The 72,089-nt window shown below is 35.5% G+C and overlaps 4 protein-coding genes across 4 annotated transcripts; 1 reads left to right on the top strand and 3 right to left on the bottom strand.

The window, feature by feature from the left end:
- Positions 1–16,924: 16,924 nt before the first annotated feature.
- On the bottom strand, positions 16,925–21,589 carry LOC121265709 (receptor kinase-like protein Xa21). Its single transcript, XM_041169396.1, has 4 exons — positions 20,652–21,589; positions 18,574–19,394; positions 17,398–18,523; positions 16,925–17,280 (listed from the first exon to the last, which is right to left on the bottom strand). Exons 1-4 carry the CDS (start codon positions 21,571–21,573, stop codon positions 16,925–16,927), a joined length of 3,225 nt encoding a protein of 1,074 aa, XP_041025330.1. The 5' UTR covers positions 21,574–21,589.
- A 13,452-nt stretch (positions 21,590–35,041) lies between these two features.
- LOC121265707 (probable LRR receptor-like serine/threonine-protein kinase RFK1) lies at positions 35,042–37,676 on the top strand. Its single transcript, XM_041169395.1, has 7 exons — positions 35,042–35,216; positions 36,053–36,078; positions 36,381–36,491; positions 36,568–36,777; positions 36,923–37,025; positions 37,137–37,255; positions 37,333–37,676. Exons 1-7 carry the CDS (start codon positions 35,042–35,044, stop codon positions 37,549–37,551), a joined length of 963 nt encoding a protein of 320 aa, XP_041025329.1. The 3' UTR covers positions 37,552–37,676.
- A 12,434-nt stretch (positions 37,677–50,110) lies between these two features.
- On the bottom strand, positions 50,111–51,655 carry LOC121265706 (receptor kinase-like protein Xa21; the record flags this gene model as incomplete). The annotated part of the gene is made up of 2 exons (XM_041169394.1): positions 51,391–51,655; positions 50,111–51,306 (listed from the first exon to the last, which is right to left on the bottom strand). Coding segments are annotated over exons 1-2 (1,461 nt in total), but the record flags the coding sequence as incomplete, so codon positions are not given.
- A 13,259-nt stretch (positions 51,656–64,914) lies between these two features.
- On the bottom strand, positions 64,915–68,345 carry LOC121265705 (LRR receptor-like serine/threonine-protein kinase EFR). The gene is made up of 2 exons (XM_041169393.1): positions 68,150–68,345; positions 64,915–65,192 (listed from the first exon to the last, which is right to left on the bottom strand). The coding sequence occupies exons 1-2, from the start codon at positions 68,343–68,345 to the stop codon at positions 64,915–64,917; spliced, it is 474 nt and encodes a 157-aa protein (XP_041025327.1).
- Between the last annotated feature and the right edge of the window lie 3,744 nt (positions 68,346–72,089).

Genomic DNA, 72,089 nt, shown 5'->3' with positions numbered 1-72,089 from the left:
TATTCAAACCTCTTTTACCATCATTTTTCTTTTTCCCAATGTCTCGATAATAAGATCTTGGTAGCATTCTTCGAAATTCCATCAACCGTACAAGAGACAAAACTTATCAACCGTGCTCTAATTTTTAATGGAGTGAGAATTTTCGGTTTTGTCTGAGCATGTGTTGTGTAGAGGAAAGATATAAGGTACCGATACAGAAAAATAAGCCTTATTTGACTTAAAAGATCATCTCATCTCATCTCAACTCATCTTATTTAATCTAATTAAGGGTGAATTCCGGTTTTAGCAGAGTCGGAATGTTCATCTCCGACTCTGAATGGGGTTGGAGGTCAAAATATGCTCTTACTCCAACTCCGATTGGAGGTCGGAGCTCCGATCGGAGTTGATTTAATGTAAAAAAATATTATAAAAAAATAATGTAAAAAACTAAATAAAAAAATCTAAAAATAAGTTAAAAAACTAAAATTTAAATACAATGACTAAATGATGTACAATACAAAAATATGTGATTTGTGTACAAACGATAAATTTAAATTTAAAACTACAAATTCATAATAAATTTAAATTTATAGCACCAAAATATAAATAATGTCCCCCGCATAAGTCCTGATAGTCCATGCATTTGAGTCGATGACTCAATAGTGATTTTTAATTTTCTTGCATGAAGTTTTATTGATTAGATGCACTATATTTTCTTTAGTCATTTAACTATAGACTTCTAAGCCATCGGCCAAGTGACATATGACATAAAATAAGACACATTATGAACTCACCTCCACTTCTAACTATAACGAGTTTTGCATGATGGTAATCATGGTATTGAGTTTCTCACCAAAAAAGAGGTCATCCCACATTGTGTTCGTCTCAGTCATCTACAGCTAAGTTTATAAAATCATATAAATTATAAATTAAGTAATGAAAATATTAAAATTATATTACCTGATTCAAGCTTATAGCTCTTTGCATCTACAATGCCTATTCTAATGGGTGTTGAACCTAATCAGTTATGTATGCAAATGAGAGTCTTGACGGTGGTCGGAGACAATGAACTCTGATAAGCATCCAAGACACGACCTCTGGTGTTAAACACTGACTCAGAGGCAACTGCAGTGATAGGAATGGCTAGTACATCCCTGGCTATTTAAGAAATGACTGAAAACTTGCCAGAATTCACCTTCCACCAAGTTAACATTTGGAATGTTTCACTAGGTACCTCGACATCTTTCAAAAGTAGCGCTTAAGCTCAGACTTACACTGCATAATATTCCTTGATGCATAGTTTTGATGATACCTTCGTAGCCGTAATAAATTTGAACTCTATGCATGTGTGTCATCTAAGAAAAATGTCGAGCAGGGTGGGCATGAGGAGCTATTGCCTTTGGTTGAAGACTAACCACTGTTGTTATAATGATTATGTAAATCATTAATATCACATTTAAACGATCTAATAAACTGATCAGCATCTACATCACCAAGGACGTCCATAATCCAAAATTTTACAATCACCAACTTATATTGGGGGTCAAGGATCGCAACCACAATTAATAATTTATTTATCTTCTCCACATCCTCCAATACTTATTATATTTGTATTTTATGCTCATAGCCATTGCATTCAACAAATTCATATTGTCAGTACAATTCTGTTGCAAATGGTCATAAAATCTCGAGAGCTCCTCGAATTACATGTTCGTAGTAAAATATTTTGTTCCAAATATCCACATAATTATGTCATAAAATAACTTCAAAAATTGAACAAAATACCTGACATTAGCCTAATCAACTGTGTTTGGCGTACCAAGGCCCCTTATCCCCCCAATTGATTCCAACAAAGCATACATTATGCCCTCATCCTCAGCCTCCATCCTCTTGAACGTTGATTGGTATTTTTGTGCTACATCCAACAATATGTACATAGAGTTCCATCGAGTTGGAACATCTAGTTGCAACACATTGACAGATGAGATCTCCAGCTTTCTAACTCATACTGACAAACATCAGTATTATATTAGAAAGTCCATACCTATATGTGTGTGTATATATATACACACATACAAAATTACGAGCAATTTAGACCATCCACGAGCAATCGTAACAAAAGGGCAACAAAAGGGCATAATAATATAAACAATTTCAAACTAATTATTATAATTTTTTAAATTAAGTATTAAAACTTTTTCAACTTTCAAATGAAGAATAATTTTTTTTTTCAAATCTCAATATAAAAATTATATTCTAATAATATTTTAATTTTATAATATTTTTTATTCAAATTTTTTCTTTTATTTTTCAAAACTTAACAATTATTCAACTCAAGTTATCTCATTACTATTCATAAACTATCTTATTACTTTTTACAAAATTCTTATCTCATCTTATTTTTTAATCATATTTAAGATATTTAGATAGTGAGTTGACATAAAATAAATTAAGATGAAAGTTAAATAAAATATTATTAAAATATTATATTTTAATATTTTAATAATATTATTATTTTAAAATTTGTAAAAATTGAAAAATTTATTATATTTTATATAAAGATTTAAAAATGTTATAATGATAAAATGAAATGAAATGTAAAGATAAAATAAAAATTTAAATTTAAGAAAATTTAAGTTGAAAATGCAATCTTGCAAATCTAACTTTACTGTGTATCCCAAGCAAAAAATGCTATGTATCATTCCTGCTTTTAATTACAATACATAAAGATCAAGGACCAAGTACCTTGAACTGTACCTTTGAACTGCTCATAATCATCATACTGATGGCAGTACTTGACCATATATCACGCACCTGAATCAACGTCCTTCTGCAGATGAAGACAAAAAAAAAAAAAAAAAAAACCGTAGACACGGCTTGGAACGCGCTTTTTTTTTTTAATAGCACGATACTTTAATTTTATTGAATATTTTTAAAAATAAATTAAAATAAATTAAGATTAATGTTAAAAAATTAAATAAAATATTATTAGAATTTATATTTTAATATTTTTTATTTTAAAATTTGAAAAAGTAGAATTGTTTATTTTATTTGGTATTGAAATTTGAGAAAGTTGTAATGATTAGATGAGATGAGTTGAAAAGTTTCTTAAAAACAAACGAGACCCGTGAAAAAAGATCGTGGTTATAGTAAATAAGGGTGATATCTGCATGGTGTGGGGCTGGGGGTACCCTCCCCCGCACCCCGCCTCGCACCATGCTGGGGTTGGGGTTTTTCCCCTGCCCTCCGCCCCTGGGAGGTGGGGGCAGGGGAAAAAACTCCATCAGCCCCACCCCTCGCCTAGGCCAATACATTATGTTTTTTTAAAAAAAAAATTTAGTCCGAAAATTTTTTTTAGACTCAAATTATAATATAATTTAGATAATAAATTAAAATTTATAAATATAAAAAGAACTTAAACTCATTAGAGTTAGATTTTGGATTGTCTTGGTCTCCTAGGTCAACCTTTATATAGGAGGCCAATGCAATACAATAGTCATCCTTAAGCAATGTGAGACTTAGGCCTAAGAGGCCAAGACAAGTTAATGATTTGAATACAATTTTAAGTCTTTAATAAATTATATATATTTATATACAATATATTTATTTATATATAAAAAAAAAATTATATATATGGTGAGGAGCAGGGGCGGGGTGGGGCCCCTCTAGGGTCATCCCCCCCCCCTTCGGCGCTAGATCCTCTCCATGCGAGGCCGAGGACCCCGTCCCAGCATGGGCGGAGTGGAGTAGCCCTCCAACCCATGCGAGGGCGGGGCTGAATCGGGGCCCGCCCTAATAGTAAGACACTTAGGAATACGTTATAAAAAATAAAAAAATAAAATCCAAACGTCAAAATTATTAAGACATTCGATTACATAACAAAATTATAATGAAAAACATAACATACCAAAACTAGCCTTTGTATCACCAACCCTAGACAAAACAAAGACACATGCAAGTAGGAATTAGAGGAGCAAATAACCCAAAAAAAAATGCGTACTAGGAAACTCATTATGAGATCCGCAAATAAGGAAGATCACTTTTGTCCAGGTGAAGAAGACTTTTGAGACTAATAGGCAAATGATCACCAGACCAGTCCAAATTTGAGCCACCAGCTCACCACTTGGCAAGAAGGTTAACCACGACATTACATTCTCGAAAAACATGTCTCATTCTATACTCCATGCAATTCAAATAAACACGTAATTCATCCAAAAAATCCTCTAAATACCTGATATTATATTCACCCTTAATGAGCCAGTTAACCAGGATTTTAGAATCAATCTCAATCTCAACTCAAGAAAAATCCAAATGGTAGCATCTACAAACACCATCCAACAAACTTATCATTTCAGCAAAATTATTAAAACTTAAGCCCAAAGCCACATAATAAGCTGCAAGTAACCTGCCACAATCATCACGAGTGACACCCCCAACACTTGATAGTCCCGGATTACCAAAACTACTATCATCTGTATTAAGTTTAACCCAATCCTAAGGTGGCCCCAAATCCACATCACCACATGAACCTTCTTAGGTCTAGGTTCCAGGATCGACGAAGCCATAATTTAATAACATGTCAAACCTACTTAACTGTGTCCACCTTATGTTCGTGTCGAGCCCTACAACGCCTATCACAAAGCTTTCAAGAGACAATAGATGGGAGAAGGAAAAAATGATCCGCACCTGGGAAGACTTACTCGCTTGTCGAAATCAAAAATTAGTTTGTTCCAGACATGTGTGAAAAACACCCATATGCACTCCTAGCTGAGTCGTAGCCAACCTCCAAATACATCTGGCAAAATACCCAGTACAAAGTACATGATTCAAGTCCTCTATATCTCCCCTAATATAACAATTACATTTAGAGACCATAAGGATGCCAATCATTTTAATCCTCTCATCGACGCTCAAACAATTATTAACAGCCTTCCACATCATAGTGAAAATTTTCTTAAGAAGATTAGTATGCCAAATCCACTTAGCCTAAGTTAATGGAGGAGTCACAACCCTAATACAATCCCAAGCACTTTTGGTATTAAAATTCCCATCATTGTCTCTCACCCAAATTGAAACATCTTGCCCCTTCTTCCTCCAAGCCAAAAACTGGTACAGATCAGAAGTTTTCTGATAACCCACAAGCCTTTTCAATAACGGAATATCCTACTCATTTTCAATACGAAAATATTTTCTTTTTAGCAAATGATTCTCAAGCACTGTAAAAAGGTTATTGAGAGGGCCTCCCTCCTCCCATTTATCATACCATAAAGAAATCTTAACCATCTTTCACAATCTATTTAGAGCCATTTAAAACATTCGGGATATTACGAACAATAGACTTCTAAAAATGGGTCCCCTTATTAGACACCAAAAGGGATAAGTGATTACCCTTAACATACTTGCCTTTAAAGAAATCTGCCCATAAGGACAGACCCTGCATATCTAATGGATTTTTCAGGTAATTATCATGTTTCTGCTATTTTCAATGTTACTAACCATTTTCCTTTTGATCCAGGTAGAGATTTGAGGTCGAATCCTTTTGAGAAGAGGGGGAATGATGGGAACCAAGGTGGGGCTAGTCTTAAAAATGCTTTACAACTTTCAGACGGGTTAATTACAAGATCAAGAGCTAAGAAGATCAAGGAAGCAATCCAAGAATTGATGCAATCCACTTCGGACAAGTTTAACAAGAGCCAAATATTCAAAATGGACATGAAAGAAGAAGATCCAGTGATCATCGACGTGATACAAGCTATAGAATAATGCAAAATAAATTAGGGCCTATTATTATGATTATGTGATTGAAGTCCATGAACTTGTTTATTTCATTAAATGGGCTTATTTTATTAGTTATGAGAATTAATCTAAAATAATTGGGCTTGAGGATACTTGGCCCACATATATGTCTTATTTCTTATGAACTAGGGTTTTGGGGAAGGCCTTGTATTTTGGACAATGGCGTATTTGGAAAGTTACTTTTTAGGAACTAGGGTTTAAAGAGGTACTATAGCACTAGTACTGTAGTTGCAGTACTATTCATCCAGGGGTAGTTTTGGAAGAAATGGGTTTATTTTGGCTAGGGTTTTAATTAGGTTTTGGTTTAAATACTCCTTGTTGTCTCATGTTAAGAAGTTTATGAAATTTGATGAATTTATTCATTATAAGTTGAGTTTTACTTGTTCTTAATTGAACTTTTGAACTTATCAAAGGTAAATTAAAACCTTTATACCATTCCTCCTTTATAATCTGGGTTCTCGAGACTCGTTCTTCATCGGGTTTAGATTTTAATATAATCTAGGTTTTTGAAATGAGTTCTCATCGGGTCTAGATTCTCCATCCATTGACTTGATTTTGACTTTCTTGGAGAGTTTTCAAATTGATTGTAGGTTCAAGGGATTTCTTTCACGCGGGTTCATATCATTTGGTATTCAGAGCAAGATTTCTAATCAGGTCTAATTCTATCTTTTAATTTCTTGCATCCTTAAATTTAATTCTAGGGTTACATTGTTCTAGGGTTGCCCAAAAAAAAAAAAGAAAAAATTGCAGAAACAAAAAGTAGGCAGCCGAAATTCTTAGGGTTTTGGGTTTGGCTAAAATTTGCATCACTTAAGGTTTCAAAATTCTAGAGTTTAATGCATCTCTAAGTTTGTCAATTTCTTGGAGTGTCGTTCCATTGATTTTTTTCCATTTCATTGTCAATTCTTGTGTCCTTTAATTCAATTGCTTGATTTTCACAATTGAATATTACTGTTTATGATTGAATTAGGGAAGAGAAAGGAAAAAAAAGAAAATAAAATAAAGCAAAGGAAAGGAAAAGAAAAGAAAAGAAAAAAAAAGGAAAAAAAATTTAAGAAAAACAAAGAAAAGAAAAAAAAAGAAGAAGAAGAAAATGAAAGGTAGTATTTTCAAAGGTTGCTACATAGTTACAACAAAAGGAAAAAAAATATTTGTTGATTGAGCTTTATCATCAAAGAGGCTGAATATATCTTTTTAGTTGGTATCTTTTTTTATAATTATTCTTTCCCTCGTATAAATTCCTTGAGTCTCGTGTCATTTTATTTCTTCATTGTTTCTTGTTTCTTAGATCTATATTACTAGTTGGAATAATATAAGGTTGTATTGTCTTGATTTAGTTCAACTAGTTCTTAAAGAACTTGAGAGGGAAAGCTATTGAGGTAAAAGGCAAGAGAGTGTGAGACTATTATCGGAAAAAAGTCAATTAAGAGTGAAATACGAGTGGAGTGCCATTATTCGAGTGTAAACACGTAAGGGAGTATGTGAGGTTTTCCACTAACATTCTTTTGTGTAGCACCTTATAATGTCTTATCAGAGTAGCTCTTCACCAAAGGGGATGGTAGATAACTTATCTTTTGTGTTGCAATCCATGCAACAATAGTTTGAGTGGTTGAACTTGGTATTGGGTGAAGTGAGGGATAGGATAGATCATCAAGATGCGGTAATTAGAAATCTACATGATATGAGAGATAGGAGGCGAAGTGAGTCTAGTGTTGAAAATTGGTATGAGAAAGAAGAGTATGGTGATTCTCTTGTTACTAGGTGTGCACTCAATACACAAATTAAGATGGATGATACAGAGTAGCAGAGTGAGAATATTTTTCATACTAGATGTCAAATCAACAATAAAGTATGTAGTGTGATCATTGATTTGAAGAGTTGTATTAATTTGACTAGCCCTACTTTAGTAATTTACCTATCTTGAAACACCCTAGACTATACATGTTGTAGTGGTTGAGTGATTGTGGGGGAGGTTAGAGTAAATAAGTAAGTGCTAGTTTCTTTTTCAATTGGAAAATATCAAGATATGGTCCTTTGTGATGTAGTGTCTATGCATGCTGGCCATATTTTGTTGGGTAAACCGTGGCAGTTTGATAGGAAGGTGATCCATGATGGGTTAAGGAATATGTATAGTTTTGAAAATGATGGAAAAATAATCAAACTTGCTCCTTTAATTCCAACACAAGTTCATGGGGACCAATTGAAACTGAAAAGTGAGGTTGCTCAAAAAAAGAAGAGTGAAAATGAGAGTGATAAAAAAAGAAAGAGTGAAAGTGAGAGTGGTAAAAAAAGAGTGAAAGTGAGATTGAGCTAAAAAGCAAGAGTGAAAGTGAGATTGAGAAAAAAGAAAATAGTGAGGTCGAAAAGGAAAGAGAGAGAAAAATAAGAGAGAAAAAATATGAGGGTGAGGCTGAGACCTCAACAGAAAGAGAGAATGAGTTGAAAAACAATTGTCAGGTTGAGAGTTCAAAAAAAGATGAAGAAAAAGAGAGTGACAAAAAAAAGAGAGTGAAAAGCAAAAAATGAGTGAAAGGAAAAAAGAGAGTGAAAAAGAAAAAGTGTGGAAAGAAAAGAGAGAGTGAAGAATGTGAGAGAAAAATAAAGAGAAAAGTGAATTTTTATGATAAGGCGAGTCTTAATACTAATGAACTTGACGTATTTTTGCCTAGTGTTGTTGTCTTTTTGTTGCAGGGATATGAGACCGTGTTTCCTAGAGGTGTGTTTAGTGGATTGTCACCTATTAGGGAGATAGAGCACTACATTGATTTTGTGCCAGGTGCAACAATTCTTAATCGACCTTTCTTTGAAGAACATGAGTCATTGACACACTTGATGAGACAATGTAAGTTGTTGACTATAATACATGCTAAGTGGGAGAACTGTATTGAGACTTTTCCTCATAAAATCAATTACACACAAGGTAAGAAAAATTTTGTAGTTGATGTTTTAGCAAGAAGGTATGTCATTGTCTTTATTTTAGATCCAAAATTGTTGAAACTTGAATATGATAAGGAATTGCATGCTAATGATGATGACTTTGCTATTGTGTATAGAACATGTGAGAAAGTATCATTTGGTAAGTTCTATAAACTAGATTGGTACTTGTTTAGAGAGGATAGATTTTATATGCCTACTAGTTTTATCCGTAAGTTTCTTGTGTGTGATAGACATGGTGGTTTGTTGGGTAACCTTGGTGAAATGAAGACTTTTGTTGTGTTGCATGAACGTTTGTGGGAATATCATTTGTCATTCCATGACGTGTTGCATGAACGTTTGTGGAAGTATCATTTGTCATGCATTGATGTTTTGCATGAACGTTTGTGGGAGTATCATTTGCCATTCAATGACGTGTTGTATGAACGTTTGTGGAAGTAACATTTGTTATTCATTGATGTGTTGCATGAACGTTTGTGGGAGTATCATTTGTTATTCATTGATGTGTTGCATGAACGTCTGTGGGAGTATCATTTGTCATTGATTAACATATTGCATGAATGTTTGTGGGAGTATAACTTGCCATTCATTGGGTTTGCATATAAATGGAGTGATCATTTTGGTGTGAGGAAGACGTTAGTTGTATTTTATGAACATTTGTGGAAGTATTGTTTGCCATTCGTTGAGTTTACATATAATTGGAGTGTTCATGTTACTACTAAATTTTCTCCTTTCGAAATTGTTTATAGACTTAATTCATTTACTCATTTAGATTTAACACATTTACCTGTTGATGACAGGAGTAGTTTGGATGAACTTTTCTAAATTCTTGAACAAATTAATGAAAATGCATATCTAATGGATCTTTCAGGTAAGTATCCTATTTCTGCTATTTTCAATGTTACTAACCATTTTTCCTTTGATCCAGGTGGAGATTCGAAATCGAATCTTTTTTAGGAGAGGGAGAATGATGGGAACCAAGGTGGGACTATTCTTAAAGATTCTTTGCAACTTCTAGATGGGCTAATTACAAGATCAAAAGCTAAGAAGATCAATGAAACAATCCAATGATTGATGCAATCCACTTGTGACATGTTTAGCAAGAGCCAAATATTCAAAATGGATATGAAAGAAGGAGATCCAGTGATCATTCACGTGATACTAGCTATGGAATAGTGCAACATAAATTAGGACCTGTTACTATGATTATGTGATTGAAATCCATGAACTTGTTTATTTTATTAAAGGGGCTTATTTTATCAATTATAGGAATTAATCTAGAATAATTAGGCTTGAGGATACTTGGCCCACATATGTCTTATTTCTTATGAACTAGGGTTTTGGGGAAGGCCTTGTATTTTGGCCATGGGCGTATTTTGAAAGTTATTTTTTAGGAACTAGGGTTTAAAGAGGTACTGTAGCAAGTTACTATAGCACTAGTACTGTAGCCGCGGCATTATTCATCCAGGGGTAGTTTTGGAAGAAAGGGTTTTATTTTGGTTAGGGTTTTAATTAGGTTTTGGCTTAAATACTCCTTGTTGCCTCATGTTAAGAAGATTATGAAATTTGATGAATTTATTCATTGTGAGTTGAGTTTTATTCATCTTGTTCTTAATTGAACTTTTGAACTTATCAAAAGTAAATCACAACCTTTGTGACGTTCCTCCTTTGTAATCTGGATTCTTGAGACGAGTTCTTCATCGGGTCTAGATTAAAGACCCTAATTTATGTTGCACTATTCCATAGCTTGTATCACATGGATGATCACTGGATCTCCTTCTTTCATGTCCATTTTGAATATTTGGTTCTTACTAAACTTGTCCAAAGTGGATTGCATCAATCCTTGATCTTCTTAGCTCTTGATCTTGTAATTAGCTCATCTGAAAATTACAAAAGATCTTTAAGACTAAGCCCACCTTGGTTCCCATCACTACATGAGACGCCAAGCAAATTTCATATGTAAAGCTCTTTGGATGTCCCCAAAATCCCTAATATCCAAAACCACCTGTGTTAGTAGGCCTACGAACATGCTTGCAAGAGATTCACTTCCTCTTACCTTTACCATCAGATTCACCCCAAAAGAAAGAACTTAGAATCTTATTCAACACCATGAGCACAACATTAAGAACATATAACACAACAAGAAGATGAACGACCATACTAGATAAAACATGACGCAAAAGAATAATATGCCCACGTGCTAAGAGCATTTTCATCTTTTAGCCCGCAATTTTCTTATTAACTCTCCCAAGCAAATCACCAAAATGGCTAGCCTTAAGTCTACCCACCACTATAGGCACACCTGGATATTTAAAATGAAAAGATCATTCAGAAAAACCAGTAATATGAAGAAGAGAAAGCTTCCTGGAGATAGGAATTTTATTAGAAAAATAAATGACACTTTTATCCTTATTAAGAACTTGACTTGTCCAATCTTCACAAAACTTCAAAACGTTCATCAAATTTCTCAAAGACATCTTACCACCATTAGTAAAAATAACAATATCATCAGCATACATAAGATGAGAAATGAGGGGGTACCTCTAGCTTCAGTAAACTGATCAATTTTACCATTATCAAAGTATTATTTGAGAAGGCGAAAGAGCACCTCATGCATAATGATGAACAAACAAGGAGAAAGAGGATCCCCTTGTTTCAAACTAAGCTCACCCTTGAAGAACCCCAAAGAGGTACTATTCATCATGATAGAATACCAGGATGAGGAAATACACAACTTAATAAGATCACAAACATGAGAAGAAAAGCCAAAATTAGCCAAGACATATAATAAAAATTTCTAATCCACTCTATCATAAGCCTTAGATATGCCAAGCTTCACTAAAATATTTCCCCCATTAAAGCTTTTGTTAATAGAATGGACTATCTCCTGAGTAAGATTAGTATTTTCAAATATACTACGACCTGGAATAAAAGTCCATTACTCCTGAGAAACTATCTTAGAAAGCAAGTTCGTCATACGACCCACAATAATCTTATCACGAATCTTATAAATCACCTAATAGAGGCTAATAGGCCTAAATTTATAAAATCCAAAAGGCTTATCCACTTTAGGGATTAAAACAATAGAATAAGAGGTGTAAAATCTGGGAAACGAGTGATTGTTAAAAAAATTTTCATTGGCTTCCAAAATATCCTCTTTAACAATATCCCAACAAACTCTAAAGAAACCAAAACCAAAACTATTTGGTCCAAGACTACTATCAATAGGAATATTAAAAAGAGCGTCCTTAACTTTCTTTATAAAAGGACTGCTACAAATAGCCCCATTCTCCTCTTCGCAAATAATCGGATGAATTAAATCACTTAAACTAGGCACTTCACGATAACTACAATGACCCAAGAAATTTTAAAAATAATCAGTTGTAGCCTTATGAATGTCAAAATGAGTATTTAAAATAGTACTTTCAACCAAACACATATTCTTAACCCGCTTATGATACTTTGCGTTTAGATAAGTATGATAAAATTTAGAATTTTGATTCTTATATTTAAGCCAACTTTTCTTGGCCATATGAGAAAGACGAGTGTCCTCCCTACCCATCTAGGTTAATAACTCAACTTAGATGCCAATAGGTCATTATCATCCTCTTCATTAAAACAGACTTGAAGACAATTTTCCATATTATCAATATGTTTTTCTAACTCTTTAGTAATGATATTAGTCCTACCAAAAACACGTTGATTCAATTCCTTAAGAGCTACCTTAAGCCTTTTCCATTTAAAAGATAAATTACTAAGCCCAATACCAAGTCTCTCTTACTTCCACACCCCCTCCACAAGACGAAGGAAATCTAAATGATCAGTTCATTTAAACTGGAATCGAAATGGACTAGGACCATACCTAAAAGGATCCTCACCGAGTTGGATCACCAATGGGGAATGGTTGAAGGCAGTACGGGCCAATACCTAGAAAAAGACACTAGAAAAATAATTAAGAATATTAGAATCAATAAAACATCTATCTAACCTTGCATCAAGTCTTCAGTCCTTTGAAGCACATATCCATCAAACCACAATTTTGAATACATAGTTTGGAATCTTCCATAGCTGCAAAAGGCCGAGGATGACCACCTCTACATTCCGATTAATTTTTAATAATATTAAAATCTCCGCAAATCACCCACAGAAGGTTGCCACTTCCAGTAGCCTCTAGGTCCGCCCAAAGAGCTTGCCTCTCAATTTGGTTGCACTTAGCATATGCAATAGTAAGAAGAAAGAATTGCCTGTTCTCTTCAACTCTCATAGTCACATGTTAATAAGAATCTGCCAACCATTGAACTAACACAATCGAATTCCACAACAATCAAATTTTTCTACCTTGCACTTCATTAGTGATAAATAACTCATAACTTAACCGACCCAAAAAATTTATAATTTAATCCTCCATAAAAAAAGGCTTAGCCAAAGCTAAAATATTAAGCCCATAATTTTTTATGATTTTTCAGAACCGTTGTTGAGAAGTGCCAACTCCTCTACTATTTCAAAAAATAATCAGACTAATCATAGATTAAGTTTAGATGGGCAAATCACTGTCCTAGTAGAGCTCATTTTTTCAAACTTACCAACTATATTTCTTGGGCCCTTCAAGTCAGTACAATAATAATTTCGCATGTCTTCCTTTAAACTATCTCTCTTAACTTCAGGTTCAGATTGAGAATTATCTGGTAAGACCATTTCATCCACCATCTTAGCAACCATGGGCTGCACCTCTGTATTAATCAAATTGAACCCAGTTGCTTCACCTTGAGCCTTAGGCCCAAACAACTCATCCCGCTAATCAACATGCACCACATCATGGAATTCACTCTGGCCCACAAGTTGCTCCGTTCTTAGTCCTATGAGCTGTTGATCACTCTAGCCCATTGTCTTTTCTACTCGATAGCCCACAATCTGCACTTCACCTTGGCCCATGGACTAAATCCCACATTGGTCACGCTGGCCCACTGATGTATCAGACCCACTACCTACATACTCATAAATGAAATTAGCTCCTCCTGCACCCTGCAACGTTGGAACCTTCATAGACCCCAGCAATCTTTCTTGTTGAGTTCCAGATATCTGCACAATCACATACCCGAGCCATTGTCATCTTGTATTTGTTCATCTATGATTTTATCAGCATCAAATAACACACGTGACTTCTCAACAACTTTCCTGCAATCCAGGTCTGTCTATCCAAAAGTATGAAAGAGTGTCTTTAGATGAATCAATCCCAAGACATACTTGAGCACCATCTATTCTAGTCGCACAAGTGGTGGAGTTATCCCGCCGAATATATTTCCCAATTGGCGCTGTAAGCAGCTTAAGCGTAGATGAATGATAGAAATTGGGTGGTAGCCCATGAAGAAATACCCAAACCGGGACACATGGAGGTTCTAAATCTTTATCAAAATTTGGTGTCCGAGCAAATGGTCTAAACTAAACCCCATTCACATCACAGGACTCCCTAGATAAAGCCTTGTTGAAATCACATTTAGAGGACATCCGAATAAAAACATTTCTTGGATATTGCATGGCAAAAACTACTAGCATAGTGGACAAACCCCATCGGCTACGGATGAAGGCTCTCATGGCGTCTAGGGATGGCCTTTGCCGAAGGAACTTTAGCAACATGGAATACCGAAAGGGTTGAGCAGTTCTTTCTAACTCTTTTGTCGAAAATGTGACACAAACTTCACCATCTATGACTTTAGGTGGATGGAAAGGTACATTTATCTTCGGTAGTGGTTGCGGTATAGCATATATGATTTCGGCAATCGAGGCTGGTCTGCCGAAAGTGACATGGCACAATAGCCATCATGCAGACCACGTAACCCTAGCATGCAAGAAAAAATTGTAACCTTAGCAGAGCGTATTTTCAAAAAAGGAAACTTTTTTATGCGCATTGCATTCCAAACATAGCAAAAATATAAGTGATTTTTTTAAGAATAATTCTACATACAATCTTGCAGTGCGTAAACGCCACATAATTGTTTTGAAAAAGAGTAGAGTCTCCTATTAAAAAATTAATTTTTTTTATGTTAATTCTATATTTTATTCACTTTTTTCAAAGCGATTACGCAACGGTTACACAATTCACGGTTGCAAATATCTTTTTTTAAATACTTTTTAAACATTCTTAATTATTAAAATAAATAAATAAAATATAAATTCATTAATAATCACTTATTTAATTATTAAAAAAATAAAAAATAAAAATAAACATATTTGATATACGCATTTGAAAGTCTTACTATCATTTTCATTTTTTTCCAATATCTCAATAATAAAATCTTTGTTCTAGCATTCTTCGAAGAATAATTCTACTTATCATTCCCACATACCAAACACCAAGCTTTTTTTAATTTTTTTTCTTTTTCGTACAACAAGTATGTGTACTATGGATGATGTATAGAATAACTCAATTAGTTTAACAATAATAAAATAAAATAATTAAAATATATAAAATATGTGGTATGGAATTGTAAATGTAAAATTGGTTGGCCAGAATTAGATGACTAAAACGATAGAGATTTATTTAAGTTGGGAGATTGTTGATATTTGATGAATGTAAATATTTTATTTTTGGCTAAGAACATTTTATTTGAATTAAGCGGTTATTGGATAATATCTTAGATAAGTCATGAGAGTGTATATCCGAAGTTCAAGTAGTCTGGAATTATCCAGTTGAATAGAAACTATATCTGATAAGAAGACTCAGCGCCAGGTGTCAACAAACGCATCAGCAGACTCATTCCCAGCAGAGTCCTCCCTTCAGTAGATTCCTACTGCACCTGAAATTTCGAACAGACTCAATCCGCCAGCAGAATCCTACTGCTAATCAAATATTGGGCATATTATTTAATTGAGGATTTCGACAGAGGGTTGGATCTTTTGATCAGTTAATTTTGAGAGAGCTTGGAGATCTAAGAGAGATCCAAGAGCTTGAGCGTGAGAAATAATTTTCTCTCTTTTTGAGTCCATACATACTCTGTGTTAGAGTTGAGGTGATCGAGTCCATCCACTAGAATTCCAGGAGGGAAGTCATTAGTTTGAACATCGTCAGACAAATGGATCATTTGTCTGGATAAGTAAGAGAGTCAATTTACAAATATTTTGTAATTGAGAATTATTTGTAATTGATTTTCAAATAATAAGATTGAATTTCTTGGATTTGGCTGCCCCGTAAGGTTTTACCTTTTAAGAGTTTTTTAAAAGGTTTCACTTCGTAATCAAAATTGATGTTACACTTAATTTATTTTATGTATTTGTTTGTTTATCAAATTATTGCATAATTAATGACTAACCAATTTGTTAAGTGAATTGGTAGATATTTCCGTTGCGTTACAATACAATGGTACTTAGGTAATTTCAAGAATGATAAGTAGCATCTATCTTATTCGAAAGAAAAATGTTATTTACAATCATAAAGTATATAAATGCCGCACAACCCTTTGGAAAAGTATCAAGGAAGGAGAGACAATTTTTATTTTTTAAACATTTTATTTTATTTCATTTTTATTTCATAATTAAGAAGGATTTTTTAATGAGTTTATAATTTTTTAAAAGAAAATATTTAAGAAATTTTAATTTTTTTAAAAAAAATTGAACATTCGACGACCACTTTCGATAAATTTCCTGGATTGGTGTGATGTGGCATCATCCTTCAGAAAATACGTTTTGTACGAAGTTGATAAATTCTCACCTCGTGTTTCGGATATGTCAATATTTAAGGAAGGAGAGACCGATTTTTATTTTTAATGTTTTTGCCCTTTTTTACCCTTTTATTTTCTTATCAGTGTTTCAAAATAATTCTTTTTACAATCTTTATAAAACGATATTTTAAAATAAAAATATTTATATAAAGTGATGTTATTTAAAAATAAAAATACTTCTCATTTAAAATATATATAGTTGTATAAAAGATTCTATATCTATTATTTTTTCTAATATTGAATATCCATCGATAATATTTATATATCAATAATAAAATGTCATCACCATATTCTACTGGGGAAAATAAGATCAACGATAAGTACAAAAATGGCCACACAAAATAAATATATATATATATATATATATATATATATATATATATATCTCTCTTAAAGATGCATGGGAATGACTGTTGTAATATTTGGAAAGGAACAAACATAAACTTATAATGAAGAGTCGCAGACAAATTTATAAGCAGATCAACATATATCTAAAATGATCAGGCTGTTCTTTGAAGATCTTGCAGAAACTTGGATTTGATCTTGTTGAGTGCTATTGGAATACTTCTTGTAATGATCCTTTCTTCAGGTGAATCTACGCAACAGTCCAAAGCTAGTCCCATGATAGATGATACGGAGTCCATTGTGGCTGCATCATATCTTTCGTCTCCCAACAAACTGGCATCAATGATTTCGACTATGGAGAGAGCTAGAGATTCCTCGACCCAGCGCTTCAAGTTCATCTCTTCAACAAACATGTTATCTGTAGGCTTCTTTCGCGTGAAAGTTTCCATAAGTAAAATGCCATAGCTATACACATCGCCTCTTGCAGAAACAATCCCTTCGGATCCATACTCTGCAGTATAGAATAGTACACATTCATGTTTTAAAATACAGTAAACAAAAGAAAAAGGTGTATAAATCAATATTCTATGATCAATGGAATGCAAAAGCAACAACATGATAAGATCACCTGGTGCCATATACCCAATAGTAGCAAGGGTCATGGTTCGCTTTATAAGATCCTCATCTCCTAAGAGCTTGGCTATTCCAAAATCAGCAACATGTGCAACCATATCTTCATCCAACAGTATATTGTTAGGCTTCAAGTCACAGTGCACAATAGTTTTCGAGTAGCCGAAATGAAGGTATTCTAGTGCTGTTGCCACATCAATCATTATGTTTAGCCTTTGTAACATACTCAAAAAGTGGTCATCAGAATAAAGCCAAGTCTCCAAGTTCCCATTAGGCATATATTCCAATACAATGGCTTTGAAGTCGATATTACTGCAAGCACTAATGATTTTGACAAGATTCCGATGACGAATATTACTTAGTACTTCACACTCTACATCAAAGCTATGAAATGCCCCTTCTATTTGCAAATTCAAAACTTTTATTGCAAAATTCTTACCATCCAAGAATGTTGCTTTGTACACAGACCCAAAGCTCCCTTCTCCAATCAACTTATTTGGATTAAACCCATCTGTTGCTCGCAGAAGCTCTTGGTGAGAAACTCTTCTCCATGGTGCTAAAGGAGACAAGTCTACCGAACCTGTTGACTTCTTTTGGCCTTTTTTTGAGATTAATACAAGGGATGCTGCCACAAGTATTAATGTTAATCCAACTGCAGGTAGTAAAAATGTTAGTATATGCCTTATTCTGAACGTTTTTGATCGAGAAGCATCTTTTTTGCAGGGGAGAACTTGCAATTGGGGAGCACCACAAAGTGCATCATTTGACATAAATGATGCAGCCGAGAAGTTTATAAATGGTCCTTTTGTAGGAATTTCTCCTCGTAGTCTATTGAATGAGACATTTAGATATTTAAGATATATGAGTGCTTCTAAGGATTTGGGAATCTCTCCAGATAAATTATTACCGGAAACATCCAAGAGCTCCAAGCTTACCAAATCACCAAATGATCTAGGAATTGAACCTTCTAATTGATTTCCTGCTAAGGAGAGATTATGTAGATCTTTGAGACTACCAATTGTCGTCGGAATATCACCTGATAATCGATTGTTTGATAAATCCAACTCTCTCAGTACCTTCAAATTTCCAAGCTCTAATGAGAGGGGCCACTTAGAGAATTCGATGATAGGTCAACCTCCAATAAATCAGTCAAGCTCCACAAGCTCAAAGGAACTGTAGAAGTTAATTTGTTTGAGCCTAAGTGGAGCTTTCTTAGTAAAGTCAGATTATTTATGCATCCTGGAATTTGTCCAACTAGCACATTGCCTCCTAAATATAAATCAACCAAGCTCTTTAAAAGACAAAGATTTGATGGGATGGGACCCTGCAATCTATTAGTATCCAGGTACAAACCTTGGATCATTCCCAATTTCCCCAATGAAGTGGGAATCAGTCCAACCAACTCATTGTTCCCTAAGTCCAAACTTGTCAAGCTGCTTAAATTGCCAATATCTTGGAAAATGCTGCCCTTGATATTGCAACCACCCATTAAAATTTCCTGAAGAGAAGTGGAGAGATTTCCAATGGAATTGGGAAGGATAGCATTTAGTGGATTTTCTGTAAAAGATAATATTTCCAGATATATGCAGTTTGACAAAGAAGAGAAAAGCCTATTCATTTCTGGAGATCCAATAGTCAAGTTATTGATCTCTAAGTTGATATACTGGAGGAGACCTAAATTACCAATTGTATTTGGAATGAAGCCAGAGAATGAGTTCGCAGACAAGTCTAGATGAGTGAGTTGTGATGCATTGGAGATGGAGCTAGGAATTGTTCCATTGAGTTCATTTCCCCCAAGCAGAAGCCTCTGAAGATTCGGAAGGAAAAGTCCTAGACTTGATGGGAGAGGACCAGAGAAATTATTCAAAGGCATTCCAATGATTTGTAATGTTGAGATATTGAAAATCTCAAACGGAATTGGTCCAGAGAAATGGTTGTCTCCGATATTGAGCTTCTCCAAGTTTTGTAGATAACCAATTTCATTCGGAATTGCACCTGCCACAAGATCATGAATAATCATGAATACGTTAATTCATCAATAAATAAGTATATATATATATATATATATATATATGATTCTATAAATCATATATAGTGAAAAGGAAAAGGGCCATATGTCTAATAACGTTCGAATATGTCATGCATGCATATTTAGGATGTACGGAGCTTTGGTCATTCAACGGTTGTGTTTGGTTGTTAAACCAAATTCAACTCATCTCAAACCAATTATTGATCATGAGACTTAATACTTCTTCAACTTTCTATAAAAAAGTTAAACTCATCTCAGCTTATTTCATACATTTTAACCTAAAAAGTTAAATTCATCTCAACCTAAAAAAGTTAAACAAATCTTAGGTCCGGTTTAAATGTTGAGCTGAGTTGAAATGAATTGAGTTCTTTATAAATAGTAGTGAGTTGAGATGATAGAGCGAGTTTTGTAGTGCTCTCCTAAAATGAGTTTAGATGTGTTTGGGTGTTAAAATGAGTTTAAATGTATTTTTGGGAAGTTGAAAAAAATTGTGGATCCCGCATGTAAAGAGGTACTGAGTTGAAAAAGATTATGGATCCCACGTATAAAGAGGTTTTGAGTTGAGATGAATTTAGTGATTTAAGAGTTGAGTATTTAGATGTTAGGCTCAGCTTAAAATTAGACTGAATTCAGTCTAAGTTGAGCTTTAATGAGATCCACAAAATATTACTATATATTCATAACTCAACTCAACTCAAGTCATTCACATATCCAAACGTAGTAAATTACATTTGTGTGTGTGTGTGTGTATATTGATATACAGAGATAATTACATTTTCTCCAATGAATTAAAACGACCCGGTGTTAATTTTAACTAGCTAGTTCTATAGCTTGGACCTTCGTTTAAAATTCTAGTGAGCTTGGAATACAATGTACACAATAGTGTGTATTGGAAAAATTCTATGAATAAAAAATATATGAACAATTTTTTTCTTGGAAAAAAAAAGGGCAGTAATAAACAAATCATTTCTATCCACTGCGAGTTTTAGCTTCCTTTTTCTTTTTTTAAGAGTACTTCCTTAAATTCTTCTAGTTTTCTGGCATGTACGTGTTGATCAGTTCTATAGCTAGCTTGCACATGCATTCAATTGGAAGGTGACCCATGCGAAAAATGTAGTCATTTAAGCACGTACGTTCGTTCGTACGTACATGCATCTGCTAATCAATGATGATTTCCATAATTTTAATGCACAAATTATATGTAAATGACTAAATTAACATACCAGCAAAGTTGTTTTCGGCAAGGTACAAAGTCCTAAGCATGGTTAAGTTTCCGATTGCCGGCGGTACTCTTCCGGTGAAATGATTAACCCACACCGAAAAATATTGCAGTTGTCTGCAGCTGAACAAAGCGGATGGAAGTCCGCCATAAAATCTGTTACGAGAAAGTTGAAGCCGTTGTAAGTTTGGAAGATGATCAAACGCATCCGTTGGAAGTCTCCCTGAGAGCTCGTTGGAGTAGAGATCAATCGATTGCAGGGAAGGCATGTTAAACAAAATAGAAGGCATCGGGCCCGAAAGCTTATTTACTCCAAGATCAATATCTTGCAAGGTAGATATGTTAAAGAGGGAGGAAGGTATATAACCCGAGAACCCATTGAAGGCCAAACCAATCCTTTCCAAGGAAGACATGTTCGATAAGGATTGTGGGATAGCACCTGTGAATCTATTGCCTGATAGAAACAAATCTCGAAGTTTGGATAATAGTCCCAAAGATGATGGGATTTCTCCACTGAAGTTGTTGAATCCAAAGTCCAAGTTTTTCAACCGGTAAAGACGAGACAACTCATTGGGCACAGAGCCATGAAAACTATTGTTTGTTAGTCTTAGACTAACAAGAAATGAAAGGTTTCCTATCTGTGGAGGAATGGTACCCTCTAGACCCATGTACGAAAGATTCAAGGCTATGACTCGGTGATGTTTAGAACCACAAGTGACACCAATCCAACTGCAAACAGATGTATTGGCGGACCAATTGCTCGCTAGAATATTATGATCAGGGTCAGGATGAGAAATACCAGACTTTAAGGCAAGAAGAGCAGATTGATCTGTGGCAATATTTGGAATGGTTGCATCAACTGAGATAGCCATATTGTAACATCGTACCAAAAGCAGTATCACACAAAGGAGGAGGACTCTATCCATGAGTGATGTATCTCACGATCACGCATTCAAAGTTAATGGGGCATTAAAAAATTAAAGAGGATATTTAAAGAGTAAGGGAGTTGACGAATAGTGATTTGAGAGTTGTGATGATGTGTACCTAATTAATGCTGGTTCCATTTTCTTGTTAGTGTATTGGTCTCTTGATCACCTTGGAAATTCATGAAAGACAATTAATGTTCCAGCTTAGACCTAAACTAAAGACCATGCACCTATGAAACAAAGACAGTTCTAAAGATTACTTGACTTAATTGGGTTAACGTGCATATGGGTGCATAAAAAAGCAAAAGAAAACAGGAGTTAATATCCCACTTAATTTCCAACACTCCCAATCGACGACGACTGATGAAGACTGAAGCAAGTGGGTGGCTATTGACAAAATTGCTTGATTGAATGTCTTGACACTTGACAGCAATCGTATTCGCATGGCTCTTTTCCCGTTTGTCTTTCTTCGCAGCATTCAATTCCATTACAAAACCAAAACTTCCACACAACAGGCCGTAGATTTTACACTCGAGGAAAACTTATGTGCTAGTTATTGAATCAACTTAATTTTCAAATAGTAGTGTTACATGTATTTATAGTTTAACTTATAATTTTATTGTAACACCCCGATCCTTGAGGTCCGGAGACTTAGCTCCAAATATTGAATATCCTCTCCAATAGCACAATTATATATAGTCTATAAACTCCATAAAATATTCAATACAAAATCCATGTTCCTTCATAGAGAATAACAAAGAAATTCTCAATAAAAATAAATTAAAAACCTCCCAAAGACTTGAAAATATCCTTAACTCATCATATCAAAATAATCGAAAATAACCAATTTGCTAACTATGACTCTCAAATAAGTACTTATTAAAGACAAATGAATTCAAGTTGTTTGTAAAATAGTCTCACAAACCGTGAGTCAATGCATGAGAGCCTTCCAATATATATACCGTATGTACATTGAATTGAAAGCAAAAAATAAGAAAACTAACTAGCCGTTTACAAAAGATTTGTGTTGATTTTTCCATATAAAGCATGTGTAGCCGTTGTGTCATTGACGTGAATCTGGTTGGCTTGAATCTCGGTTTCCATAGAGGGAGTTGGAGCGTAGGGTGAAATGGGTCTTAGTTTCCATAGAGGAAATTGTAGCCGTTGGGGTGATTTGAGTCTGAGTTTCCATAGAGGGACTTGTAGCCATTGGGTCTTGCTGATCTGTGAGATTATCTTCAATATGCCCTCGCAAGCTGTGCTGAGGTAGAAGACCAAGTTTGGTACCTCGGCATAGTTTGGAACATAGAGAATAAAGGGCAGGACGGCCAAGAGGTTTGGTAAAAATATCCACAAGTTGAAGAGAGGCCGGGACATGCTGTGTTTGAAGAAGACCAAGCACAACGCTCCTCGTACATATTGGTAGTCAATCTCAATATATTTGTTACGAGTATGGAAAACAGGATTGACAGTCATATGAAGAACACTTAAATTATCACAGAAGATGACAGGTGGTGATGAGAGTTGAACACCAAGATCACAGAGCAAAAATGAGATCCAAGTAAGTTTCGCAATGGTGTGGGCCATAGCACGATACTCAGCTTCGGAGCTAGAGCGAGAGACAGTGTGCTGTTTCTTAGCGGACCAGGAGATGCAGTTGCTACCCAAGAGCACATAATGGCCAGTTGTAGAGCGACGAGTTTGAGGATAGCCAGCCCAATCCGCATCAGAAAAGGCATAAAGATCAAGTGTAGATTGTGAAGTAAAATGCATACTAAGATCAACTGTACCATGTAAATACTGAAGAATGCGTTTTACCATTTTGTAATGGGCAATGGTGGGTGAGTGCATAAATTGTGAGACAAAGTTGACACAAAAAGCTAAGTCGGGAGGAGTGAGAGTAAGATATTGAAGGGCACCAACAATGCTACGATAATGACCAGGGTTGGGGTAGGGAATGTCACTAGTGAGACCCTTTGTTTTGGGCATCAATTGGGTACCCATGGGCTTGTAGTCTTGCATTTGGGCACTTTTTAAAATATCATAAGCATATTTGGCCTGAGATAAGATGAACCCATCAGAGGTGCGAGTGACTTGAATCCCTAAAAAGTAATGAAATGGACCAAGGTCTTTCATGGAAAATTGTTGGCCAAGAATAGTGATGAAAGTGTTGAAATGACTAGGATCAGAGCCAGTTAATAGAATATCATCAACATATAACAAAAGAATTATAGTGCTGTGAGAAGAGTGATAAGTAAAAAGAGAGGGTCAACAGTGCGACAAGAGAACCCATAAGCAATGAGAAAATTATTAAATTTATCAAACCATGCACGAGGAGCTTGTTTTAAACCATATAAAGCTTTGTTTAATTTGCAAATATGTGAGGAAAGAGTTGGATGGATAAAACCTAGAGGTTGATCTATAAAAACATCTTCATATAGATCACCATGGAGAAAAGCATTTTGGACGTCATGCTAGCAAATGTCCCAATGATAAAAAAGAGCTAAGGTAAGAACAATGCAAATGGTGCCAGGTTTGATGACATGAGAGAAAGTCTCTGTATAATTGACCCCATCCATTTGATGGAAACCTTTAACAACAAGCCGAGCTTTGAGTCGATCAAGAGAACCATCGGCATTGATTTTGGTCTTGAAGACCCATTTGTAGCCAATGACATCCATGGATGGGGTGCAGGGCAAGAGGGTCCATGTCTGGTTGTCATGGAGTGCCTGTATTTTGTCTTCCATAGCCTTGTTCCAACCAATATGGTTGAAAGCAGAGCGGACAATCTTTGGTTCTTATGGAAGATCAACAAGAGCATGAAGATTAGCATATTTAGGGTTAGGTTTGTGAATACCAACCCTAGAGCATGTAACTATGTGATGGTGAGAAGGAGACTGAGTGGATTCGAGCACTGGTGATGGCGATGAAGGAGCAAAGGCATTTGTCTCATTGGGAGCATTACTCGACATTGCTTGACCAGAGGAGGTAGGTGCAGTGGATGGTTTTGTCACAATCACCGGAGGAATGGGAATATCTGCATCAAGATGAGGGACCTGCAAGGTAGAAGAATTAGCAGCACCTGAAGAGTCAGTATTTGAAATAGGATAACGCCATTCATGGAACACAGACAATATTTGAGTAATGGAAGAGGGGACATGAAGGTTATCAGGTTGTTTAAAAGGGAAGGTAGATTCGTCAAAGACAAAATATCGTGAGATGAAGGTGTGTCGAGAGGGTGGGTGGTAGCACTTGTAACCTTGATGGTGTTCACTATAGCCTAAGAAAATGCAAGGTAGAGTTTTGGGGTCAAACTTGTTATGTTTGGTATCCCAAGTATAAGGATAGCATTTCGAACAAAAAACATAAAGAGAGGTATAGTCGGGAAAATGACCATAAAGGATGGAAAATGGAGAATCAAGGCCAAGGGCGGTAGAAGGAAGGCGATTAATTAAAAAGACAGTAGTAGTGAAAGCTTCTACCCAGAAACGTTTTGGGACACCACTATGAAAAATCATAGTCATGCCTAATTCCCTAATGGTACAATGCTGGTGTTGACTAAGCCGTCTTGTTCAGGGGTATGGGGATAGGAATATTGATGCAAGATTCCTTGTTGCTGGAGGTGATAATTGAATTGATGGTTAGCGAATTCACTGCTGCCATCAGATTGAAAAATTTTGATTTTTTTGTTAAATTGACGATCAACGTATTTTTCAAATAAAAGAAATGCATTAAAAAAATCAGATTTTTTGCGAAGGGGAATAAACCACATATATTTTGAAAAACCATCAACTAAACATGCATAATATTGAAATTTTTCAACAGATAAAACAGGGACGGGACCCCAAAAGTCACAATAGATTTTATCAAAACATTAAGATGAGGATGGTCGGAGAACAAAAAAGGTAATTTGCTCATTTTTCCTAGTTGGCAGGTAATTTGCTCATTTTTCCTAGTTGGCAGCTTTCACAAATTGAGGTACCAGTATGCTTGAATAAGACCATTGGAGTGAAGAACTTGAAGAGTAGAGGCTTGGGGATGACCCAACCGTTGATGCCACGTTTCTTCAATTATCGATCGAAATTAGGTGGAGAAATGAGCTTCAATAGGTCGGGATAAGACATACAAGTTACCCTTTCGTCGCCCATTCAAGATTGTGCAGTTGGTCACTTTGTCCTTTGTAGAAAAACCAATACCATAAAATTCACACAGGTAAGGATAATCAGACGTTAATTGACTAATAGATAAAAGATTTTTAGCAAGATCGGGAACTAATAAAACATCTTTTAATTTAATTTGAGAAGTACCTAATCCAATACTAGTATCACCAATATGAGTGATTTCATGTAATTTGCCATCACCAACAATAACAGCGTCAATACCAAAATAACGGTGAAGGTTTTCAAACATACCTGAATTACCTGTCATATGGGCAGTGGCACCTGTGTCAGCAGTCCATTCAATATCGGAGACAGAGTTATTAAGAATGAGCGCAACCAAAGCTTGTGGAACATCATCAGGTTGAAGATCATGATCAAAACGTTGCCAACATTTAAATGCCACATGTCCCTTTTTGCAACAAATTTGACAAGTGTCAATTTTTTTGGAATATCATATAGGAGCCGAGTTATTTGAGGGATGTGGTGCATGCGGCTGAGTAGAGTTGTGAGGGGCTCTTGAGTTGAAATTTGATTGGGTTAACCTGCGTCCCTTGGAGGAGAAGGAACGGTCACCTTGTTTCCGAGTATTAGGGCATGTTCTTCGTCCATAAAAAACTATAGAATTGTTAGAGAAAGAATCATGAAGGTGAGATTGGAGCTCATACCCTTGGAGGAGCGGCACCACTTCAGAATATGTCGGCATTGGTGGTTTAAGCATGGAGGTGATGAATGGTTCGTACTTCGGTCCAAGGTAGTTCAAAAGGGAGAACACCTTCATTTTATCCTCCATGGGCCATCCTATTGCTTGTAAATTGTCATATAGAGTCTTGAACTGCCGAAGATGATCGGCAAGAGAGGTGGTTGGCTCCTTCCTCAGGTATGAGATTTCCTGGGTAAGGTGAAATTCCCTCTCTTGAGATGCTTGGGCATAGGTAGCTTTAAGGGCTTCCCAGACATGGTTATAGGTGTCAAGACCAACAACTAATCCGAGTGCTTCTTCGGACAGGGTGCCAATGATCCACCCACGAAGGAGTCGATCTGCCTTGCGCCATTGAAGGTGTGTCTGGTTTAATTCTTGGGTTGGGTTGGGGGAATCATTAGAGTGTTTGGGTGGTGGGGGGGAGTCACCAGTGAGGTGCTTGACCAAGTCTTGGCTATCAACCAAGGCTAAAATTTGTTCTCTCCACAAAGGATAATTTCCTTGGGTGAGTTTGAGAGTAACAAAGTTGCTTACACTTAGTGAGCTGGAGGCCATGTTTAATCGAGAGGAAGACTCTCTTGCACTCTCACAAGGCTCTGGATACCATAAAGACAAATGAATTCAAGTTGTTTGTAAAAAGGTATCACAAACTGTGAGTTCATGCATGAGAGGCTTCCAATATATATACCATTTGTACAATGAATAGAAAGCAAAAAATAAGGAAACTAACTAGCCGTTTACAAAAGATTTGTGTTGAATTTTTCCATATAAAGCATGTGTAGCCGTTGTGTAATTGACGTGAATCTGGTTAGCTTGAGTCTCGATTTCCATAGAGGGAGTTGGAGCCATTGGGGTGAAATGGGTCTTAGTTTCCATAGAGGAAATTGTAGCCATTGGGGTGATTTGAGTCTGAGTTTCCATAGAGGGACTTGTAGCCATTGGGTCTTGTTAATTTGTGAGATTATCTTCAATACTTATACCCTAGGGCATTTATTGTTCTACGAACATCAAACATTTCTAACATTGCCTACTCTTGCTCTCCAGTGGAACCATCATGATTATTTGAAAAATGTTTAGAGATTAGGGGTGAGTTATCTACAACTCAATAAGTTAAAAACATATACTAGTATGGAAAAATGAGCATTTACAGAATTCAAAATGCAGAATAAAACACTTTTATTTTCAGAATACAGAGTTAGAACATGTTATAAAAAATATTAGAGCTAAAGTTCAAAAAAATATTCTTATTCAAAATTCTTTTGACATAAGATGAACTGAAATATCACATCTTATCTTATCATATCAGAATAGAGACCATGTTTAACTCCTGTGTTTAGGGTTGTGCAAACCCCGGTGGCCAACTGTGCAGAAATAGAATGTGAATATTCCACTTATTATTCTTGGAGCCTTGAGTATGCACACAGATCAGACCACACAAAATTATTTTGCTTCCAAAGTGGGTGCACCTGAAATAGAAAAATTGATACCAACCAGAACAGTGGCCACAGTTTTACACCCGTTGTAAGGTTAGAACAGAACATAAACAAAATGTCATAATAGAGTTTTTAGAAATCACATCATATAGTATCAGAGTACAAAACATCTTTAGAATAGAACAGAATTAGATCACAAAAATATAATTTTATGCACAAAATTTCATATTCGCTCTCTTTTGCACAGTTTAGAAACAAAATGTAAAAATAGCTCATGTCTGCACCGGTAATGCCAGAAAATACTTTATTCTTATACAGAATCTCATAAATAATGCAGAATACATAACTAAGGTTATTTCAAATTTCTTTTTATAACAAAGCATGCATATTTTTTACAAAATCAACCTCAAATCATTTTATTTGATGCAAAGTCTAGCATAAAAATTTTGCTTATCTAAACTTCTTAACTTTTCAAAATTTCTCCACAACTGCATTGAACGAAAATCAATCGTTACCTATAAAATTGTTACATAACTTTCATAAATTTTAATCAAACACGTATTTCGATACTTAACTTGAATTACTAAAATAATTTATTTTTCCTAAATATCTAAAACTCACTAAACCTTAAAATATCAATACTTCCCAAGTTTTCTCGATATCATTTAATTCTTCCGACTAATACATTAATTTTAAAATATTTCTATAAAAATATAATTTTTGTACCAATATAAAGCGGAACTAGGCCCAGTTAAAATATTTTTACAAATTTTCAGAAAACCCATTGAGGCCCATGGAGCAATTCACGTCCAAAATAAAAATACACTTTGGCTTATAACGCAAGGGCATAATTGTACTTTCATTTGAAAATTTTTGTTAACATACGGCAAAACATCTCCTTCCCGTTTTGAAACCAAACCGAACTGCAAGGAGTGGTATGGCTTAGGCTTACCGAGAAAGAAGGAGCCGCGAGGGGTCTGGGAGGCTGAGGTGCATACTCCGACGAGCTGGGCGGTTGCGCACTGAGAGAGTGAGAGAGAGAGAGAGTGATGAGAGAGAATCCTAGAGAAATAGGGAGAGACTGAGAGGAGACCGTGGGGAGGATTTGAGTGGGCTTACCGAGAGAGAGCAATGGCTTGGGTCGGCGTGAAGTGTTCGGTAGTGTTTTCTGTGCAGGTGGTGACGAAGTGGAGGGGGCTGGCGCGTGAGGTGGATGGGTTGTGGCTTACGCTGGGGGGAAATTCCTCTGTTTTTGGTGGTGCAAAACAGAGGACCCAGTCCAAAGCTTTTCAGTGGCTTGCACGGTGGTGTGGGCAGCTTTGTGGAGTATGTTGTCATTGCACGGTGGCTGATCAGGCTGGGCGGTTTCCGTCGTGCATGAGAGAAACTCGGCAGCGTTGGGTCGTTGGTGGTTTTCGTTGTGCATGAGACTTTGGTCACTGTGGTGGGGGGTTGCGACGTGGAAGAGCTTGGCAGTGACTGTGAGACTGCCCTTTGGTGGTGGTTGTGCAGTTTCTCGTGGGGCTTGGGCAATGCTTGGCGGAAGCTCTAGGTTCTAGAGGAAGAAGACGGGGGTGCGGGGGCAACGATTGCTACTGAGAAACCATGGAGCTGCTGCGGCAACCCTAGCTCTAGGTTGAAGATCATTTACGTCTAACATGTACGTGTTCTATATATATAGGGATAGTTGCCGTGAATATAGAATGGAGACGTGCGTGAACGGTGAAGTTAACGTTGAATATATACAGATGATTGAAAAAAAAAAAAAAAAACTTAAGAGCAGAGGAGAAGAGAGGCGTACGTGCACGGAGTGCTAGAGCCGTGCGTGGTGACTGGTGGGGGGTTTAAAAAACATTTAACTGAACCGGTTCTCACGGGTTGGGTTTTGGAATGATCGGGTAGGGCCATTTGAAGTATTTGGGTTCACATTTGATAGTGTATAATAGAGAATAAATGGGTTTTCTTGAGTTTTGAGCTTGGACTCATTTTAAATATATATATATATTTATATATATATATAGTTGTTACATAAATTTTCTTAGCCCATAAATAGATTTTACATCCGACCCAAACATATTTAAGAAAAATTACTAAAATAGCAAGCCAATTACAAAAAAATTGATATCTACCAAAATACAATTTGAACTAGTAATCAATAAAAAAAAATAATACTAATAAATTAAATGGGTTCTTCGTAAGCATAAAATCCTTTATTCTAATTTTTTTTAGAAAACAGTTTGGTACTGGACCTGGGTGTTACATTTACTTTCAATACTCATTTTATTAGGTTTTTTTTTTTTAATTCTAATTTCAAATTTCAAATTTTATGATTTTCAATATATCAATAACTGACATGTGGAGAAATAAATTTTTATGTAAATTTTTCTTAAATACGTTTAGCATTTTGCATTTTCAAATAATTAGTAGTTTCGATCGACGCTCGATGGGTTTGTTCTTGCCTAGCTATTTATGATCTGAATCGAATTCGACGTTTAAGTTTAATTTAGTCATATTCGTTAATGACACAAATCTAGTTCATCTAGTGTACGTGTACGTTCTTGTAAAAATCATAATATTACATATATTAAATATATAAGTCCAATTAAATTGTAATTGTTTTTGAATATTGTAAATTGGATCGTAGATTCATCTCCCAATACAAACCGGGTCTTAATTTGCTTGACATCTCGTGGGATTTTAATTTTGGTCAAGCAGAGATGGAATTACTTGGCTCTCGCAAGATGCGTAGGGCCGAGCTAACCACCTTGCCACACTTGGGAGTTGTGAGTGTCCCAATAAGTGAATTCGTTCGCTAGACACCCGTGATACATATATCCTAATCATCAAGTGAACTAAGTCATATTTTACTCCACAAGGTTTTTGAAACCTAGCTCCACTTCGATTTGAGCCATATCAATACAGACTACGGACCATCTTGCTAATTTATTTTTTATTTTTTTATCATCGTATTCTAATTTTAAAGAGTGGGCGATTTCATGGATGTGCTGGAGTTCCAATAGAGTAGACTAGGATCGGATCATTCATGGGTATTGCAATATCACACACACACATATATATATACATATATATATATATATATATATATATACATATAGAGAGGATGCCTAAGTTTGGAGCTGGAACTTTTTTATTCTGTTTTATTTTTGTTCCTCTTAAAATCATAAATAGCTAGCCATATTTCAACTCATGATTACACTGTGGCATGTTACACCAGTTTTACGTACGCATGTTAAGGCATTTTAAAATGATATTTGTAATTGTAGGGCGTATAAATTTCACACAATTTTTTTAGAAAAAATAAATAAATATAAGATTTATATAAAAAAAATTAATTTTTTAAGAGTATTTTTTTAAAAAATTATGTGATATTTATATACTCTATAATTACCGGTAACATTATTCTTTAATAATGGATAAGAAGCAGTGTTAATTTACTCTTTTTCTAGTCAATAAAATAAATAAGACAGGTTAAGGTCCTCCATGGTTTCAAAGTCTTTATGTCATGTGGGACATCCCATAATATTCTACAAAGGCATAACAGTTTCGTTTGACTGGCGACTTCTTAACTTTCCTTAGAATTGTTTTTGAAGTGACCTGAGAGCCAGCAATAATAGAGTTCAGACTATGTACCCTATATTGACTTCAGTGCCAAAAGTTGAGAGTTCAGACTTGAACCCCGTTGCCCTCGATCGCTCATGTGATTTAGGATGGCATAAATCTGCCACGTTGGGATGTTGGATGAGTTAACAGGGGTTATAAATAATAATATTTTGTAAATTTTATTAAAATATATTTAATTTTTTTTTATATTGAGATGAGTTTAATTTTTTAAGTTAAAATGTATGAAATAAGTTGAAATGAATTTAACTTTTTTATGAAAAGTTAAAAAAGTAATGGATCTTATCGATAATTAGTTTGAGATAAATTGAGATGAGTTAAATTTAATTCAACAACTAAACACAATCTAAATCACAGAGATATATAGAAAGTTGGTAAAAATAATACAACAAATTTCTACCTATCATTTCTACACAAAGAGATAACACTAAAATATCATCCATGGCAAATGAAGACTTATCAAATGAAGATGAAGACTTACCAAATGAAGACCCTTCTATCACGCCAATGGCTTCCACACCCATATTGGTTGAAGATCCTCCCGATCCCTCATGCGACGGCTAATTTCCCATTTTGTCAACTTTGTATTTCTACAAGTTACCTTGTATATCCAGTCTCCAACGGTACAATACCTTTTGTATTGATGTAATGAATATTATAAATAGCAATGGTAGACTCTCGACATACTCACGATGAATGAGGCATGTTGTCAAACAACTTGAGCTCTTATTGTGATCTTCATGGTATCAGAGACTGTTACAAAACGAATGGAGGCCCACATTACTTACCCTGTGACAAGGATCGGAAAAAATAAAGACCAAGATTTCCTGCCATCTTTGCGTTGATCTGCCACCTCAAGGTATTTTAGTTTAATGAACGTACAATCTGAAAACTCAGCATCATTTGACTCGGATCCTCCTTCATCACTACCATTGCTCTCAACGCGGGAAACTTTGTTACCCTACGACTCAATAACAACAATTATCCTCTTTGGTGTGAGCAACTCCTAGCCTTGGTTGAGAGCCTAGATCTAGTCGATCATCTCCTCCATGAGGACTCTGCTCCTCTCGAATTTAACACCCCCTTGATGGAGCATTAGGCTCGGGCAAACCAAAACAATCCCCAAACTACCTTTAATGGCTCAAATCAAACAGCTTACTCAAATGGTGGATCATTGGTACCCTCTCGGAAGAGGCATTTGACCTTGTCATGGGGTTGGACTCTGCTCATTACGTATGGGTGGCTCTCAAGGCAGTGTATGCCCATGATTCACAAGAGTACGAATTCCATCTTACTCATTAGCTCACATACCTAAAAAAGGATCCTACGACGCCCCTTGCAGATCATCTTTGAACCTTCAAGAATTTGTGCGATAGCTTGGCTTCAATCGAACGACCAGTTGCTGCCAAGATGAAGGTGTTTTCTTTGTTGAACAGCCTCGATGCCCACTATAAGCCGTTCAACACCTTGATGCTAAAACTTTCCATATTGTCCTACGTCGAGATCCTCCCACTACTTCAAGGGTATGAAATCCGCACAGCCCTTCATGATTCTAACCCTTGCTTTTTATGGCTAGCAGACCGGTACACCGACCTTCAACGACCACCATGGTGGTGGCCAATTGCAGCAAATAGGCTTTCCTCCCGCGGCCTAGGGTTCACCCTGCTAGTCACTCAACACGAGTCCTACACAGGGGCTCCTTCAGAAGCTCCCTCTTCTACACGTGAGCCTAGTGATCGGCCCACCAAGGCCTATGACCCACCAACCATATGTCAAATCTATAGTAAAAGGGGTCATGTTGCACTTAAATGCTGGAACAGATTTAATAATTCATTCCAGCTTGACGATATTCCTCAAGTACTGGCTGCTATGACATTGGACGATCTTTCTCCTTAAAATGAATGGATTGTAGACACTAGAGCATCTGCCCATATGATAGGTAACTTAGGTATGCTTGAAAATTTACATTGCTATTTTGGTATTGATGCTGTCGACGATAGTTCTGTTGCTATTACACATGTTGGTGATACATATATAAATAATGGTTCCACTCAAATTAAGTTACGAGATGTTTTTTTAGTGCCAGCACTAGCAAAAAATATTTTATCTATTGGACAACTTACTAATGATTATCTATATAACTATGAATTATGGTGGTCATTTTGTTGTTAAGGAACGGGAGACCAACCGCGTCCTAATGAGCTAGCGACGGAAGGGTAATCTCTACACTATCTCCCCCTTACAAAGCACACTTCTCAACTTGTTTTCGGACTGTCTCTGAAGATGTGTGGCACCAGCGTTTGGGATATCCTTAGGTCTCTGCTATCCAAGTCCTTAAATCCAAAGGACTTATTCAAATTTTTGGCACCAATAAAACTCAGTCTATTTGTGAAAGTTGCTAGTTAGACAACCTAAGCAAGTTTCCTTTATTACCCTTTTCTAGTTTAACTCATGCTATTTTTGATAAAGTTCATTGTGATTTATGGGGTCTTGCCCCTGTTGTTTTTGTTGGAAAATTTTCTTACTTTGCCTGCTTGATTGATGTTTTTTTTTAAAGTTATGTGGTTCATTCCGCTCCGAAAAAATTTGATATTTTCTTGGCCTTTTTATTTTTTTGAAAAATATGTAGAACGCCAATTCAATAAAAAATAAAAGTTTTTCAAACCGATGTGGGTGATGAATTTGCTAACACTCAGTTTACCTTTCATTTACAACAACAAGGCATCATTCATTAGTTTTCTTGCCCCATACCCTGAACAAAATGGCACAGTGGAAAGTCATCATTGTACCATCTGTGAACTTGGTCTGACAATGATTTTTCCATAGTGGTGTTCTAAAACATTTTTTGAGTTTAAGCTTTTGCCACTGCTATCTTTTTAATTGATCGTCTTCCCACTTCTACTCTAATCACATTTCTCAAATTTTTATGGAACTTTTCCTGATTATCGATCCTTGCATGTTTTTGGCTCCAAATGTTATCTATAAACTTGGGACACTAAGCAAAATAGATTTGATCCAAAAACCCTACCATGTGTTTTTTTAGGCTATAGTGATCCCCATCATGGGTACAAATGCTATCACCCTCCTACTTGTCGTACTTACATTTCTCGTCATGTTGTTTTTTATGAACTTAATTTTCCTTAACATCCTGGGAACCTTCGCCTTCCCCCAACATTTGAACCAACTTTGTCTATATTTGACATCTGGATTACACCACACTCGGCCCCACCTCCCCCACCTCCTCTCTATCTGACCTAAATATTCCCTTACCATAACCCATCCCCTCCCTTGCCCCTGACCCGCACCCCCACCTCCCTACTTTATCCACTTCCGATGGCTCTCATTCTCTTCCATCTCCATGTATTTCGTCTACACCGACCCCACGTTTGCCTCTTGAACATACAATGATTACCTGATCCTGTGCCAGTATTCACAAATCCAATCCTAAATATGCAAATTTCCATGATCTCAGGATCATACCCAAAGAGCCCAAAACCATCCGATTTGCCCTCCATCACCTCGAGTGGACCCAAGCTATGCTTGATGAGCTGAAAGCCTTGTATGCTAACAATACCTGGACTCTTGTTCCTCGTGATTCCTCCACGGATGTTATTGGCTGCAAATGGATTTTTAAAACCAAACTCAATGCAAATGGAACACTTGATCGGTTGAAAGCTCGATTAGTAGCAAAAGGCTTTCACCAAATAGCTGGTATTAATTATCATGAAACATTTTCTGTGGTGATTTGACCAAGCACTATCCGGACTGTTATTACTATTGCTATGTTCAATCATTGGGACATTAGTTAGCTAGACGTCAAGAATGAGTTTCTCCACGGTGATCTCAATGAACCTGTCTACATGGAACAACCTTCAGGTTTTATCCACTCAACTCACTCTGTTTGTAAATTAAACAAAGCTTTGTATGGCTTAAAGCAAGCCCAAGGTGCATGGTTTGATAAGTTCAGTAGTTGATTGCTTACTTGTGGTTTTAATTGTAGCACCGCTAACTCCTCTTTATTTATTTATCGTTCCTCTCGTGGTTGTCTTATATTACTGTTGTATGTTGATGATATTTTACTTACTGGTTCCTCCACTGATTTATTTCAACCCTTAGTAGCATATTTGCCATGAAAGACCTGGGTCCTATCCATTATATTTTAGGGGTCCAGATTGCTCAAACTTCTAACGGCCTTACCTTGACCCAAGCTAAATACGCCTGTGATATTTTAGATCGTGCCCAAATGACTGATTGTAAGCCCATGGGTACTCCCATGATGGCTAAGATCAAAGGTCTTACATCCACAACTCTTTTTTTTTTTTACCTAGCCCATTATCCCAATTTTGTCAGTGCTCTTCAATATTTTGCCCTTACTTGCCTTGACCTTGTATACAGTGTTAACTTTGTGTCTCAATTTATGCACTCTCCTACTAAAGCCCGTTGTAAAATGGTCAAACGTATACTCAGATATGTGAAAGGCACGGTTGATTTTGGTCTTCATTTTAGCTCCAACCCTACACTTGATTTTTTTGCTTTCTTTGATGCAGATTGGGATACTAGATACAGTCTTTCTGTATTCATTCATTTTGAGAAAAAGTGGAGTTTAACACTAAAAAAATTATTTTTTTATATGAATTTCAAATTCATCTAATTTTCAAAAAGAGTGCACAGGGATATCCTAGGATTGCAAAGGCAACTAGTCAAGAAAGCAGTTTGATCGAGATTTGTTGAAATAAGCATGATATATATATATATACACACACACTTACTTAGGAATAAATAATACGATATTATCTAATTTAATTGATATTTTATGATGTTGTGGTACTATCTTCAATTTGTCTCATTTTCAGATGTTGTATTTACTTGAAACAGGGGAAAAAAAATGGGAACTACACCGTAAATCTCCAATTTGCGGAAATAGTGTTTACTAATGACAAAACATATAACAGCCTTGGGAAGCGTGTATTTGATATCCATGTTCAGGTAACCTGTGACATTGATGGAAATTCTGTATATTTGAAGTTATATATCAAGGTTTAATCAGAACTCTTTGCCACAGGAAATATTAGTGGCGAAGGACTTCAATGTTGAAGATTACACCGGTGTTGCTCGAAAGGCAGTTGTAAAACCTATATCTAATGTGATCGTCTCAAACAATATTCTAGAGATCAGATTCTATTGGGCTGGTAAAGGGACGACAAGAATTCCTGATAGAGGAGTTTATGGTCCCCTTATATCAGCCACTTCAGTAGTTTCTGGTGAGTACTTTGTGTGAATGTTTCCTCATTGTCTTATTACCATGATTTTCAACAAGAGAATATCGTGGGAACCTTTTGGGGGGACCAAGGTAGATATGTTGCTCTTTAAATCCTTTGATTGGATGCATAATTGGTTTAGTCTGTTTCTATGTGCAGATTTCGAACTCTGCCCGAATGGTGGAACCAATCGAACTGTTGACGTCATTGTTGGAGTTGCAATTAGAGCATTATGCTTATCTTTTTAGGGGGAATCCCTGTGGTTTGCATATTCAGATGAGCTTTTAATCTTTCCTCAAGTGTAACCTGAGCAAGTAATTACAAAGAAAGTGAATTCCTTGGTTTACTGGTTCTTATGTGCGTCCTTGTACAGACCCTGGACGACTAAATTCGGTGACGGGGACTTTTAGCTTAAAACAAATAAAAGCCGCTACTAATGATTTCGATTGCGCCAACAAAATTGAAGAAGGTGGCTTTGGTCCTGTTTACAAGGTACTATAACTTACTTCACTTGACTTATTCCATTTCAGCATGGATTTTCCTGCTTATTTGAGTAAGGTTGGGTGCAGGGTCAATTACCTGATGGCACTGTCATAGCAGTTAAGCAGCTCTCGTCTAAATCAAAAAAGGGTAATCAGGAGTTTTTAAATGAGATGGGAATGATTTCCAGTTTGCAACACCCAAATCTTGTGAATCTTCATGGATGTTGCATTGAAGGGGATCAATTATTGTTGGTATACGAGTACATGGAAAATAATAGCCTTGCTGGTGCCCTATTTGGTGAGTAATATGTCATTCTGCTCAGCTGCGAGATATTATGACAAAAATAATATTGTTTGAACTATTTGTGATTTGAACTTTTATGCAGCTAAAGTTTGCCTCAGCTGAGCTTATCCGGCTTTCTGATCTTATATTCTTTCTTTATTTGTTTATTATTATTCTTGTATAAGTGTAATTTATGTTTGAAAAAGTTGTAACGATTAGATTAGATGAGATGCGATGAGTTCAGAAGTTTATTGAAAATAAACAAGACCGTGGCGAAAAAAGACCGTGGTTATGGTAAGACACTTAGGAATACATTATAATAAAAATCAAATACAGACATCAAAATTATTAAGACATTCGATTACATAACAAAATTTTAATGAAAAACATAATATACCAAAACTAGCCTTTGAATCGCCAACCCTAGACAAAACAAATAAAACTTGCAAACAAAGACACATGCAAGTAAGAATTAGAGAGCAAATAACCCAGAAAAAATACGTACCAGCAAACTCATTACGAGATCTGCAAATAAGGAAGACCACTTCTGTCCAGGTGAAGAAGACTTCTAAGACTAAAGGTAGCAAATAATCACCAGACCAGTCCAAATTTGAGTCATCAGCTCCCCACTTGGCAAGAAGGTTAACCACGACATTACATTCTCGAAAAAAGATCTCATTCTATACTCCTTGCAATTCAAATAAACACATAATTTATCTACAAAATACTCTAAATATCAGATATTATATTTACCCTTGATTTTAAAATCAGTCACAATCTCAACCCGAGAAAAACACAAATGGTGGCATCTACAAACACCATCCAACAAATTTATCATTTCAGCAAAATTGTTAGAACCCAGGCCCAAAGCCACAAAATAAGCTGCAAGTAACCTGCCATAACTTGCCACAGTCATCACGAATGACACCCCCAACTCCTGATGGCCCCGGATTACCAAAATTACTACCATCCATATTAAGTTTCACCCAATCTTGAGGAGGTCGAATCCACCTCACCACATGAACCTTCTTAGGTCTAGGTTCCAGGATCGAGATTTCCAATCTTTGTAAAATAGCAACATCCTTGGAAGAAATGGTAAAAACTTTCATGATCAAATCCATAATACGGCGAAGCCATAATTTAATAACATGTCAAACCGACTCAACCGTGTCCATCTTATCTTTGTGCCGAGCCTTACAACGCCTATCGCAATGCCTCCAAAAGACAATAGATGGGAGAAGCAAAAAAATGATCCGCACCTAGGAAGACTTACCTGCCTGACAAAACCAAAAATTAGTTTGTTCCAGTCATGTATGAAAAACACCCATATGCACTTCTAGTTGGGTCGTAGCCAACCTCCAAATACATCTGGCAAAATATCCAGTACAAAGCACATGATTCAAGTCCTCCGTATCTCCCTTAGTATAACAATTACATTTAGAGGCCATAGGGATGCCAATCCTTTTAATCCTCTCATTGATGCTCAAAACAATTATTAACAGCCTTCCACATCACAGTGAAAATTTTATACCAAATCCACTTAGCCCAAGGTAATGGAGGAGCCATAACCCTAATACAATCGCAAGAACTTTTGTTATCATCATTATCTCTCACCCAAATTGAAACATCTTGCCCCTCCTTCCTCCTAGCCAAAAACTGGTATAGATCAGAAGTTTTCTGATAACCCACAAGCCTTTCCAATAACGGAATACCCTACCCATTTTCAATACGCCAATCATTTCTTTTTAGAAAAGGATTCTCAAGCACTATAAAAAGGCCATTGAGAGGGCCTCCCTCCACCCATTTATCATACCATAAAGAAATATTACCATATTTCATAATCTATTTAGAGCCATTTAAAACATTGGGGATACTATAAACAACAGACTTCCAAAAACGGGTCCCCTTATTAGGCACCAAAAGGGATAAGTGATTACCCTCAACATACTTGCCTTTAAAGAAATCTACCCATAAAGACAAACCCTACATGAGATGCTAAGCAAATTTCATATGTAAAGCTCTTTGGATGTCCCCAAACCACCTTTGTTAGTCGGCCTACAAACATGCTTCCAAGAGACTCATTTCCTCTTACCTTTACCATCAGATTAACCCCAAAATAAAGAACTTAAAATCTTATTCAACGCCATGAGCGCAACATTGAGAACATATAACACAACAAGAAGATGAACGGCCATACTGGATAAAACATGAGGCAAAAGAAGAATACGCCCACATGCTAAGAGCATTTCCATCTTCCAGCCCTCAGTTTTCTTATTAACTCTCCCAAGCAAATCACCAAAGTGACTAGCCTTAAGTCTACCCACCACTATAGGCACACCTAGATGTTTAAAAGGAAAAGATCATTCAGAAAAACCAGTAATACGAAGAAGAGAAAGCTTCCTGGAGACAAAAATTTTATTAGAAAAATAAATGGCACTTTTATCCTTATTAAGAACTTGACCTGTCCAATCTTCATAAAACTTCAAAACCTTCATCAAATTTCTCAAAGACCTCTTACTACCATTAGCAAAAATAACAATATCATCAGTATACATAAGATGAGAAATGAGGGGGGTACCTCTAGCTTGAGTAAACTGATCAATTTTATCATTCTCAAAGTATTGTTTGAGAAGGCGAGAAAGCACCTCTTGCATAATGATGAACAAACAGGAGAAAAAGGGTCCCCTTGTCTCAAACCAAGCTGAACCTTAAATAATCCCAATGAGGTACCATTCATCATGATACAATACTAGGGTGAGGAAATACACAACTGAATAAGATAAAAAATATGAGAAGAAAAGCCAAAATTATCCAAGACATGTAATAAAAATTTCCAATCCACTCTATCATAAGCCTTAGACATGTCAAGCTTCACTAATATATTTCCCCCATTAGAGCTTTTGTTAATAGAATGGACCATCTCCAAGGTAAGACTAATATTTTCAAATATATTACGACCTAGAATAAACCTCTATTGCTACGGAGAAATTATCTTAGAAAGCAAGTTCGTCATACGACCCACAATATTTTAGCACAAATCTTATAAATCACCTAATAGAGGCTAATAGGCCTAAATTTATCAAATTCATAGGGCTTATCCACTTTAGGGATTAAAACAATAGAAGAAGAGGTGTAAAATTTGGGAAACGAGTGATTGTTAAAAAAATCAGCATTGGCTTCCAAAATATCCTCTTTAACAATATCCCAACAGACTCTAAAGAAACCAGAATCAAAATTATCTGGTTGAGGACTACTATCAATAGGAATACTAAAAAGAGCGTCCTTAACTTTCTTCATAGATGGAGCACTAAAAATAGCCCCATTCTCCTCTTCGAAAATAATCGGATGAATTAAATCACTTAAACTAGGCACTTCATGACAACTACTATGATCCAAGAAATTTTGAAAATAATCAACTGCAGTCTTATGAATGTCAAAATGAGTATTTAAAATTGTATCATCAACGAAGCACATGTCTTTAACCCGCTTATGATACTTGGCGTTCAGATAAGCATGATAAAATTTAGAATTTTGATTCTCATTTTTAAGCCAACTTTTCTTGACCATATGAGAAAGACGAGTGTCCTCCCTATCCATCCTTACCCATCCAGGTTAATAACTCCAACTTAGATGCCAAGAGGTCATTATCATCCCCTTCATTAAAATAGACTTCAAGACAATTTTCCATATTATCAATATGTTTTTCTAACTCTTAATAATGATATTAGTCCTATAAAACACGCTGATTCCACTCCTTAAGAGCCTTCTTAACCCTTTTCCATTTAAAAGATAAATTACTAAACTCAATACCAAGCCTCTCTTGCTTCCACACCCCTCCACAAGACGAAGGAAATCTAAATTATCAGTCCGTATAAACTGGAATCGAAATGGACTAGAACCATACCTAAAAGGATCCTCACCCAATTGGATCACCAATGGGGAATGGTCGAAGGCAGTACGGGCCAACACCTAGAAAAAGACACAAGGAAAATAATTAAGAAAATTAGAATCAATAAAACATCTATCTAACCTTGCCCAATTGCAAACCAAACCGCCTTGACCATTGCACCAAGTCATATTCGATCCTTTGAAGCACATATCCATCAAACCACAATTTTGAATACACAGTTTGAAATTACCTGCAAAAGGCAGAGGATGACCACCTCTACGCTCTGATTAATCTTTAATAATATTAAAATCTCTGCAAATCACCCACGGAAGGTTGCCACTTCCAGTAGCCTCTAGGTTCACCCAAAGAGCTTGCCTCCCAATTTGGTTGCACTTAGCATATAAAGTAGTAAGAAGAAAGACTTGCCCATTCTCTTCAACTCTCACAGTCACATGTTGATTAGAATATGCCAACCATTGAACTAACACAACCGAATTTCACAACAATCAAATTTGTAACACCCCGCATTTTAGTGTATTTTTATTGAAAGATTATTTTTATTAATTCAAAAATTTATCCTCTTGTTTTAAAATTGTCTGATATTTTTAAATGGTTTATTTTATGATCTTTAAATTGTGAAAATTAATTAATTATGTTTTCTTAATATTTATTATTGTAATGTATTTAAATTGTTCTTTATTTTAAATTAATTGATTGTTGGATTTAAGTGTTTTATTTTCATTTTATCATTACGTTTAAATTATTTTAATTGACTTGCTGTTTTGAAATATTTTTCGTTGAATCATTTTTGGTGACCCAAGATGTGAGGATTGGACCTCATTTCTTTCCCTCCATTTTTCTTTTTCCTCTTTTCTTTTTCTCTTTCCTCTTTCTTTTTCTTCTTTTTCTTTTCCCCCCAGCCTTCTCCCGCTTGCGACGCCTCCCCTCTCCCTTCTCCGTCCGTGCGTCTATTCCCCAGCCTGGCGCCGTGCGCCACCGCCCACCACCACAGCTGCCCCTCCCTCCAACCATCATCCCCCACCAAGCTCGGCCCCTAACTCCCCGCCATTAGCCCCACGCCCTTCACAAAGCCGCGACACCTCTTGAGCTCGCGCGCCGCCGTCGCGCCACCTCCGACCACCATCTCTTCACCACTTCATCATCAACCTCCTAGCAACCTAACACACCCATCCCCAGCTCCGATTTGTCACTGGTAAAGCTCCACCATCCACATTTCTGTTTTGAACATTTTTGGCCTAAAATTGCCTCATATGCCACCGCCCATGGCAAACCACCACCACCACTAACTTCACTGACATCTCTAAGCCCTACCCTATCAATTTCGGGTCTTGGTTTGTCCCCGTTCCAAAGTGAATTTTTGAGACCCACGGCCACAGTGCATTTTGCACTGTTTTGTTGCTGTACCGCCACTTCTAGCACCTCGGTGATCTTTCAAAAATTATATTATAGCATTGTAAATATTTTCTCAAAGAACTTTTGAGATTTAAATGTATTTTGCACTAACTCATATTTACTGTGGATTAGTTGGTTGTGCCAGACTGAGTCCGAGGAGTAAGGGGGTCGGTTGGATTGGATTATGGAGTTGTTTGTGTGATTAGTTTATGATGTGAGATTTATTGGCGGTTTCGGTGGATATTGATTATTTTAGAAAGTGGTGATATATTTTGGAATTATGAGGGTTTTAAATTTTGAGGAATTAAAATAGGTTATTTTAGAAGTTTAAGTTTAAATATTGAAATATGTGATTGATTGGAAACTTACGGAAAATTACGTGATTATTTTTATAGGTGACGATTTATAGTCGACTCGACATTTTTGAGGGAAATTCTGGAAAAGCTAAGAATTCTAGGTAAGCGGGATTCCTATGCTAGACTTTACACGAATTAGTGAGACTGAGGTTGACTTTATGAAAACTTTGCATATTTTTGTGATGAAATGAGAACTTGGGTAAAACCAACATCGGTTACTTATTTGCATTGCTCATGAAATTTGTATGAAAAAGAGAAAATATTTTCTGACATACATTGTGTAGACATGAGCTAAATTTTGTCATGTTGTCTCTAAAATCTGAAAAAGAACGATATTGAGAATTTGAAAAATTGTGCATTTATTTAGAAAGATGCTCCGACTTTTATTTTCAGTATGTGAGAATGATCTGATTATGTTTTGGTACTCTGTTTTATTTTGATATGGCATCGAAAACGTTTGGCATGGTGTATTGATTTTGTATCTGACTCTGTCTCTGCTCTGCTCTGCTCTGTTATGCTCTGCTCTGTTTGGGTTGATGCCAACTTCTCTGTCTCTGAGTGCACCCACTTTGGAAACAAAGTAGTTTTATTATGGTCTTTCCTGTGTGCACACTCGGGACTCCGAGAAGAATAAGGAAAAGATTTCACCTCTGTCTCTGCCCGGTTTGGCCACCGGGGATAGCACAACCCTACCACGGGGGTGAAACATGGCCTCTGCTCTGTAAGATGCTCTGTTTCGATATGACGAAAATGCTCAGGTTATGTTATGCCAAAGTGTTTTTTAATATGAAATGGATCTTTAAATATGAACATTTGACTCTTTTGGAGTATGAAAACATTGAAAAGTCGTTCTGATTTTCTGATAACATGTTTCTGATATCTGCATATAAAAATATAATATTTTGTTTCTGCATACTGAACTTTCTGAAAAGGCTCATGCTTGCACGCTAGTATATGTTCTCTGCTTACTAAGTTGTTGATAATTCACCCCCTCTTATCTCCAATATTTTCAGATGATTTGAATATTCCAATTGAGGATCAAGAATATGGAGCATAGGTAAGAGGAGTGAAGAATAGTCGTTTAAGCATAAGAGGTTTACATGAGTATTGAAGATTTTGTTATTCAGTAAGTTTGTTGCATTCTGATGATATGAATTGTTGGGAGGTTGATGTTTTTATTAAGACTTTGTATTGTCTTGGATTAATTATACTGGAGTATTTTATGTGAATTAATGAGTAGTTTGTGAGATAGAGAAAAATTTGATTATGTACTATGTGGATGGAAAATGATTTTTAGCGACATGAGTTAACTCTCCAGACCCTTGAGGACGGGGCGTTACAAAAATTTTCTGCCTTGCACTTCATTAGTGATAAATAACTCATAACTGAACCGACCCAAAAAATTTGGAATTTAATCCTCCATCCAAAAAGGCTCAGCCAAAACTAAACTATTAGGCCTATAATTTTTTATGCTATTTTTCAACTGCTGTTGAGAAGTGCCAACTCCCATACTATTCCAAAAAATAATGGGAATAATCATAAATTAAGTTTAGATGGACAAATCACCGCCCTAGTAGAGCTCATTTTTTGAAACTTACCAACTGTATTTCTTGGGCCCTTTGAGTCAGTACAATAATCATTTCGTATGTCTTCCTTTAAACTATCTCTCTTAACTTCAGCTTCAGGTTGGGAATTATCTGGTAAGACCATTTCGTCTACCATCTCATCAACCATGGGTTGCTCCTCTGTATTAATCAAACAGAACGCAGTTGCTTCACCTTGGGCCATAGGCCAAAACAACTCCTCCCGCTGATTGACATGCACCACATCATGGAATTCACTCTGGCCCACAAGTTGCTCCGTTCTTTGTCCCATGAGTTGTTGATCACTCTAGCCCACTGTCTTTTCCACCCGATAGCCCACAATCTGCACTTCACCTTGGCCCACGGACTAAATCGCACATTGGTCACACTGGCCCACTGATGTATCAGACCGACTACCTGCATAATTAGAAAAGAAATTAGCTCCTTTTGCACCCTACAACGTTGGAATCGTCATAGATCCTAGTAACCATTCTTGTTGAGTTCCAGAGATCTGCGCAATCACCATACCTAAGCCATTGTCATCTTGTATTTGTTCATGTATGACTTTATCTGCATCAAATAACACACGTGACTTCTCAACAACCTCCTACACTAAAATTTCAGTAGATGCTAACTAACTCATGTGACTTCTCAACATCTTTCCTGCAACCCAGGTCTGTCTATTCAAAAGTATGAAAGAGGGTCTTTAGATGAATCTATCTCAAGACATACTTGAGCACCATCTGTTCTAGTCGCACAAGTGGTGGAGTTATCCCGTCGAATATATTTCACTATTGGCACTGTAAGCAGCTTAAGCATAGATGAATGATAGAAATTGGGTGGTAGCTCAGGAAGAAATGCCCAAACCGGGACACATGGAGGTTCGAAATCTTGATCAAAATCTGGTGTCCAAGCAAATAGTCTATACTAAACCCATTCACATCACAGGACTCCCTAGATAAAGCCTTGTTGAAATCACATTTAGAGGACATCTGAATAAAAACATTTCTCAGACATTGCATGGCAGAAACTACTAGCATAGTGAACAAACCCCATCGGCTACGGATGAAGGCTCTCACTGCGTCTAGGGATGGCCTCTACCGAAGGAACTTTTAGCACCATAGAATACCAAAAGGGTTGAGTAGTTCTCTCTAACTCCTCTGCCGAAAATGTGAAACAAACTTCACCATCTATGACTTTCGGTGGATGGAAAGGTACCTTAATCTCTGGCAGTGGCTGTGGTATAGCGAATATGATGTCGGCAACCGAGGCTGTCCTACGGAAAGCGACATAGCACAGCAACCGCCATGCAGACCACGTAACCCTAGCAGAGTGTATTTTAAAAAATGGAAACTTTTTTATGCACAATGCATTCCAAACATAGCAAAAGTATAGTGATTTTTTTAAAATATTTTTTAAACATTCTTAATTATTAAAATAAATAAATAAAATATAAATTCATTAATAATCACTTCTTTAATTATTAAAAAAATCAAATATACAAATAAACATATTTGATATACACATTCGAAAGTCTCACTATCATTTTCATTTTTTCCAATATTTCAATAAAAAAATCTTTATTCTAGCATTCTTCGAAGAATAATTCTACTTATCATTCCCGCATACCAAACACCACACTTTTTTTAATTTTTTTCTTTTTCCTATAACAAGTATGTGTTGTATGGATGATGTGCAGAACAACTCAATTAGTTTAACAATAGTAAAATAAAAAAAAATTAAAATATATAAAATATGTGGTATGTAGTTGTAAATATAAAAGTGATTGGCCAGAATTAGATGACTAAGACCATAGAGATTTATTTAAGTTGGGAGATTGTTGATATTGGATGAATGTAAATATTTTATCTTTAACTAAGAACATTTAATTTGAATTAAGCATTTATTAGATAATATCTTAGATAAGTCATGAGAATGTGTATCCGAAGTTCAAGGCGTCTGGAATTATTCAGTTGAATGGAAACTATATCTGATAAGAAGACTCAGTGGTAGGTGTCAACAAACGTGTCAGTATACTCGTTCCCAGCAGAGTCCTCCCCTCAGTAGATTCTTACTACACCTGAAATTCCTAACAGACTCAATCCGTCAACAGAATCCTACTGTAGATCAAATACTAGGCAAATTATTTAATTGAGAATTTCAACAGAGGGTTGGATCTTTTGATCAGTTAATTTTGAGAGAGCTTGGAGATCTAAGAGAGATCCAAGAGCATGAGTGTGAGAAAATTCTTGTGAAGAATTTTCTAGTATTTTTCTCTTTCTCTTTTTGAGTGTGTGCATACTCTGTGTCGGAGTTGAGGTGATCGAGTTCAGCCAATAGAATTCCAGGAGGGAAGTCATTAGTTTGAACATCGTCAGAGGTTCTTGCTGCTATTACAATAGAAGATAAATAGATCATTTGTCTGGATAAGTAAGAGAGTCAAGTTACAAATGTTTTGTAATTGAGAATTATTTGTAATTGATTTTCAAATAATAAGATTGACTTTTTTGGGTTTGGCTACCCTGTAGGGTTTTACCTTTTAAGAGTTTTTTAAAGGGTTTTATTTCATAACCAAAATTGATGTTACGTAATTCGTTTATTTTATGTATTTGATTGTTTATCAAATTATTACATAATTAACGACTAACCAATTTGTTGAGTGAATTGGTAGATATTTCCATTGCATTACAATACAGAGGTACTTAGGTAATTTCAAGAATGATGAGTAGCATCTATTTTATTCGAAAGAGAAATACTATTTACAGTCATGAAGTGTACAAATGCCGTACAACCCTTTGAAAAAGTATTAAGGAAGGAGAGACCAATTTTATTTTTTAAACATTTTATTTTATTTCATTTTTATTTAACAATTAAGAAGTATTTTTTAATGAATTTATAATTTTTTTAAAGAAAATATTTAAGAAATTTAAAAAAAAATTTAAAAAAAAATTGAACATTCGACGACCACTTTCGATATATTTCCTCGATTGGTGTGATCTAGCATCATCCTACGGAAAATACATTTTGTACGAAGTCGACAAATTCTCACCTCATGTTTCGGATATGGCAATTTTAATGAAGGAGAGACCGATTTTTATTTTTAATGTTTTTGCCCTTTTTTACCCTTTTATTTTCTTACCAGTGTTTCAAAATAATTCGTTTTACAATCTTTATAAAACGATATTTTAAAATGAAAATATTTATATAAAGTGATGTTATTTTTATAAATTTTTGATAAAAAGACTTCTCATTTAAAATATAATAGTTGTATAAAAGATTCTATGTCTATTATTTTTTCTAATATTCGAATATCCATGATACTATTTATATATCAGTAATAAAATGTCATCACCATATTCTAAGGAGGAAAATAAGATCAACGATAAGTACAAAAATGGCCACACAAAACAAATATATATATATATATATATATATATATATATATATATACTAGCAAAGGGTAACGTCCAAGGGACGTTTGCCTAATTTTTATTTTTTTTTAATTTTTTTATCTAGTGATTAAGGAAGTGTTTTTTAATGATGTTGTAAATTTTTTATTTTTTTAAAAAATGTTTATGATGATTAAAAATATACATGAAAAAAAGAAAAGAAAAATAAAAAAAAGTAAAATACACATTCATGACACATTTTCGAGTTACTTTTTCGGTAGTTGTATCAGTTATTTTTAGTTAATTAAGAATATTATTATATTTAAATTATGTTAAACTTTAATTATTTATATAGTTTTACTTTTTTAAAAATATTTAACAAAATTTCATCATTTATTTAATGATGAAAGATTATTATTTTATAAATTAAATTTGATAATTTATTTATGATGTGATATTTATATGTTAATTATATATTTAAATTAATAATGATGAAAGATTATTAATTTAAAATCTTTACCAAAAACGTCCAAGGGACGTTTGCCTATTTTTTATTTTATTTTTATCTAGTAATTAAGGAAGTGTTTTTTAATGATGTCATAAATTTTTTATTTTTTAAAAAAATGTTTATGATGATTAAAAATATACATGAAAAAAAGAAAAGAAATGTAAAAAAAGTGAAATACACATTTAGGACACATTTTCGGGTTACTTTTTCGGTAGTTATATCAGTTCTTTTTAATTAATTAAGAATATTATCATATTTAAATTATGTTAAAAATTTAATTATTTATATAGTTTTACTTTTTTAAAAATATTTAACAAAATTTCATCATTTATTTAATGATGAAATATTAGTATTATATTAATTAAATTTGATAATTTATTTATGATATGATATTTATATGTTAATTATATATTTAAATTAATTTAAATCAGTATTTAAATTTTTAACATTTGATCAAATTTGGAGAATTATGATGAAGGGTTAGATTTAAATCTCAAAAAATTTCCTTTTCCCCTCACTTGCAATATATCAAAAGGAAAACACTATGTACACAAAAAATTCTTACCGAAAACTTTTTAATTTTTTAAAAATTTTTTTTAACTTAATGATTAAGTAAGTGTTTTTAAATGAATATGTGATTTTTTTCTTTATTTTTAAAAAATATTTAAATAGTTTAAAAAAGAGTGAAAGAAAAGATAAAAAAATAAAAATAATGTGAACAGTAATTACTGTTCATTACGTGACTAATAAACAGTATTACTGTTTATCACTTTTTAGGCAGATATATCTCTTAAAGATGCATGGGAGTGACTGTCGTAATATTTGGAAAGGAACAAACATAAACTTATAATGAAGAGTCGCAGACAAATTTAGAAGCAGATCAACATATATCTAAAATGATCAGGCCGTTCTTTGAAGATCTTGTAGAAACTTGGATTTGATCCTGTTGAGTGCTATTGGAATACTTCTTGTATTGATCCTCTCTTCAGGTGAATCTACGCAACAGTCCAAAGCTAGTCCCATGATAGATGATACGGTGTCCATCGTAGTTGCATCAGTTCTTTCGTCTCCCAGCAAACTGGCATCAACGATTTTGACTATGGAGACAGCTAAAGATTCCTCGACCCAGCGTTTCAAGTTCATTTCTTCAACAAACATGTTATCGGTAGGCTTCTTTCTCGTAAAAGTTTCCATAAGTAAAATGCCATAGCTATACACATCGCCTCTTGCAGAAACAATCCCTTCGGATCCATACTCTGCATTATAGAATGGTACACATGATTCATGTTTTAAAATACAGTAAACAAAAGAAAAAGGGGAAAAATCTATTATCAATGTAATGCAAAAGTAGCAGCATTATACGATCACCTGGTGCCATATACCCAATAGTAGCAAGGGTCATGGTTCTCTTTATAAGATCCTCATCTCCTAAGAGCTTGGCTATTCCAAAATCAGCAACATGGGTAACGATATCTTCATCCAACAATATATTGTTAGGCTTCAAATCACAGTGCACAATAGTTTTGGAGTAACCGAAATGAAGGTATTCTAGTGCTGTCGCCACATCAATCATTATGTTTAGCCTTTGTAACATACTCAAGAAGTGGTCATCAGAATAAAGCCAGGTCTCCAAGCTCCCATTAGGCATGTATTCCAATACAATGGCTTTGAAGTCGATGCTATTGCAAGCACTAATGATTTTGACAAGATTCCGATGACGAATATTACTTGGTACTTCACACTCTACGTCAAAGCTATGAAATGCCCCTTCTATTTGCAAATTCAAAACTTTTATTGCAAAATTCTTACCATCCAAGAATGTTGCTTTGTACACAGACCCAAAGCTCCCTTCTCCAATCAACTTATTTGGATTAAACCCTTCTGTTGCTCGTAGAAGCTCTTGGTGAGAAACTCTTCTCCATGGTGCTAAAGGAGACAAGTCTACCGAACCTGTTGACTTCTTTTGGCCTTTTTTTGAGATTAATACGAGGGATGCTGCCACAAGTATTAATGTTAATCTAACTGCAGGTAGTAAAAATGTTAGTATATGCCTTATTCTGAACGTTTTTGATCGAGAAGCATCGTTTTTGCAGGGGAGAACTTGCAATTGGGGAGCACCACAAAGTGCATCATTTGACATAAATGATGCAGCCGAGAAGTTTATAAATGGCCCTTTTGTAGGAATTTCTCCTCGTAGTCTATTGAAAGAGACATTTAGATATTTAAGATATATGAGTGCTTCTAAGGATTTGGGAAACTCTCCAGATAAATAATTACCGGAAACATCCAAGAGCTCCAAGCTTACCAAATCACCAAATGATTTAGGAATTGAACCTTCTAATTGATTTCCTGCTAAGGAGAGATTATGTAGATCTTTGAGACTACCAATTGTCGTTGGAATATCACCTGATAATCGATTGTTTGATAAATCCAACTCTCTCGGTACCTTCAAATTTCCAAGCTCTAATGAGAGGGGGCCACTTAGGGAATTCGATGATAGGTCAACCTCCAATAAATCTGTCAAGCTCCACAAGCTCAAAGGAACTGTAGAAGTTAATTTGTTTGAGCCTAAGTGGAGCTTTCTTAGCAAAGCCAGATTATTTATGCATCCCGGAATTTGTCCAACTAGCTCATTGCCTCCTAAATATAACTCAAACAAGTTCTTTAAATGACAAAGATTTCATGTGCTGGGACCCTGCAATCTATTATTACCCAGGTTCAAACCTTGGATCATTCCCAATTTCCCCCATGAAGTTGGAATCAGTCCAACCAACTCATTGTTCCCTAAGTCCAATCTTGTCAAGCTGCTTAAATTGCCAATATCTTGGAAAATGCTGCCCTTGATATTGCAACCACCCATTAAAATTTCCTGAAGAGAAGTGGAGAGATTTCCAATGGAATTGGGAATGATAGCATTTAGTGGATTTTCTGCGAAAGATAATAATTCCAGATATATGCAGTTTGACAAAGAAGAGAAAAGGCTATTCATTTCTGGGGATCTAATAGTCAAGTTATTGATTTCTAAGTTGAGATTCTGGAGGAGACCTAAATTACCAATTGTATTTGGAATGAAGCCAGAGAATGAGTTCATAGACAAGTCTAGATGAGTGAGTTGTGATGCATTGGAGATGGAGCTGGGAATTGTTCCATTGAGTTCATTTCCCCCAAGCAGAAGCTGCTGAAGATTTGGAAGGAAAAGGCCTAGATTTGATGGGAGTGGACCGGAGAATTATTCAAGGGCATTCCAATGATTTGTAGCGTTGAGACATTGAAAACCTCAAACGGAATTGGTCCAGAGAAATGGTTGTCTCCGATATTGAGCTTCTCCAAGTTTTGTAGATAACCAATTTCATTCGGAATTGCACCTGCAACAATATCGTGAATAATCATGAGTACGTTAATTCATCAATAAATAAATAAATAAATAAATATGATTCTATAAATCATATATAGTGAAAAGGAAAAAGGGCCCTATGCCTAATAACGTGAGAATCTGCCATGCATATCTAGAACGTACGGAGCTTTGGTCATTCAACAGTTGTATTTGATTGTTGAAACCAATTTAACTATCTCAAACTAATCATTGATGGGTATTAATACCTTTTGAACTTCTCATAAAAAAATTAAATTCATCTTAGTTTACTTTATACATTTTAACCTAAAAAGTTAAATTCATCTCAACCTAAAAAATTTAAACAAATCTTAGGTCCCGTTTGAATGTTGAGTAACGTTGAGATGAGTTGAGTTCTTTATAAATATTAGTGAGTTAAGATGATGAAGTGAATTTTGTAGGGCTCACTTGAGAAGATGAGTTTAGATGTGTTTGGATATTAAGATCAGTTTAGATGTATTTATGAGAAGTTGAAAAAGATTGTGAGTCTCGTGTGTAAAGAGGTATTGAGTTGAAAAAAATTGTAGGTCCCACGTATAAAAAGGTTTTGAGTTTAGATGAGTTTAGTGATTTGAGAGTTAAGTATTTGAATGTTAAACTCAGCTTAAAATTAGACTGAGTTCAATCCAAGTTTCAAACGGAACCTTAATAATGAGACCCACAAAATACTACTATTCATAACTCAACTCAACTCAACTCATTTATATATCCAAACGTAGTAAATTACATTTTCGTGTGTGTGTATATATATATATTGTTATTCTAATGGGTGTGATTACCAAACGGTGTATCCCTTGAAATGATACCCTCTAACATGGTGATGGTTCCCATGAGGAGTGATGTTTAAGGAAGTGTCAATAGACACAACTTTTTGATTTAGTTAAAAGGTTGTGTCACTTCTTAAAGATGTGACCTTTGGGTTACCATTGGTTTACCAATGGTTGTGCCTTTTGCCAATAGGTTGTGTCACTTCTTAAGGTTGTGACCTTTGGGTTACTATTGGTTAACCAATGGATATACATTTTGCCCACCGGTGCATGATGGCTAATAAATAAGGGCTATTGGTGCACAAATGAATGCGCTCAATTTCCTTTATTCATCACCAACTTATGGGACAAATACCCTCACAGGAGTGTCACCATATTATCATAATTCCGCTTTCATTTGTTCTTTATTTCTCAACAATGGTATCAAGAGCCTAGGTCATGACAGAGGAAATTTTTTCGCGCATTGTGAAGACAATAAAGAGGCAAGTGCTTGATTTGGCTACCACACTTGCATATTATAATCATTTTCGCTTGCTTGAAAATTCGAGAGAGAAACTTTTTCAGATCACGGTGGGGGGTCTAGAGTATATTGAAAATCTTCAAAATTTTGTAAGTTGTTATTATTTTGAAGAAAATTATTCGCATTATTTTACACAAAGAAATAATGAATTATCTAGCCCATTTGCACACACTATCACTGTTTCGTTCAGTCGCCAGAGCCCCTCACCGCCGCCGGACTTCGTTGACCTCGGGAGCACGTCGGAATCCTCATCGCCAGACACCAACTGGTCGGACGAAAGTGAAGACACGAGCTTCACTGTTTCTGGAAAGTCCTAGCATGAGGTTGAAGACAACCCAGGACGAAACGGTACAACGGTCATCTAGTCAAAATCGGGAGGGACTAAATGACAGTGTAGTTTAGCCCGTAGATCCAAACAACAACGTCGTTTGGTCCAACGGTCAGGAATTTCAAATTCCTTTTGGACTAATGACATTGTCGTTCAGTCCAAGGAGAAAAACGACAATGTCGTTTTCGACACTAAAGAGACAACGATCACTTCCAAACGAAACTGTTTTGCCCCATTCAAGTCGAGCCACAGCCGATCTCCAAGCCGAGCCGCTTACCGAGCCGTTGACCGAGCCGCCGACCGTCGATTTTCTCCAGAAACAGATTTGAACCAGCTGAACCGATTTACTCGGTTTCTTGAATCGGTTTGTGACAGATTTGCTCAATCGGACAGTTCGAGATCATTTCAAGCCCGATTTGGCCTGTTCAAAAGTCGTTGTGCTTCAAATTTCAAGCCAAAATATTACAAAGCCTGTTGGTCAAAATTATCACCAGAAATTCTTTGAAAAATGTGAAACATCAAGGAAAGGTTGTGGATATCCTCGATCCAGGCGTCACTTTCATTATTCTCCTTATATAAAATATAATAGGAGAATTTATAGGCTGCCACCTTGGATTAAATCCAAGGGTTATTATTACTATTAAGTTTGTAATAGTTTTAATTTTTTCACAGTTGAACTATTATATTTAAATAGGACAAATTTATTATTTTTACATTCTTCTTGTTGATTAATTTTTTAAGGTTGTTATATATGGCACCGAAGAAAAGTATTGATCCATCGAAGATAGAAAAACTGAACGGAAGAAATTTTCGAACTTGAAAAAGGCATATAAATTTTTTTTAACCCATGAAAGGACCTCATATACATTAACAACACCAATGTCATTGGAAGAAATTGTAGAAAATGGTGCAAGTGAAAGTGAGAGCAGCATTTCAAATAAAGATAAATGGGAAGAACACAATGCATGGGCAAAAACTTTAATTTTGCATTGTATGAATGATTACATTATTCCTTTATTTGAAAACTATGAAACTGCTAAAGAAATTATGAATGCAGTTGAAACAAAGTATGGTTTAAGATCGGATACTTATATACAGTTATTATTTGATAAGTATAACCGGACTTGTATGAAAGAGAATGATGATATTGACAATCATGTACTTCAAATGGAGTTAATTGCAAAAGAACTACATGATGCTGATCATCCTCTGACTGATAAAATGCAAATTACAACCACACTAAATAGTCTTCCTGCATCTTGAGATTATATTGTTACTTCTTTAACACACAGTGGAAATGAAGTAACAATGATATCGCTTCCAGTATTTTTAGTACTTGAAGGAGAAAGGATGAAGAGAAGAAATAAAGATAGTGAATCATCCAATTTATTGATGGGTCAGGACAAGTGTTCTACACATAACAAGATGAAGTCAAAACAGTTTAAGAAAAAGAAATAGTTAAAAAGGAAACAGAATAAACCATTTTCTGGAAACTGTTTTAAGTATGGAAAGAATGGCCATTAAAAATTACAATGTCCTAACAAAGGAAAAGCACAAGAAAGCAAGGAAATTGGGATGACAATCTCAAAAGTAATGCTAGTGAAACTAGTGTCAGATTCATGGTGGGTTGACTCTGCAACAACAAGACATATAAGCAGAAACAAAAATATGTTTGTCAAACTCGAAGATAAACAAACAGGAGAGCACATAGTGTATATGGGCAACAATACATACTGCGATGTCTTGGGCAAAGTACATGTAAATTCAAAGTGAATGGTTCCGTTATTTTACTTAGTGATGTTCTATATGTACCTAGTATTCGTAGGAATTTAGTATCAGTACCTGTACTAGATCAGAAAGGCTACATAGTTGAATTTAAGTCTGGAACCGTTGTAATAAGTAAGGGCAATGTGTCAGTGAAAGGTGTGACAGATCACAATATGTATGTACTGAATGTTGATATTAATAAAATATCTATTTCTGAGTATTTGAATGTGTTTACAGATTCTACATATTTATGACATTTAAGATTAGACTATATAAATAAAAATAAGATGATCAGAATGTGTAAAAGTGGATTAATACCACAAATAAATTCAGATAATTTTGATATATGTGAACCATGTATCAAAGGAAAAATGAGTAGTAAATCTTTTTCAAAAAGTTAGAAATCTACGGATTTACTAGAAATTATACATTCTGATGTTTGTGGACCTTTTAAAACAAAAACCCATAGTGGAATGGAGTACTTTATTACTGTCATTGATCATTATTCAAGATATGGGCATATCTACTTACTCAAGCATAAATCTGAGGCAATTGAGAAATTTAAAGATTTTAAATTAGAAGTAAAAACTCAGTTCGGTAGGCCCATTAAAAGTTTGAATAGTGATGGGGGAGGAGAATTTGAAACTTTAGATAATTTCTACAAATTGAATGGTATAAGAAATATTTATACTATGCCATATAAACCTCAACAAAATGGCATTGCATAAAGGAGAATAGAACTCTATTGGATATGGTGCGATCAATGATGGCATATGCTGATCTACCAATACATTTTTGGGGTGAAGCATTATCGACTGCTGTATATATATTGAATAGAGTTGAAACTAAAGCAAAACCTCTTACACCTTACGAGTTATGGGCAGGTCATAAACCAGACTTAAGTAAGCTCAAAGTGTTGGGTTGTAAAGCACAAGTTCTTATCCCAAGGCTACGAAGGGATAAATTAAAAATAAAACCTGGGAATGCAGGTTTATTAGGTATGTAGAAAACATAAGTGGCTATAGATTTTATCATTCTGAAAGATGATTGATAGAAAGTAAGGATGTCGTTTTCTTAGAAAATACGAACCTTATTACTCCTGTTGATCAGATAGATTTATTAAATAATTTAGAGAATCAACAGATCTCCATAGAGTCTGACAATGAAAATTCTGATATTATTCAAATCCAGAATAATAACAATAAAAGAAAGTCAGATGAAAATCAATTTTCAGGTATTGATGTTGGAGACAGTAGAAGTAAAAGATCCAAAAGACCATCAATATTATTTCAAGATCATTATGCACTAAATACCAGTTTGAAAAATTTAGATAATGATCCTGAAAATTTTTCTAAGGCAGTTAATAGTATTGATTCAGATAAATGGCTTAACGCTATGAAAGATTAAATAGAATCAATAAACAAAAATAATATTTGGGAGTTAACAGATCTTCCAAAATATAGAAAAGCTATAAGTTGTAAATGAGTTCTTAGAAGAAAATTTAAAGTTGATGGTAGTTTGGAAAGATACAAAGCAACATTAGTGGCCAAAGGATATACTTAACGACCAGGTGTAGACTTTGTGGATACATATTCGCCTATGGTGAAATTCACATCCGTAAGGATCATCATGTCTATTGTTGCCAGGATGAATTTAGAATTACATTAGTTAGATGTAAAAACAGTTTTTCTCAATGGTGAATTAAAAGAAGATATCTTTATGATTCGACCAGAAGGATTTCAAATTAAAGGACATGAAAAGAGTTTACAGGTTGAGGAAGTCACTGTATGGACTTAAGCAATCTTCAAGAGTGGTACTTGAAATTTCACTAAGCCATTTTGAAAATGGGATATGAAATGAGTCTATTAGATCATTGTGTATATATATAGAAAAATGATAATAAATTAACATTATTATCATTGTATGTTGATGATATATTACTGGCAGGTAATTGTCTAGATATGATGCATGAAACAAAAAAATTCTTGAAATCTAAATTTAAAATGAAAGACATAGGTGAAGCTGCCTATGTTCTTAGTATAAGAATTTCTAGATATAGAAATTCAAATTTATTGTATTTAGATCAAGAAAAATATCTAGAAAAAGTGCTCAAAAGATTTGGTATGGAAAATTATAAATCTTTAAGTACGCCTGTTTGCAAAACTCATACTTTAAATAAAAGTATGTGCCCAAAAGATAATGAGGAAATAAGTGAAATGCTTAAAGTTCCCTATGCTCAAGCTGTGGAAAGCCTCATGTATACAATGACAAGTACCAGATTAGATATTTGTCATGCAGTAAGATTGGTAAGTAGATTTCAATCCAATCCAGGTAAAGAACATTGGCAAACAGTGAAGCGTATATTAAGATATTTACAAGGTACCAAAAATTTGAAATTGTGCTTTGGAAACAGTGATCTAGAATTAATCGGCTATAGTGATGCTGATTTTGGAAGTGATATAGATGATGAAAAATCTATAACTGGATATATATTTCTATTTGGTGGAACAGTTTTTTGGTTAAGTAAGAAACAAGACTGTGTTGCTAAGTCTACTATGAAAGCAAAGTATATTGCTTGTAGTACTGTAATGAGTAATGCGGTGTGGATAAAACGCTTTGTTGAAAACTTGAATTTCGGTACATTCACAGAGCTAATCAATGTATTTTGTGATAATCAGTCTGTTATTTCTTTGATAAAAAGTGAAACACAGAGTTCCAAGGGAAAACACATTGATGTGCATTATCACTATATTTTACATATAGTAGAAAGAGGTGAGGTCAAGATTAATTTTATTTCCTCGACCGAAATGGTAGCAGATCCGATGACCAAAGGTTTATCTCTAAAAAAATTCAGAGAACATGTGACTAGAATGCGATTGAGAGAAACCTAAGTGAAGTAATCTCATGGTCAAAATGCATAACTTAGCAAATTCTGGAGACGCCTAGAAAATTGGAGTTATGGTGATATCCAAATGAAAATTTCGGCTATTTGTAAAGTCACCGATAAAGTGATCAAGAAAAACCTCAGGGATGGCCTTAGGGTGAATACTTAACGAAATTTCAGTGTAGGTTGATTAACCAAGTAAAATGTTGATCATGGTAAAGTCGCTGATAAGGTGATTAAGGAAAAGAAAGACTCAGGTGAGTAAGTACTTAACAAAAATTCAGTGTCATACACTAAAGTTTTAGTGAAATGTGATTTAATTACCCAAGTAAACAGTTAATACATGTGTTATGTATTTGACTGAAGTCGTCAATTGTGACAGTGGAATGAATAATTGATCCAATCACGAGATATGGATTAATTAATCCAGTCACGGAGAATTGATGTCGTTCCCTAAATTTTACTTTTTAGTCAAATGAAGCCATCCCTAATATGTGATCAGTGGAAGCACATATAGTAAATGGTGCGATCATATAAGGTAATGACAGAAAGGTATGCGCGTAAAGGCTTGTCATGGTTTGACGTCAATCTGTAAGAGTAGCAGATGAGAGTTGAGTAATGGAAAACTTATATTGGTACCAAGGTAAAATACTCAACTGGATCATTACTGTTTTGTGTTATCAAGTGGGAGATGTTATTTTAAGGGGTGTGATCCCCAAACGGTGTATCTCTTGGAATTATATCCTTTAACATGGTAATGGTTCCCATGAGGGGTGATATTTAAGGAATTGTCAATAGACACAACTTTTTGAAGGTTGTGTCACTTCTTAAAGTTGTGACTTTTGGGATACCATTGATTGTGCCATTTGCCAATAGGTTGTGTCATTTTTTAAGGTTGTGACCATTGGCTTACCATTGGTTAACCAATAGATGTGCCATTTGCCAACCTGTACATGATGACCTATAAATAAGAGTCATTGGTACACAAATGAATGCACTCAATTCCTTTTCTTCATTACCAACTTGTGGGACAAATACTCACATGGGAGTGTCACTATATTGTCATAACTCCGCTTCCATTTATTCTTTATTTCTCAGCATATATATATATATATATATATATATTGATATACAGAGATAATTACATTTTCTCCAATGAATTAAAAAGACCCGGTGTTGGTTATTAATTATCTTTCTTTAACTAGCTAGTGCTATCGCTTGGACCTTCGTTTAAAATTCTAGTGAGCTTGGAATACAATGTGCACAATAGTTTGTATTGGAAAAAATCTAGCTTCTATAAATAAAAAATATATCTATGAATAATTTTTTTCTTTAAAAAGAAAAACAGTAATAAGCAAATAATTTCTATCCATTGCGAATTTTAACTTTTTTTTTTTTTTTTTTTTTCCTTGAGGAGTACTTCCTTAAATTCTTCTAGTTTTCTGACCTGTACGTGTTGGTCAGTACTATAGCTAGCTTGCGCATGCATTCAATTGGAAGGTGACCCATGCGAAAAATGTAAGTCATTTAAGCACGTACGTTCGTTCGTACGTACATGCATCTGCTGATCAATGATGCTTTCCATAATTTTAATGCACAAATTATATATAAATGACTAAATTAATTAACATACCAGCAAAGTTGTTTTCGGCAAGGTACAAAGTCCTAAGCATGGTTAAGTTTCCGATTGCCGGCGGTACTCTTCCGGTGAGATTATTAACCCACACCGACAAATATCGCAGTTGTTTGCAGCTGAACAAAGTGGATGGAAGTCCGCCATAAAATCTGGTACTAGAAAGTTGAAGCTGTTGTAAATTGGGAAGATGATCAAACGTATCCGTTGGAAGTCTCCCTGAGAGCTCGTTGGAGTAGAGATTAATTTGTTTCAAGGTAGATATGTTGAAGAGGGAGGACGGTATATAACCCGATAACCCATTCAAGGCCAAAGCAATCCTTTCTAAGGAAGACATGTTCGATTAGGATTGTGGGATAGCACCTGTGAATCTATTGCCGAATAGAAGTAAATCTCGAAGTTTGGATAATAGTCCCAAAGATGATGGGATTTCTCCATTGAAGTTGTTGAATCCAAAGTCCAAGTCTTTCAACGGGTAAAGACGAGACAACTCATTGGGCACAGAGCCATGAAAACTAGGGGTGGGCTCCGACTCCGATGGAGTCGGAGTTGTCATTTCTGACCTCCGACTCTGACAAAAGTTGGAGCCGAATTTTCCCTCCGACTCCAACTCCGAACGTAGTCAGAGTCCGATTTTGATCGGAGGTCGGAGCTCCGAACTCCAATCGGAACTACGAACGGAGGTCGGAGCTCCGACTTCCGATCGGAACTCCGACTGAAGTTCGGAGGGAGTTCCGAACGGAGGTCGGAGCTCCGACTCCGAACAAAATATCCGAACTCAATTTCGGAAATTTTGTTCTTTTTTTAATTATTATTTAAATTTTATTGTTCAATTTCGTTTCAGATAGTGAGCAACATATATATTTTTTTTAAAAGTGAACGATCTACAAATATTTGGTTTATTCAAGAGTTTTCAATAATTTAAATATTCGTTCTGATTTTGTTACTGAATTTTGATTATATCTTTAATTTGTTTTATGTTCGCCTGAAATTTAGCATTAAAAGTGCTCATGACTCATGAGTTGAAAATTACACAAATTTAAAATTTTATAAAAAAGAATGATGGTATGAATTTCTATAATTCGATTAATTTCAGTTGGATAATAAATTCTAAACGTTTGAGAGAGGATGGATAAGTACTAATAGAAATTATAGCATAAAGAGTACTTATCTCACGTCTTTGCTCGGGATATAACTACATAAATATAACTATATAAATAGTTTAAAAAGTAAATAACATGTATGATGTAGCCATAAGTTATAACAGTCTCATTTATAACGTAATAACAATATGACTCAATCTTGAAATATAACTACATAAAAATTAAATACGGATTTCACTCAAATACTTTTTGTTCCATTCGTCATGCCTGAAATGAAGATAGAAAGTAGCAATCAATAGATGAAAAAAAATTGATAATAAAAAGTTGAATACGGTAAAAGAATAATTTGATTCTTACCAAGAAAGGAGGTTCTCTCAACTCCATCCCAACTCTCAAGTAGCGTCCATTCCAGACTCTCAATCATCGGTAATTATGTTAGGGTTCACAATTAGATCTATAAAATCATAAAAAGTAGAAGTTAGAAACATTAAAAATAATTAAATCATCATTTAAAAGCATATAAACTTACCCGATTCAAGCCTATAGCTCTCGGCATCAACGCCGACTGTATCTAGTCCAATAGGCGTTTCACTTATCCAATTCTGTGTGCAAACGAGGGCCTCTACGGTTGACGGTGACAATGAACTCCGATAAGCATCCAACACGCGACCTCCAGTGCTAAATGCCGACTCGGAGACAACCGTAGTGACAAGAATGGCTATCACATCTTGGGCCACACGGGAAAGGACTGGATACTTGGTGGAATTAACTTTCCACCAAGTTAATAACTGAAATACATCACTAGATGCCTCAACAGCTTCCATAAAATATCGTTCAACCTTAGATATACAATGCATAATATTCCTTGTTGACATGAGTTGATGATACTGCTGTATAATACGATTGCCTCTAACCCCTACAGATGAGTCAGTATCACCTGAGGAAACTGTCAATCCTGTCGGCCTCGAATGTGAGGAGCTACCAACTGCGGATGAAGGCTGAGCACTAGTACTGTAGTGATGATATAAGTCATCAACATCACTTTTTAGCAATCTAATAAACTCTGCAGCCTTCACTGTCCCGAGGACGGAATTTATCCAAAATTCTAGAACGGTCAACTTAACTCGGGGGTCAAGGATCACAACCACAAATAGCAATCTATTTATCTTCTCAATATTCTCCCAATATTTATCATATTTGATCTTCATCGTAGTAGCCATAGCAGATAACAATCCAGCAGAGTCAGTACAACTATTTTCCAACTGGAAGTGAAGCTCCGAGAGCTCACTGAAAAATGAGTTCGCAATCGTATATTTGGATCCAGATAGCCGCATGGTTATCTCATAAAAAGTTCTTAAAAATTCAACAAAATAACTCACACTGGTCCAATCATGTGTGTCCGGCGCAACGAGCCCCTGTCCTGCTGGCTCCAACAAAGCATACCTCAGGCCCCCATCCTCGACCTCCATCCGCTCAAATACTTTTTGGTACTTCTGTGCCACATCCAACATCATGTATGTAGAATTCCATCGAGTCGGAACGTCCAAGCACAGCATACTAGAACATTCAATCTTCAGATCTTCTGCTATTGCCTTAAACTTGGCAAGCCTTTGAGGGGAACCCCTCACATATCGTACAATATTGCGGACTCGGGTTATGGAATTATGAACCTCTTTTAATCCTTCAACAACTATGAGGTTAATGATATGAGCACAACATCGAACGTGAATAAACTCGTGGGCCCGAATGACATCATCTCTCACCGTCGTGTTTCGCTTAAACCAATCAATTGCTGTTTCATTCGCACTGGCATTGTCAACTGTAATACACAGCACTTTTCGAATTCCCCAGTCCTTTAAACAATCATCCATCTTCGTCCCAATGGATGCACCTTTATGATCCACAATTTCTTTAAAACCAATAATTTTTTTATGCAAAATTCACTCACTGTCAATGTAGTGTGCTGTGATACACATGTAGCAGACGTTCTGTATGGAAATCCATGTGTCAGTCGTAAAAGACACTCTCTGGCCAGTAGTAATTAAACATCTTCCTCATCTCCTCCTTGTCCTTCGCATGCCTCTTCATACAATCTCGCATCACTGTATACCGTGATGGAATGGGAAATCGTGACTCAACAAAATTTAGAAACTTTCGAAAGCCTATTTTCTCGACTGTGGTAAATGAAATCTCATCAGTAATTATCATCTCTGCAAGCATGTCCCTCAACATCTTCTCACTGTATTGAGGGATGACCAATTTCTTAGTCTGTGTACCATCAGTGGCTGTAGAAGTTTGGTAACTGAGGTTGGTCTGATCAGTGGCTTGCAATCCCTTCGCTATCTTATATCGTTGACAACCATTTAGATGTGCTATTAACACACTGGTACCTTGCTTCTTCGAATGGCATCCACAAAGTGATCCACAGTAATGACATCTTGCTACTGGGTTTGCAATTTCACCAGGAATTTTGGTGAAATGCTCCTATGTCCACGACCTCTTTTTAGAAGGTCGTGGTGGTTGATCTTGCTCAATGGGCATCTCCTCCTCTTCGTTGAACATATCCTCATCCTCTATATCAACTGGGAGTGGGAGTCGACTACTTGCACAAGATGTAGCTGCTCTAGATGTAGCTGCCCTAGATGTGGCTCTAGGGGTGGAAGTACCCACCGGTGTAGGAGTTGTAGCATTGGCATCCGCCACATCCCCTTGAGGACGATCATCTCCACTATGTCTAGGATCCATATCACAATCAATGAAGGTGAAAAAATTAAATTAGAAGCAAAAAATTAGTTTAAAAATAAACTAGGCTATTGTATTATACAATAGGACATGTATTATTGTATCATAATATATTATTGTATCGATGTATTACTACATCGAGGTTCGGTTGATGTGCGCTCGACTCAGCGGAACCCATCCAGAGAGGTTCGCTCGACATGCGCTCGATGTTCGCTCGAGCAAAACCCATCCAGAGAGATTTGCTCGACGTGCGCTCGACGTGACGCTCGAGCAGAATCGATCCAGAAATGTTCGCTCGATGTGCGCTCGACGTGGCGCTCGAGCAGAATCCATCCAGAGAGGTTCGCTCGACGTGCGCTCGACGTGGTGCTCGAGCAGAATCCATCCAGAGAGGTTCGCTCGACTTCCGCTCGACATATCGCTCGAGCCAATGTTCAATACAACGTGCGCTCGACTTGCGCTCAACACCTCGCTCGAGCGCAAGTCTGCAATACAATATAAAATTCAGGATTTTGAGCGCCGTGTTGGGACTATATTGAATATTCAATACAACCAATTCACAAGAATCACAACTGCTGGCTCCAATTCATAAGAGACGTGCTTGAATTAAATTTAGGGCTCACCGTAGGTGGAAGCTGAACAGAGGAGCAACGACGAACGGCGGCACGGAGGAGCAACGACGAACGGCGGCACGCTAGCAAGAAAGACACAAGACGTGAGGACGGCATCACAGTTCACTGGTTCAGCCACTGGGACGGGAGACGCGAGAGAGAAGGAAGAAGGAAGAAGAACTGAAGAAGGAAGAAGAAGAACTGAAGAAGGAAGAAGAAGGGGGGAACGTATGAAGGAAGACATATGAAACGACGCCGTTCCATATTAAGTGGAACGGTGTCGTTCAATAATTTTTTTTTAAACCCAGCTGTAAAACGACGTCGTTTTACAGCTAGGTTTAAAAAAAAAATCGGAGTCGGAGTCGGAGCTACAAGGAGCTCCGACTCCGACTCCGAATAACTATTCGGAGCTACTCCGAATTCCGACTCCGGATTCCAACAACTCCGACTCCGTCGGAGTCGGCGTCGGACGGAGTCGGAATTCTCGAAATTTTGCACACCCCTAATGGAAACTATTGTTTCTTAGGCCCAGACTAACAAGAAATGAAAGGTTTCCTATCTGTGGAGGAATGGTACCCTCAAGACCCATGTAAGCAAGGTTCAAGGCTATGACTCGGTGATGTTTAGAACCACAAGTGACACCAATCCAACTGCAAACAGATGTATTGGTCGACCAATTGCTCGCTAGAATATTATGATCAGGGTCGGGATGAGAAATACCAAACTTTAAGGCAAGAAGAGCAGATTGATCTGTTGCAATATTTGGAATGGCTGCATCAACTGAGATAGCCATATTGTAACATCGTACCAAAAGCAGTATCACACAAAGGAGGACTCTATCCATGAGTGATGTATCTCACGACCACTTGAGGTAGAGGAATTAGTATTTATATATATATATATAAATATAAATATAAATAAGGTTCCATTTCGATGTTGAGCTGAGTTGAAATGAAACTAAGTTCTTTATAAATAGTAGTGAGTTGAGATGGTGTGTGAGTTTTGTGGAGCTTACCTAAGATGAGTTTAGATGTGTTTAGATATTAAAATGAGTTTAGATGTATTTATGAGATGCTGAAAAAAGTTGTGAGTCTCACGTATAAAGAAGTGTTGAGTTGAGAAAGGTTGTAAGTCCCACGTGTAAAGAGATTTTAAGTTGAGATGAGTTTAGTGATTTGAGAGTTGAGTGTTTGAATGTTAAACTCAACTTAAAATTAGACTAAACTGAGTTGATCTCAGTCAAGTCCAAATTCCAAACAGAGCCTAAGAGAATATTTTAGCCCCGTTTAAATTGAAAACTCACATCTCCTTAACTCATCTCATCTTATAATTACAATTTTTTTAAATTTTCATACAAAATATAATAAATAAATTTTTTAAATTTTAAAATAATAATAATATTAAAAAATAATATTTTAATAATATTTTATTTAATTTTTAATCTTCTTATCTCATTTGATATTACTATCTAAACGGGATCTTAATATTCCTTTGACCTAAACTAAAGACAATGCACCGATATATGAAAGAAAGACAGGTCTAAAGATTACTTTGACTTAATTGGGTGAACGTGCATATGGGTGCATAAAAAAGCAAAAGAAGACTGCAGCAAGTTGGTTGCTATTGACAAATTTGCTTGATTGAATGTCTTGACAGTCAGCAGCAATCATTAATCGTACCCGCATGGATCTATTCCTGTCTGGCTTTCTTCGCGGCATTCAATTTTCAATTACGAAACCGAAACTTCCACATAACAGGCCGTAGATTTTACAGTACTCGAGGAAAACTTATGTGCATGCTAGCTGTTGAATCAATTTAATATTCAAATAATTAGTAGTTTCACATGATCGCACGATCGGTTCGTCTTTGACTAGCCATTCATGATCTGAATCGAATTCGACGTTTAAGTTTAATTTAGTCATATTCGTTAATGACACTAATCTAGTTCATCTAGTATACGTTCTTGTAAAAATCATATTACATATATTAAATATGTAAGTCCAATTAAATTGTAATTGTTTTTGAAGATCAGTTTGATTCAAAATTGGATGATAAATTAAAGAACTAGCAATTTAATTTGCTAGATATCTCGTGGGATTTTAATTTCGGTTAAGCAGAGGTGGAATTACTTGACTCCCGCTGGACACGTAGTATGGCCGAGCTAATTACTATCTTATCTTGCCGCATGCACGCTGGTGAAATGTCCCAATGAGTGAATTGGGTCGCTAGACACCCGTGATACATATATCCTAATCATAACTGAACAAAGTCATATATATTTTACTTCACACGGTTTTTTGAAACCTAGCTGATCAACTCTGATTTGAGTCCTATCAATGCAGATTAATTTTTATATTAAAAATTTAAAAAAATTATAATAATGAGATGAAATAAATTCGATTCTATATTTAAATGAAGCTTAATTTATCTTGGAGAGCGGGGTGAGTTCATAGAATTTCAATAGAGTAGATCATTTCATGGCCCAAATTTAGGACCTTTAAGGTCCTCCGTGGTTTCAAAGTCTTGTGTGGGAGATCGATCCCATAATATCCTAAAAAGGCATAACAGTTTCGTTTGACTGAAGACTTTAACTTTACATAGAATTGATTTTGAAGTGACCTGAGACCAAGCAATAATAGAGTTCAGACTACGTACCCTATATTGACTTCGGTGCCAAAGGTTGAGAGTTCAGACACGAACACCATTAGCCTCGATCGCTTGCGTGATTTAGGATGACAGAAATGTATACATAATCACAGAGATATATAGAAAGCTGGTAAAAATAATCCAACAAATTTCTAGCTATCTTTTCTACCCAGAGATAACGTCATTGATGTATGTCATGATTATAAGTCATCAAGAAATGCGAAATGAATTTTATAAAAATAAATTATAAATTATTCTTTGATTTAATTTGTAATATATTAAATTATAAAATTATTTTTATTATAAAATTAATTTAACGTATAGCACGAAGTAACATGTTATTTTATAAATTTTTTTTTTTATAAAATTTATTATAATTTAATATAAATTTATATGATGTATTAAATTTATTTTATAATAAAATTAACCGCACCACGTAGGAAGTCATTGCAATCATGCACCACTTCATTTCTAGTGATATATAATTTATCGTCTACGTACGGCCACAACAAAGCAATGATAATTTCCTTGATACTCCCACATTAATTTCCTTGATCTGTATGATCTTGTAGAAACTTCAGTTTGATCTTGCAGAGTGTGTCTGAAACGTTTTTAATATTAATTTTTTGTTCATGTCACTCTGCACAGCAATCCAAAACCCATTTCATAATAGAAGATATAAGCTCCTCCATGGAAGCATCGTCTCTTTCGTTGCTCAACAAATTGCCATCAATAAAGTCAGTTACCGAAAGTACTAGTAATGATTCCTCTATCCAACTCTTCAAACTCATTTCTTTTGAAAACATGTCATCCGTAGGCCTCTTTCAAGAAAAGTTTCCATGAGTAAAATGTCATAATTATACACATAGCCTCTTGTGAAAATAATTCCTTCCGATCCATACTCTATTAAGTAGTAACATTACAACTTATCCGGAGCATATACATTCAAGTTTTGATAATAAATAGAAAAACTCCAAACAAAAATAGAGATTGTGCACATATCAATATTATACACAAAGACTACTTACACACACATTATGTATATTTATATGAGCAGAGAGTGATAGATATGCAAGTTTCAGATAGATCACCTGGTGCCTTATAACCGATAGTAGCGAGAGTCATGGTTCGCATCATAGAATCTCCATCGCCTAATAGTTTAGCTATACCAAAATCAGCAACATGTGCAACCAAATCTTCATCTAGTAAGATGTTGCTAGGCTTCAAATCACCATGATCAATAGTTGTTGAATAACCATAATGGAAATATTCTAGTGCTGATGCCATATCTACCATTATATTTAGCCTTTGTAAGATATTCAACTAGTGATCATGAGAATACAACAACTTCTCTAAGTTTCCATTAGGCATGTATTCCAAAACAAGGGCCTAGAATTCAGTGTTGCTACAAATGCTAATGATTTTGATAAGATTTATGTGACAAGTATTCTGGAGTACCTCACACTCTACATCAAAACTCTTGAATGCTGTAACGCCCCGATCCTGAAGGTCCGGAGAGTTAGCTCTTAATACTAATATCAACTTCAATAACACAACTATAAAATCCAAAAAACTCCATAAAATGTTAATCTATTTAATCAATCCAAGTATCTAAGTTCCTCTATGGGGACAACAAAGAAATTCTTAATAACAGAAATTAGAAATTCTCCAAAAACTCGAAAATATCATTAACTCATCAAATCAAAATATCCAAAAAATAAAAGAGTTTACTAACTACAAATCTCAAATAAGCACTTGTACCCTCAGACACTTATTCCACTACGACCATCACACCTTACTAAAACTTCCTACTCTTGTTCTCCAGCTGAACCATCAAAATTATTTAAAAAATATATGTAGATAAGGGGTGAGTAATCAACAACTCAGTAAGCAGAGGACATATACTAGTGCGTAAACATAAGCATTTACAGAGTTCAGAATGCAGAACAAAATATTTTCTTCCAAAATGCAAAATCATAATATTGTTTTCAAAATGCAGCGTCAAAATACGTTATCAAAAATTTCAGAGCAAAAGTTCAAAAATATTTATAATCAAAATTCCTTTGGCATAGTATAAACTGAAATATCACATCTTAACTTATCTTATTAATTAGAACAAATATCATGTTTAACCCCGTGGTAGAGTTGTGCAAACCCCGGTAGCTAACTGAGCATAAACAGAATGTGAATCTTCCCCTTATTCATTCTCGGAGTCCCGAGTGTGCACATAGGAAAGATCACGCAAAAAACCACTTTGTTTCCAACGTGGGTGCACCAAAAACAGAAAAGTTGGTACCAACCCGAACAGAGGCCACAGTTTTACACTCGTGGTAAGGTCAGAACGGAACAGAAACAGAAACAGAATGTTATGCCAGAGGTTTTTAGAAAACACTTCATATCATATTAGAATACTAAATATCTTCAGAACAGAACAAAATCAAGTCACAAAACATAATTTTATGTACAAAATTTCATATTCGCTCTCTTTTGCAAGGTTCAGAAACAAAATGTCAAAAATTAGCTCATGTTTACACCAATCATGACAGAAAATACTTTCTTCTTAAACATAATCTCATGAGTAATGCAGAACAAATAACTGAAGTAGTTCAAATTTCTTTTCATAACCAAATATGTATATTTTTAAAAAAAAGTCAACCTTAACTCATTTTATTTTAATGCAAAGTCTAGCATAGGAACCCCACTTACCTGTATTTCTTAGTTTTTTCAGAATTTTTCTAAAAAATGTCGAACAATAATTAATCGTCACCTATAAAATAATCACTTCATTCTCTAAATTTCCAATTAATCATGTGTTTCGATATTTAATCCTAAACTTTTAAAATAACCTATTTAATTCCTCAAAACCTAAAATTTCATAACCTAAAATTATAAATCATCACTTTCTAAAATCATCAATATTGATTTAATAATTTTGACTAAAACATTTAAAAATCTGACCTATTTATTAATGAAAACAAACTATAAAGTTTAATACTAGGTAATATAATTATCTCAAAATATTTTAAAATAAACCATAACTATTTTTAAATAGACTAAATCATATCTAAAGTGTAAAAAAATAATATTACATCAATATTGTATACTCTTAAAATAAATTTTTACTTAATAACATGTTAAAATACTTAAGTGATTTTTTGTAATCATGATTAAAAAAAGAGTGTACTAATACATAATAAAAGTTTAAAAGCACATTAATACAACATGTAGTAAAGGGTACTAATGTAATTTCATTTAATAATAAAAAATAGATTTAATCATAATTTAAATATTCAAAATAAAATTACACAATTACTAAAAAAAATAATTTGTTACCAATAGTACAATTTGAAAATCCTATTTATTTTCTGTACAATATCTTACACTTCCCGCAAAAACCATGTAAAAATGAATTTAATATAAACAAAATTTCAAATTGAAACCATCCAATAATAAGGGCAATCTGTAATTCCATATCTAAATAATATGTACAACTAAGTTTACGTAGACTTAAAACGTTTCATGCGATTTCGGTGCAACAATCTGCGAGGATAAGGGCGGGTGGTACTCATCGAGAAGGAAGGAGCTGCGTGCGGTGCGGCGAAGAAGGTGGCTGTCCCGGCGGCACAGCTGGGGCAGTGGCAGATCACGGTGGTGAGGCACTGAGAGGGAGAGAGATGAGTGAGAGAGAGCGATGAGAGAGAGAGTAATCCGAGAGATAGGGAGAGGGGGGTTTACGTATCATGCAACGTGTTGGCAATGAAGGTGGTGCTGGGTAACAACTGGACGGCTTCCTACTGTGGAGACTTATTCTTTGGCGTACACTGTTGCTACTGGCAGTGGCGTCGTGGCTCCCCTGAGATGTGGAGGTTGCGGCTCAAGTTGTGGCTTCCTCTATTTCGGGAAACAAAAATAGAGGCCCTTCGGCGTTGGTGAGGCTGCGTTCCTGCATTGAACAGCTGAGGGGTATGGTCGACAGACGGGGCTGGCGGCTTGTGGTGGAGTTGTCGTGCAAGTGGGTGGTTCCTACTGCAGCGTTGCTTCAGATGGAGATTTGCAGTGGCGCGAGTCATGCACGATGGTTTAAGGAGCTGCGCAGTGGCTGAGCAAGGGAAGCTACAGTTTCACATGGGTGGTGCACTGGCAGTGGCATACGGCAGAGCATGGTCTGCTCACGGTGGGCCTACTCCAATGAGAACGATGCTACCGCGAAAGGGGGCTTCCTGTGAGGTTGGTGTGGTGTTTTCTAAGTGGGTGAGGACCGGGCTAGGCTGTTTGCAAGGAGGAGTCGCTGTGTGTGGAGTGTCTATTGGGGGGCAACGACGGGGAGAAGAATGAAGAGGGCAACAACTATGTTTCAGTAGTGGGAAACCGAGAGGAGAGGGGGAAAAAGAAGAATGGCTATACTAGGTTTTTGTTGAGGATGAAGAACATGTGAATATATAGATAGATGGATAACCAAAAGAAAACTCTAGAGATGAGAGAGTAACGTGCATGCGGATGGAAAAGAGTCGTGCGGGTGAGGAACTGCTCATAAACTGATAGTTTTTCCAAGGTTTAAACAAACGGCCAAGATCTCCAAATAAAAAAAAATCACTACTCGATCCATAGCATAAAAACCAAAAAAAAAAAAAAAAAAAAAAACTTAAATATCAAGCTCAAATAAATAAATAAAAAAAATCCATACTCCAACCATACAAATTCTGGGTCCGAGTGTTACAAATGCCCTTTCTACTTGCAAGTTCAAAACTTTTATTACAACATTCATCCCATTTGAGAGTGTTCCTTTATATTCTGTCCAAAACTATCTCCGCCAAGTAAATTGTTCAAGCTGAACCTTTGTGTTGCTTGTCCAAGTCGCTGGTGGGAAATTATTTTCCATTTCATTGGCAGTGCTGGGTCTGCCTCAGTCGAAACTTTGGTATTCTGTTTTTTGCATCTAGTCCAGGCCAATACAAGGACCACTACGAGCAATATTGTTAACCCAATTGCTGATAGTACCTACTTTAGCACATGCGCCATAGTGGTCTTTTT

The sequence above is a fragment of the Juglans microcarpa x Juglans regia genome, chromosome 5D (genome assembly GCF_004785595.1).
Source record: "Juglans microcarpa x Juglans regia isolate MS1-56 chromosome 5D, Jm3101_v1.0, whole genome shotgun sequence".
Lineage (NCBI taxonomy): Eukaryota > Viridiplantae > Streptophyta > Magnoliopsida > Fagales > Juglandaceae > Juglans > Juglans microcarpa x Juglans regia.
This window is presented reverse-complemented; position numbering and strand designations above follow the sequence as displayed.

What these genes read in the sequence shown, in the direction of transcription:
- LOC121265709 (XM_041169396.1), bottom strand. Translation starts at nt 21,573, where the DNA reads ATGGATAGAGTCCTCCTCCTTTGTGTGATACTGCTTTTGGTACGATGT. An exon ending in TGCCGAAAACAACTTTGCTG is followed by an intron (nt 19,395 to 20,651) that starts GTATGTTAATTT and finishes ATCTTGTGGCAG; the next exon opens with GTGCAATTCCGAATGAAATT. An exon ending in TATTGGGTATATGGCACCAG is followed by an intron (nt 17,281 to 17,397) that starts GTGATCTTATCA and finishes TCTATACTGCAG; the next exon opens with AGTATGGATCCGAAGGGATT.
- LOC121265707 (XM_041169395.1), top strand. Translation starts at nt 35,042, where the DNA reads ATGCTTGATGAGCTGAAAGCCTTGTATGCTAACAATACCTGGACTCTT. An exon ending in TTTTAGGGGGAATCCCTGTG is followed by an intron (nt 37,026 to 37,136) that starts GTTTGCATATTC and finishes GTCCTTGTACAG; the next exon opens with ACCCTGGACGACTAAATTCG. An exon ending in GCTTTGGTCCTGTTTACAAG is followed by an intron (nt 37,256 to 37,332) that starts GTACTATAACTT and finishes GGTTGGGTGCAG; the next exon opens with GGTCAATTACCTGATGGCAC.
- LOC121265705 (XM_041169393.1), bottom strand. Translation starts at nt 68,345, where the DNA reads ATGGCATCAGCACTAGAATATTTCCATTATGGTTATTCAACAACTATT. An exon ending in TATCGGTTATAAGGCACCAG is followed by an intron (nt 65,193 to 68,149) that starts GTGATCTATCTG and finishes TGGCTATCTCAG; the next exon opens with TTGATGCAGCCATTCCAAAT.